Here is a 70,634-nt window from a genome sequence, read left to right as displayed (position 1 = left end):
TATCTTATCTATCTATCTATCTGTCTGTCTGTCCATCCGTCCGGCCGTCCCATCTATCTATCTATCTATCTATCTATCTATCTATCTATCTATCTATCTGTCCGTCCGTCTTTGTCCGTCCATGTATCTATCTATTGCTCTTTCATATCTATCTGTCCATCCGTCCGTCTGTCCGTCCATCTATCTATTTATCTATCTATCTATCGTTCTCTCATGTCAATCTATCTGTCCGTCCATCCATCCATCCATCTATCTGTCCCTCCATCTGTCCGTCCATCCATCCATCTATCTATCTATCGTTCTTTCATGTCTATCTATCATCCGTCCGTCCGTCCATGCGTCCGTCCATGTATCTATCTATTGCTCTTTCATATCTATCTGTCTATCTGTCTGTCCATCCATCTATCTGTCCGTCCGTCTGTCCGTCCATCCATCCGTCCGTCCATCCATCTATCTATCTGTCTATCTATCTATCTATCGTTCTTTCATGTCTGTCTATCTATCCGTCCGTCCGTCCATCTATCTATCTATCTATCTATCTATCTATCTATCTATCTATCTATCTATCTATCTATCTATCTATCTATCTATCTATCTATCGTTCTTTCATGTCTGTCTATCTATCCGTCCGTCCGTCCGTCTATCTATCTATCTATCTATCTATCTATCTATCTGTCTATCTATCTATCTATCTATCTATCTATCTGTCTATCTATCTATCTATCTATCTATCTATCTATCTATCTAACTTAACCTATCTAACCTTAACCCTAACATCACTGTTTATAGAAAGTAGCATCTAACTGTGGGTTTGTTGATTCCAAACTCTTTGGAGATGGTTTTCTAACCTTTTCCATCATGATGAGCAACAACAACTTCTTTTGTTTCTGAGGTGCTATTTATAAAGCTCCCCGGTCAGTGCCATCATACACTTCCACAAACATGTGTTGTTATTGCTGAACAACACCCGAGTCTTACACTGATCTCATTGATTGGAAACACTTCTGAACAGATGAACTCTAATTTGACCTTATAACTAACTTAGTTATCTCAGAACTGCACTTAGATGTGCAACTCACTGACTTGTAATATTGCCTCATTTTCCTCAATAAATAAAAGTATATTTCTGTGTCTTTGTCTACTTGCAGCACTTGCGTGAAGATCCGGTGATATTTTTAATCATTTTATGCAGAAATGTAGAAAATTCTGAAGGGTACATAAACTTTTAACTGTTTAACTCTCTGTAAATGAGCTGCTAACAACAGGCAGTCACCCAGACTGGCTAACAGAGTGAAGGAAAATCCACACTGACAGCCTTCATCCAGAACTCAAGGCAAGAGAGTGGAAAACAACACTCAAAGCCACTGTACAAGTCACCACATCAAGCTGTAGACCAGGATGGAGGGGTGGGAATTAAGTGAGTGTCAGAACCACAATCCAGAATTATACAAGATACTTCCTGAGGCCATCCCGAGGCCTTGGAGACTGCCAAGCTAATATCAAACCCTCCTTTCTTCACTTATCAGAGAAGCAGAAGCCATGAAATTAAATAGGATGGTCTACACTGCTGGAACAATACTGAAAAAGCATATGGGAGAAGCAGGCATCGCATAACACCAATGCTCAATGTCCAACATCCAGGAATGAGATGCAGAACAACACCAGGCCACCCAACCATCTGCAGATATCCTGCCTCTGCACAACATGGATGTTACTGTTAGGCATCACACCTAGCTAAGATGAGTAGGCAAATGGCTCAATACATGAGCGAGGCCCAGAGAGGAATCAGTAAGAACACCAGAGGAACAAGGCACCAGCTACAGGTAGACAGAGCAGCCACTTGACACTGTAACACCAGACAGACTAGCCAGTCTCACTCACATATGGATACCAGAGGGCTTGAAGCTTTAAAACATCAGCAGGACTCTTCATTAAGGACTCAGTGGGACTGTGGAACAACCCTAGAGGTTAATTTCGAGTCAACTGTGCAAACCACTGCTGCTCTGCATAGACATTAACCCCCTTAGTGAGATCTGGAAAAGGCTGGACTGACTACAAGATTAACAGAGGCCAGGGTCTACCACACCAGGCACCCGAGGGATGTCGGGATATAGACTGACAAATCAGTGATGCTTAACTAACTGGACAAAGTGGTGGATGAACAGCAGATGAAGGCAGTAGTGATGTGTAGCAACCCCAAGTGATACCCTAACCCTAACCCCAGGAAGAAGGAACATATAAAGCTTGAAAAAGATAAAAAAAAAAAAAGAACTAGAAAATATGTAGAAGGTTAAGGCAACAGTGGTCCCTGTGGTAATCAGAACACTTGACCACCAAACTTTCTTGCTGTAAGGCATCAGTGCTAACTACCACACCACTGAGGCACCCCTCCTCCAAACATAGCAACAGCTTAAAAGAAAACATCTTGTGATCAGTCAGCCACATCTTCATATCAATTTTTATACTATTATGAAATAAATAACTTTTAGTTTTATTTCGTTCTCACGCATCGGTTCAATGAATATAGACCAGGGCTGTCCAGATTTTGTATCGAGAATATACGACAGACTATAGGCCACTCAGGTGAGGTATATCGCCTCACCTCCAGTGTATTAAGGTTAGCAGAATTAAATAAGTGTTGGTAAATTATGCTGGATGAATGAAAATGCTTAAAGAAAAAGAAAATAGCCTACATCACAGCTGCCAGTTAATGTGTTTACGTTTATTTTGTCTTGTTTTTTGGTGAAGAAGATAAGACGAGACTTTATTGATCCCTGTGGGGAAATTAAGTTAGATAACTTCGGTAATGGCACCTCTCCACAAGCCCAACCCCACATGCACACTGCTTTTGTATTAACTTAATCATTCAATACAAACCAGATATTCTGTCTGTAGAATGATAGGCCTATATTAACAGTAGAATGAATGGATTTGTGTGTTTTTTTGTGACTATTTGAGTTGCGTGGTGTCATTATAAATGCATAGTAGTCTACTGTAAAGGTCCACCTGAAATTAACCCGCGCATGTCCGCGTCTCCCACTAGAGATCTTCTGCCCTGCAAGCAGAAGCATCAGAAAGTTGGAGGACGCCCACTTCTACCCACAATGTGAAATCGCACAAATCGTGCAAATATAAAGTTCATTCATTCATTCATCTTCTATACCCGCTTATTCCTGTTAAGGGTCGCGGGGGTCTGCTGGAACCTATCTCAGCTGTCATCGGGCGAGAGGCGGGGGTCCACCCTGGACAGGTCTCCAGTCTATCGCAGGGCTAACACAGAGAGACAGACAACCATTCACACTCACACTCACACCTACGGCCAATTTAGAATCAAATATAAAGTTTATTTATATATTTATTTATTGCCCAACCCCACCTGCTACCGGATCGCGTCTGAGTTTTGGAAAGCATCGTCAAGTGACCAGTTGGCCCTGTATTAATAAAAAAAATCTAATATTGATACTAGGGCAGTGTGATTTGATTAATATGATATAAATATAATTGCCCACTATTGACGCTTATGGACTTATGATGTGATTACCACATGCAGTGCCGTCACAATATTAACTAGTCCTTATTCTAATGCAAGGAAAATAACTTTCATTCATTCATCTTCTGTAACCGCTTCTGTCTTCTGTCCTGTGAAGGGTCAAGGGTTGGACCCTGGACAGGTCTCCAATCTATCTCAGGGCTAACACAAAGAGACAGACAACCATTCACACTCACACTCACACCTACGGCCAATTTAGAATCACCAATGAACCTAACCAGCATGTCTTTGGACGGCGGGAGGAAGCTGGAGTACCTGGAGATGGAGATGGATGGCGATCAAACCGAGCAATTACCCCCAAAAACCTGCGACTATGAATAAAGTAATATAAAAAAGGCAAACGATTCAGATGAGACATACAAAATTTTGTCATTTGGCAGACTTTGTGATTAGCTCATTGCATTCTTTCAAATAGTAATTTTGTTTATTCCATGTTTTCGAGTGCACCTGATCATACGCCGCCCTGGACACCCGTTCATGTTGCCCATACCTAGATCCGCCTCTGTATAAGAGTAAATATATTAAGGGTACAAAGTATATTTACAGACTATATCGAGTTTTAGGCAAGTAAGTAGTAAAGTTTGGTGAAAAACAAACCAAAATTAAATAAAATGTTGAGAAGAACAAAAACAAGAAGCTGCCTAGTATAAGACAGTCAGGTGGTAGTTGCATGTGAGGGTCATATTATATTATATTTTTATATTTTTTATTAAAAATGAGCCTACAGGCCGTAGTTTGGACACCCCTGATGTGATTTGTTTTTAATCTTTCTGTGCTGGGGAATGGAGGGCTGGGTTTTAAATCAAACTGATAGCAGATATTATTATTTATTTTTTTCAAACAACACGGGTTCAAAATGTTCTCGCAGGAGGAGGAGGAGGAGGAGGAGGAGGAGGCTTGGATTTGTTGTGTTTGTTGCATTCTTGCGGATGGCCTGACCTTTGACCTGGTTGTTGCATTCCAGAGAGGCTTGTTCTGCAGCACCACCACCACAGCCAGGCAGCCCTGCACTCCACACACTGCTTCTGCGCCTCAGAGAGACGATGTGTGTGTGTTAAGAGCTCCTAAAGACTGGACACAGTGGCATCAATTATTGGATACGCTAAATAGACATCACAGCATCGTCTCGAGCCAACATAAAAATAAAAAAAAAAAGAAAAGGAAAAAAGAAAAAGGTCCTGTTCGGGTTCGTCTGGATACTTCACCTAAAACGCTGTTAGCCATTTTTGCTAAACAGCTAACCTATATCGTATTGAGGCTGCTTTTTGTAAGAAACTCAGCAGGCTACCCGCAGATAACCAGCGCAGAAGAAATGAAGGACAAACAAAAGAGAAAGAAGGAGAGGACCTGGGCTGAGGCGGCTCGCATGGTAAATATGTCTTATTTTTAGCGTTTAACCAGTCGCATTTACATTTTGTGCGGATTTGATGTGCAGCGATGGATGCAAATGTGTTGTGTTAAGACATTCTGCTCACGAACACAGTCTGGGTTGTGCTAAAATACCAGCTACCCAGTGTGTTAACACAGCCGGCAGGCGGGTTGTGGTTGATATAAATGCATCTGAGGTGACCTATTTTGGATTTGTTGTACATGTTTCTTCACGCTAACGCGAAAAAGGGGGCTACGCAACGTGCTAGCAACTAGGCTAGCTAGCACGCCAACCTCCCCCTGTTTTGAGTTCTTTGTTTGCTAGGCAGCTAGCTAGCTAGCTTTACGCGTTTTTTAGCCATCCGATCAACATACAGCGCCGGGACTTCGACGGGTTTGTGGTTTTTGTGCGCAAGCCACTCGGTGAACACATCAATGGGCTCCTAACGTTAACGTTAAGCACACATCGGCTGTGATAGAAGCGAATGTTATTGACTATAAAGCACGCTAACGTTAGCATAGCCAAGGTTAACCCCCGAGCTAGCTGTAAGGAGAAAACACAATGGCCCCACAATGGTGCGTGAAAGTAAAAAAATAAGAAGTAGTGCCGTTAGTTAAAACAAACTGGCTCTGTTAGGAAGTAAACAAAAAAAAAAAAAAAAGAACATTTATTAGGGAGGAAGGAAGCAGGACGTTAGCCTCAGGAAGGCTAGTTGAAAGCAAAATTCCTCCGAGTTGTGGCTTCAAAGCAAATTAACTTGTGTGCAATTAACTACACCTCCCACTGACTTACAGAACATTTTTTTCTGCATATCTGTTTAGGATTGTGCACAACTGTGGTTAAGCTTAGACCAGAATAGTTCACTGTGAGTCTGAGGGTAGTGGTTTGTGCTATGTTGGGTCTGTTTTGGCCACACAAGGCCCTTTTTCTTTCTACGCCTGTAGCTGGTATAGGGCATAAAGGGGGATTTTTTGAAGTGTACCGTTTATTTTTTCAGATGAACAGGGGGAAATAAAAGCCAGATTCACCGTCTTTTATCTGTGTGCAGTTACATCGCATCCAAAACACGCTTATACTGCAAAAATATGGAAGGAGATGGTGCAGTTTTTACTTTAAATAGAGAAGGTCAGTTAAAGGGGTAGGAGGGTGTCATAGATAGGTGGATAGAAACTTTATTTATTCTGTGGGGAATTAGGGATCCAGTAGCATCGTTATACACACACAAGAGGAATTAGATTCTGCAAAAAAAAGGGTAAAAAATAAAACTATATTGACGTAGAATGTATGTATGAATGTGGAGCGTCATGGTCTTTGTTTAGCTTCTTCGTAGTGGCTGCTTTTGTTTGTTTCCAAGACTTATTATCAGTGTTATCCAGGTTTTCTGTTAACGGGTATGTTGTTGTGGGCAGTATGATATTGAAATGTGTTTCTGCCCCTCTTCAGATTGTAAATGTAAACCGCACAGGCTTACTGTAGCCCACTTCAACACCCCCTGCAAACAACAGCCTCAAAAACATGTCCAATAAACGTCATTATCTTCACGAAGATAGGTTTTATGGTTGAGTAATTGTATTGGATTCCGTTAGTTTTGTTCTTAAGGTGAACCTAAGTAAAGGTCAGAGTTGTACTCACAAGCACAAGTCAAGTCACAAGTTTTGTGTCGTGTATCCCCGTATTTCAATATAAGAAATATTGGAAGACAAATGATGTGTTATGCATATTTATCTGCCAATTGACATGAGCTTCAAGACGTAAAAAGTGTTTCTGAAGAGAGCCCACCCCTTGTAAAAAAAAAAAAAAAAAAAAGGAATCGAATTAAGACAGATAAAGGTAAATAAATTAAATGCGGAGAAATCCCCTCTGGGAAATTAGGTAGGGTAAATGCGATCACCAAAAATATTTTACAAGTCCAAGAGCAGTAAGACGACATCTACGTCTGCTTTCAGTCCCTTTTCCTTCTCGGTGCTTTCCAGTGAGAAAAAGCTTCACCAATCATGTTTATCCTCACCATCAATTGCTTTCTTTTAATTCTTACTGTCAGCATTTAATATATATTTTTATCTAGGTCATCAGAAATCTTTGACGCTTACCTGGGTTTTTTACGCTGCCGTCCCCCTTTATACTCTTATTGCCGGTGCCTACTCTGGTACTTTCTTTGTCACCTCTCCAACAAATCACTGGGCAGCAAGACAACATAAAAGCCTTATATGACTGCTGGGAAGGTGTAGCTCTCACAAGAGTGATTGTGCAGCCGTGTCGCCCAACCCCACCTGCTGCAGAATCATGTCTGTGTGTTGGAAAAGCACGGTCAAGTGACTAGACTCAGCCCCTGTATTAATAAAAAAAAAATGTAATGTTGATACTGGGGCTGAATGATTTGATTAATATGAATATAATTGCCCACTATTGACTCTATAGTCTTATTATGTGATGTGATGTGATTACCACATGCAACGCCATCACAATATTAACTGGTCCTTACTCTAATGCACGGGAAAGAACTTAAATATGTGAATTGCTTCCGGCATATTGTAATTATAAATATTTTATTGTATTTATTAAATTGGATGAGGAGTAATTATCCCCAAAAAACCTGCGACTATGAATAAAAGTAAACGATTCAGATGAGAAATACAACGTTTAGTCATTTCGCAGCCTTTGTGATTTGCTCATTGCATTCTTTCAAATAGTAATTTTGTTTTGTCAATCAGTTTAATGTCCTGACGTAATGAATATTCATATCGGCCTCAAGAAATCTGAATTGTGAACTTGCAGGTTCCTCGTTCATGAAGCACAGTGGCTGCTCTCGTTATTAACCGACTCCTCCTATAAAGATTTTGTCGTTCTCTATATTATTGCAATGCGAGTGTTGGTGCCAGTGTGCAGTCCAGAACACTTACAGACTTCACGTCTTTTCTCTTCTTTGCAAATTGCATTTTAGAATTTTTTTCATATCTTCAACAATGACATTTTTTTTTTAACAATGTTTTACAGGTTTTGGAGAACTTCTCTGATGCACCCATGACTCCCAAACAAATACTCCATGTCATCCAGACCAAGGGGCTGAAGGAAATGCGGTCAGAAACATGCACGCAAACACACACAATTTGCTCTGCTATAAACATGATTGCAGCAATCAGAAGCAATACATTTGCATACGTACACACAATCTCCTGAGCGCATAGGATCAAGAATAAAACATAATAAAGCACAGTGTCAGTGTATATTCAATTCTTAAGTGAAACCTTTGAAATGCAACACTAAAGGGGACAAAAATCAGCTGGATTGAAGCAAATAAACTAGACTGCGTGTTGCTGTCGGGTCGCAGAATAGGTTTTACAGCCGTGTTATGGAGGAGGAGTAGAGGAATGTAGACACGATGCACTGGGAATAAAATGCAACCTTGAGGAAGGTGCAGAAATATTCACGTTTTGTCAAAAACATGCGAGTTTGAGAGAATTGAAGGGTGCATCAGGAATTTAAATTGGGGAAACTTGTTATTCGTTTGATGTCGCCTGGCATTGGAAGAATTTTCTGGCAACAGTGATACTTAAATTCTTACGTTTAACTCACAAAAGTTAGCCAACTAAAAATAAAATTCCTCACATGTGTACGGTGCCTCTTCCTCTCTGGATAGCATAAAACCTGGCCAATCCAATACCAGTGGACATGAAGGAATCATTGAATATTGCATTTTACCCACAGTTTATTTGCTCTAAACACTTGAGCAGCTAATTTGCATTTCCCTTCTCTTGCAAGATTTCTAAAGTTCTCCTCCTGTGGGCATTCAGTCCTGAGCATATCATTGTATACCTACCATGATGGTTCCTAAACCATAACAAGCAGTATAACATTATATTATCTTGTCAGGCAGTGGCCAGATCACACATCAACTGCACATTTACTTTACACTGTAATATGTATATAACACAATTGTCTTTTATCTCTTTCTACATGGACTACGTGGCTTGCTGCTGATCCAAACAGGAGGTATGTTGGAGGACGATGGTCTTTTATTGTGTACACCTATTACTTCTACTGTAACCATTACTCATTTTAATACCCTTTCATATTCTCTGAGGCCTGTACTTTACGCTGGGCACATTTTATGTAAGACATCACAGTTACCATTTCACCCCAAATGGAACTTTTATGCTAATTTACAACTCTATTTTTATTCTGGGCGCAAAGTTGGTCGGGAGTCGATCCGTTGGGAGCAGGTTATGCTCTGGCAAAGATCTGGCTGGCTAATCAAATCGTTTGGGCGGGGCTTTAAGCAGTGGTGGACAGAAGAGTAACAGCGACGTAGTGATCCACGTCATCCAGCGCTGTGGAGTTGATTTTGTTTACAACAAAATGGCTCTGATTGGTTGTAGGACTATCCAGTTGTGTGCGGACGTATTTATAAGGAATGGCGTGTTACTAGACTCCTATTCTGGTAAGAACTGAGTTTGGCTTTGCCGGGCAGGAAACCCAACTAGTTAATGACAGGACAAAGAACAGAGACCCCAGCAGAATAAATCCAAATAACAGATGGCACATATAAAAACAGAATTTGGTGGGTTGTTATCAAGGCAATTTAATTTTCCATTAACAAGGGCAAAGCTTACACTGCCTTTCTTCAGAACCTTGAAAATGGATAAAGAGAACCCATTCAAACAAATGACATTTAAATATTATACTTGTGCATTTCTTTTTTTCAAGAAAATTAATAATTTGTTCATATCGGAGTTGCAAAAGTCAGTGAACCCTTGTTTTCAGTATCTGCTGTGACGTCCTTGTGCAGCAATAACGTCAACTAAACATTTCCGGTAACAGCTGATCAGTCGTCTACAGCAGCTTGGAGGAATTTTAGCCCATTCCTCAGAACAGAACCACTTCATGAGATGTTGGTGGGTTTCCTCACATCAACTGCTTGACTTCAGGTCCTTCCACAACATTTCTATTGGATTAAGGTCAGGACTTTGACTTGGCCCTTCCAAAACATTAATTTTGTTCTTTAACTTTTCTTTTTGTAGAGCAACTTGTGTTCTTGTGGTCGTTGTCTTGCTGCATGACCCTGACCCAGTTTCTCTTAAGGTTCAGCTAATGAACACATGTCCTCAGTACTCATTGGTCCATCAATGATGGCAAACTGTCCTGGCCCAGATGCAGCAAAACAGGCCCAAACTAGGACATTACTACCTTTGGTCTCATTCGTCCACAAGTCATTTTTTGTCAATAGTCTTCTTGCTTGTCCACGTGATGTTGATCAAACAGCAGACGGGCAGAAATGTCCATCACACCATGGTTGTTCAGTGTTCTCCTGACGGTGGATTTAGTTGCTTAGAAGTTCCCCTGGGTTCCTTTGGGACTATTATATGTCTTTCTTTTGGAGTGATCTTAGTTGGCGGACCACTCTTGTGGAGGGTAGCATTTGTCTTAAATCTACTCCATTTGTTCACAGACTATCTGACTATGAATTCCAAACTCTTTAGAGATGGTTGTGTGACCTTTTACAGTCTGATGAGCAACAACAGCTCTTTTGCTGACGTTCATAGAAACCTACAAACGCGTGTTGTTATCACTGAACAACACCTGAGTCTCTTTACATTGATTGAAAACACTTCTGAACAGATGGACTCTAATTTGGCCTTGAAATGAACTTTTAATCCTAGAGGTCCACTTACTTTTGCATCTCAAAGATATGTATTATTTCAGGTTCACTTTTTTTGATTGGGTTCTCTTTGTCTACTCTCAGGACTTCTCTGATATTTTGAGTCAGTTTTATGTGTCCATATGTAGTTCTACAACCTCTTGAGAAACAGGTTTATCATTCAGTGTAAGCTATAATGCATTTTAATACAGCCGGAAGTAAAGGGAAACACACCAACCAACCCTTACATTAGATTTGTTACAAGAAAGACAAATGAGAACCAGCTAGCTTTATCAACGTCAATTCAGAAATGAATTAGGATATATGTCTTACATTTTACTCTGTGTATGTGTGCGTACAGTGGTACAGCTCCTTTGGCCTGCCTGGTTACCATGCTGCACTCCCAGGTGAGGGGAGACAGAGTCAAGAACAGCATCTTCTTCAAGCTCCCTGGACGAATGAGCCTTTTCACCCTCAAGGTACTCACTCACTGAACAGATTCCTCTTCTTAAGTTCTGACTAAGTTACTCAAGCAACACTATAATATTGCACAGTGAATACTTTTTTTGGGAACTCTTTGCTGTTGCAGGGCGCTAGTTTACTCTGCAGTAATCTACTCAGATATTTTGCCAGATTATTTTCAACGCAGCAGTGAATTTGATGATGTGGCACACACCTGCAAAAAGAATACAGTCGTTGAAGAAAAGCCCGCTTTAAACCCTGTTCCCACTCTGTAGAAGAACGCCCTCCAGTGGACGAAGGCAACTTCAGAGTCGGAGGCGCCGTCTGAGTCGGCTGGCACCACCGCCAACCCTGCTTCCAGCAGCAGCACCGCAGCGGCGGGATTGGCCGTGACCCCAGTTGGCCCCACTGATGCCACCGAGCAGGAGAGCTGTGACTCCACCGAGACTACGGCTGTTGCCAGCGTAGACAATGATGGTAACACTACGCCATTCACTATTGACATGTCCCTAACAGGAGCCTGGCCAGTAGAATTTTTCCATGATGTGGGTTGTTTGATTTGTACAAAGCATGTTATTCAATCAGGCGTTTTTGAAAACTAAAGTCAGCGTTTGTTTTGTTTCCTAAAGTTGTGACCACATCCATCTTTTATATGCGATCAGTGGTTTTTCTTAAATTTACATCTGCTGTATAGAACTGTGCATGACAGTGTCTTTTTTCCCCCTCCGGTTTTGAAGCCTCAGTGGATGAGAGTTCGTCCAGCGCCTCGTGCTCTGCAGAAGTTCAACCCCCCATCAACCAGCCTCAGACCCGCCTCAGCAGGGCCGCAGGACGCACAGACACACAGCAGACCCAACACGCCCAGACGAGACTGAGCCGTTCCAGACAGGTAGGAACCCCGCATGACAAAATCTGGTAGAGCAATGGAAACAAGGGCAACTGGACGTGTAGAGTTTCTTGAAGACTTTTCATCCAAGTAGCTTCTTCAGTTCTAAAAGACTGGTGGTGGTTGGGGTTTCGAGTCTTTTATAAGTAGTCCAGGTGGCCTTGTTCCAGCTTTGTCAGGGTATACCATGACCTGGATGACTGAGAACCTTCACAGACTCTTAGGGGTGTAGCTGCACATATCATTTCTTCGGTGTATACCTTGGTTTTGGAGTCGGTACATTTTTGTTACAGAAAAAAACAGAAGCAATGTGTGTATTCATGATTTTGCCATTTATTTTCAAAAACATTGAGACAAATGTCAATTGCTCAAATACTCCATACCATCTATCAGTAGTAGTCTACCATCTAACAGTAAAATAATACAATAAACAAACCAAACCACTACTTTACACCCCAAAAACTGTAGACCTGCGCCATACACACGTCAATTTCATTGTTTGTGTTTCTACAGTCAGGGAGACAGAGGAAGAAAGCCGTCATGATGCCCCGTGTCGTCCTCACACCTCTTAAAGTAAACGGAGAGCATGTCCCCTCAGGTAAGAACCACTCTTTGTTGTTGTTGTTGTTGTTGTTCTGACAACACAACACCGGTCAAGTGAGTAAGAATACAGAACAATGATCAACCTGACACACAGAAGATAGAAATCTATAGTCGTTATAGTTGTTGCACTGACTATCTGAGAGATTTTTTGTGTTTTGCTTTGGCTCCAATATCAGAAGTGTTTTGAAAGTTATATCATTTTCATAATTGTGGCTCTGCAGGCCACCGCAAAAGATCTGAAATGAAACGCAAATGCAATTTAAGGGCAGAATTTGAAGTTCAATAGAAGGGGTTAAACATTAAGGGATTGCAATCATTTTAATACCCAATGTCCCATTTGCACGGCTTCAAATTTAGTTGGACAAATTAACATAATCATAAGCGAAACATTCATTTATAATCCTTTGCAAGCAATTACTGTCTGAACTGCAGTCGTACAACACTGTTGTCTTTCTTCTTCCAGGTCTTTTTATGTTGCTAAGCGTTTCTTTTTCTTAGAACAAACGTAATTTTCCTGCTGTGTCTCTAGTCGTTTTGTTTTTTTTGCACACAGAGAATGGCAGGTTCCACTTGTATTGAGAGTTCATTTCTTTTTCCTTTACAGCAATTTCAAAATTAATGTAGTCTAGGCCTTTTACCTGCTTAATTGATGACGAAAAATGAAGTATCCACACATTTACCTTTTGGTATCTTTACTACATATTAGAGAGCTGTAGTTGCTAAACCATGTAATACTTGCTTGAATATCAAAAACTGTGTCCAAACATCAACCTGTTGTAGTTAAATGTTTTTTTTGTTTTTAAATGTTGTGATTAGGGCCCATGAAGCGGAGTCGAGGAGGGGTGGATGTAGACTTTGAAACACCAGGCTCCATCCTGGTCAACACTAACATCAGAGCCCTCATCAATGTACGGACCTTCTCAGCCTTCCCCACACACTCACAGCAGCAGCTACTGCAGCTGCTGCCAGAGGTGGACCGACAGGTGGGTTGTGTTCCTCTTATACTCGTGTATTTCAGTTTCACATGTGCAGTAATTTTGTATACCGTAAAGTCACTTAACACATTTCAGCATTAACAATGAGAAAATAATAAAACCAGGATATTGTACATTGAGGACAGCAGTGATTGCTAATTATTAGAAGAGTTGATTCAAATGTTCGTATGAGTTGAACTCAAAACAGAGACATTTGTGCAGTCTAGACCTGATTGTAGTGTGCCAACTGAATCGTTTTTGTGTTTTTGCTTCTTCTTGTAGATTGGACCTGATGGCATGACCAGACTGAGTAGTTCAGCTCTCAATAATGAATTCTTTACCCATGCCTCCCAGAGCTGGAAAGAAAGGCTGGCTGAAGGTGAGTTATTGGTCAGTTATGGAAAAACCTCCTTGCTCACGAGACGAGGCAGGAAAGTATTGTTCACTGTGAGGAATGAGTTAGTGATAGCAGAAGCGAAAAGAAACCAAAAGGAAACTTTAAACTCCAGCAGTGAAAGCCCTGCCAAAAGACGACATTATGCCCCTACAGTCTTCACATGGTGCCAACAAAATGTGAAGAATCGTAAAGTGTGGAAATGCACCAAAAACACACTTGTTATAATAAGAAGCAATATAAAGAAAGGACAATTAATCAAGTGGAGGGTAGTTGAGTCACGTTTTTACCAACTTAAGACAGTTTCACTCTTCAGAAAACTGTTTTGCGGAGCTAAACTCATAGATTATTTACTTTTGTCTGACCTGTTTAGGTGAGTTCACCCACGAAATGCAAGTGCGATTCCGTCAAGAAATGGAGAAAGAGAAGAAGGTAGAGGCGTGGAAGGAAAAGTTTTTTGAAGAGTACCACGGACAAAAGTAAGAGCCAATTCATTTCATGAGTCACAGCCATATTCCAGTTTTGTCACGCTCATTTTTTTTGTTAGTTATGCCATCTATTAGTTGACTAAACATCAAATTCTAGTATTATTTAGAAGAACCTCGGGTTTTGACCTAATGTTGACCACATACCATCAGATTGCATCCCTGTAGAACTAGATGTTGGACTTTTCAAAAAGTTTGTGCACCCTTCATCATCATCTTCATTCAAGTTTTCCAATGCTGCCTTTGAAAAAGACAAAGCCCTGAAAAAGTCTCTTCTATATGTAGTTCAGATTACTTCACTGTGGCTTATGTTTATCATGTTCATTGTCCTAGCCTCATTTTGCTAAAACTGAATGCTTTGTGTCCCGGTAGGTCTGGCCTAACACGAGAGGAGTCTCTAAAACTTACCATGAGTGAATCCAGTGAAGTTGCAGCCAGTGTACTGGACAGTGATGTTGCAGTGGTGGCAGCGGGTGCCCCCAAAAGACGCAGTGTGGGTCGGCGGAGGAGAGACGGCAGGATGAGGAGACGCACACGGGCTGATTTGCGTCGCAGGGCCCGCCGGCCCCTCTGCAAGGCCGCTCCAGCCCTGCAGTCTGCAGAAGCAGCTGATGACAGCACTGCGTTGGACATCTCGGCAGTGTCTATGGACTCTCCCTTGTCGGACAATACAGTGGTTCAAGGAGAGGTGGTGCTGCAGGCTGAATGTGGCGTGGAGCTGCCTGCTGAGAGCGCCTCCACAGAGCCAAACCCCTCTCCCACTCCGGAGCCAGTCATATTGCCGGACCCTGCTCCCGCACCTGCTCCAACTCCTAGTCCTAGCCCAAGCCCAGCATCCACCAGTGCAAATGAAGAGCCTGAAGTTACTGCACGCCTGCTCCCCGAGGAGGCTGCACCTGTACTGGCTTCCACTACCTCTCCATCCTCCTCGTCCTCTTCCTCATCTGCCTCCTCACCTGCCTCCTCTCCCTCTTCACCTCCTGATAGGCAGGGAGCTTTTGCTGCAGGCCTGGACTCTTCTTCGTCCTCCTCAGCATCCTCCAGTGCTGCAGTTGCCGTTGATGCCCTGGATGAAACTGCCTCTGTGGTCACCTCCATCACAGGGGGAACTGCCACCAGCAGCCGCGAGAGCAGTCCATCAGCCAGCCCAGCCTCCACCCCTGTGTCCAGCACCCACCTCAAGGAGCAGAAGAGAAGGCCCGATGAGGCCGAGGCCTTTTCCAACTTCCCAGAAAAGAGGCCACGGCTTGATGACCGTCAGTCCTTTCGTACCACAATTGACAGTGTCCGCTCAGAGAAGCCACAGCCGACAACGGAAGAACCCAAGGTGCCGCCAATCCGGGTAAGACTTTGTTGCATAAACCTAAAGACTTCAAGACTCGCATGCATTTATTTTTGCAGAAATAAGTTCTTGGGCACTGTTTCACTTGCCGTTTATCTGTCTTTGTTCCAGATTCAACTATCCAGAATCAAACCTCCCTGGGTCAAAGGGCACCCCACCTACCAGATCTGTCCGCGGATCGTGCCCCCCAGCGAGGGCTCGCGGCGGTCGGGGACGGGGGGCGCGCGCACCTTGGCGGACATCAAAGCCCGTGCCCAGCAAGCCCGGGCCCAGCGCGAGGCCGCTGCTGCTGTTGCAGCCTCTGGCGACGGGACAGGGCCGCCCGGCACCAGGCTGCGGACTGCTGCTGGGCTACCGGATAGCAGCAATGGACGACGAGCGCGAGAGCATCCAGGACCTATCGAGCCCGGAGGAGGAGGAGGAGGAGGAGGAAATGGAAGAAGGGGAAGTAGTGGGATGGACGAGCAGGGATCGTCTTCAGGCTCTAATTCGTCTGGAACACAACTACAGCTTCTCAATGTAGACCTCACATCCCAGCCTTCCCCTTCATTGTCCACTACCTCAACCTCCATGTCCTTGGAGCCCTCACAAACCCCTAGTCCTCACCAGGAAGAAACAGTTGGGGGCGAACAGAGTGGAGATGGCATGGAAGCGACATCATCCAGTATCCAGACCTCCTCCAATGGAGACACAGACAAGCCTTGCACACTCTCTCCAGAACCTGACACCATATCTGAGTCATCAGTCCCCGAGTCAGCCAGCCAAAGCCAGCTGCCTGAGTCTGTTGCTGAGAGGCCAGACAAAGGTTGTGAAAAACGTTCACTCGTCCCAACCTCAATCCCAGATTCCCTTCCCAGGTTTGGGGCTCAGGGTGTGGACATTATTCAGACACTGGCCAGTACTTGTCAGGCCAAAGATCGCGAACAAGGGAAGGACACTGTACTGGGGGGTGTTATTCAGCATGGCTCTCACCTGGTGGACTCCCAGGAGGCATTCTCTCTCTCAGCTACTGAAAGACGGCAAACGGATTCTTCCTCTCGCCAACATTTGGATTCTTCTGGTAGAGAGAAAGACGACGAGGCCGGCATGCATAGTGACTCAACAGAAACGGCTTCAGACTGTGAGAACGAGAGCCAGGAGGATGAGCATCAGCCTGACCAGGACTGGCGCCCCCAACTGAGCAACCAGAGAAATAGCCGACTGGTCATCTGTAGCCCTCCTCCTCAGAACCAGCAGCCAGTCATTCAAACCCACATCTCCGGCCACTTAGGTCAGACTGTCATTCAGTCTTGCTTTCCCAATGGTCCTCCTCACCCGCAACACAACCGCCATAATTCCCAAGACCACCTATCTCTACCCAATGTTATCTCACACGGCCTAAGAGAACCCGGTGACAAAATGGAGCCTGGAGATGAGTGTAGAGCTTCCAGACAGAGCTCTGCCGAAGAAGAGTATCACGGAGGTTTAAAGGCCTGTGCAGCTGCCTCCAAACGACTGGGTAGCTCAGCCAGAGCCGTGTCCAGTGTGGAGGCAAACAACCCTTTGGTCACTCAGCTGCTACAGGGCAGCCTGCCCCTGGAGAAAGTTCTACCTTCGCACTCGGTAGGCAGTAGGCTGGACATAAGCCGATTACCCGGACCTCAATCCAGACCACCAGCGGCAAGGACCCCAGGGCCTCACAACAGGCCCGAGGTCTCGGTCCATTCTCCCGGCCCAGATGTGAATACAGTCCACGGCAAGCCGCCAACCGGCCGCACCGTCTCCTGTTTGATGGAGGCACCAGCCGTGTCGAAGTACCAGCCTCAGCAGGCCCCTGGTGCTGTCCCAGTCATTATATCTTTGCCACCCCCCGCCACCGGTTCCTTGTCCTCCAGAAACAAGTCAAACCATGGCCCTTCGAGTTCTGTCGAAAACGCAGTCATTCAAAAGTCGCCTCACTCCTCAGAGTTGTCCACTCCAGACAAGCGCCAACCAGCCCGCCTGACCACGCAGAATGGCCCCTCTCCTACCCATGCAGAAGTGGTTCCTGCTATCAAGATTAAGTGGTGCTCCCCACAGTCTCAGCTCTCCCACTCTCAACAGCAGCGACTTTCTCCAGCCCCCACCGTGAAGAATGAAGTCGGTGCACGGCCCTCTTGCCAGGCTCTTGCCAAATCCTCCCCTGCTGTGCCCATGAGTGTTACCAAAAAGGAGCCTGGGAACTCCATGGATAGCTACCTATGTGGCAGGGCGATGGAGGGACTCCTCAACATGGAGATGACTTTAGCCAGGATGGCGAAGAAGGAGCACATCAAAATACCCTACTCCTCGGGCTCTTCCTCCTCCTCCTCTCCCTCGCCCTCCTCCTCTGCTTCTTCCCTTCCCTTCCAGCTATACGGGAAGCTCCCCAAGCAAGGCGGAGGAGTAAGCTACACGGCCAACGTGTCGGTGATGGATAACGGCGGTTTCTCCCGCAGCATGGCCGACGGCGTGCTTCAGCTGCGCCCCCGCTTGGCCGCCGGCCAGGCCGCCCTCAGCATCCAGGCCTTTACTGACAGTACAGCCGAGGAGGTGGCACTCAAGTGCTCGTGCCGTCTCAAAGCCATGATCATGTGCCAAGGCTGCGGTGCCTTCTGCCATGATGATTGCATTGGACCCTCCAAACTCTGCGTGTCATGCCTGGTGGTCAGATAGTTTGTTAAAGACCCACGGCTGTGCTATCTGTATAGTGTCAGCAGCAGGACTGGAGGCTCCTGAGTGTACAGAAGCCTGATTAGCATAGGAGGAGCCTGATAGGCAAGATTTGCCTTGTATAATAAATTGTATTTTCTTTTTGTTATTGTTCCAGATCGTTTCTGTATTATTTTATATTTTATTTTTTTCGTACAGTTTTGACTGAATTATTATTATTATTATTAATATTATTATTATTATTATTGTTGATGTTATTTTTTTTTTTCTTATTGTGGATTTGGGGCATGATTGATTTGTAAATTGTGCCTTTTTGTTTTCTTTCCTCAAAAAAACATTTACCTCATCTTATCTTGCTCCACCTGTCATCATTGGTGGTCATCATTGTTTTCATCCCTTGTTTTTCCGGCAAACAAGGACTTATTATTGTCTTCGCGCAAAGAAATATTTTTTTAACCATTAAAATGAGTAAACGACGTAAATGTTTCACTGTTTGTGTTTTGACTCATTTCATGGTTCCCCCTTACCTCTATACGTTCTATACGACCAGTTATGTACAATGAGCAAATAAAGTCGCCATAGAGTGGTGATAGGGTTAGAAGATCGTTGATGTGTTTCATTATATATGTCATTTGCAGTTACACACTGATCAGCCATAACATTAAAACCACTGACAGGGGAAGTAAATAACATTAATCATCTTGTTAAGATTCAGTGTTCTGCTGCTAAACTTTTGGACGTAGCATTCATGTGGATGTTACTTAGACATGTAGCACCCACCTAGACCAGACCAGGCACCCCCACCAGCAGGATTCAGCCTGACTCGGTCACAAAACACTTTAGGAACAACTCAAAAAACATGAAGAACAGCACAAGGTGTTGACCTGGCCTCCAAATCCACTAGATCCCAAAGTGATCAAGTATCTGTGGGATGATCCACAGAGGCCCCTCCCCTCAACCCATAGGACCCAAAGGCTAACAATATTGTGTTGCCAGGCACCACAGGACACCCTCAGAAGGCCCATGTCCATTCTCTGATGAGTCGCAACTGTTTTGGAGGCACAAGGGAGACCTACACAATATTAGGAAGGTGGTCATGATGTTGTGTCTGATCCGTGTACAACAACTACGGGCTGACTCTCAAAGAAGCTCTCAATACAAATGTAGAAAGCTGTCCTTCGGCGCCAAAAACAATCCATCAGACAGATGGCTGGAACATTAGGAGCAGCCATCTCAATAGTTTGGTGAATTCTTAGTAAAAATTAATACAGTGGTGGCTTCAGTAACATAGAAAGGTATGGGAGTCCACAGAAGGCAACAGTAGTGGATGATCTTGGTGTTCTTTCCGTTGTCAAGAAGAATTCCCATCACAAGATCTAGCCAAGAGAAGCACACTCTCCTGTAGGTAGACACGTCAAGTGGACTCACCTATCTCCAGTCTATCTCAGGGCTAACAGAGATAGACAACCATTCACACTCACACTTACGGCCAATTTAGAATCACCAATGAACCTAACCAGCATGTCTTTGGACGGTGGGAGGAAGCCGGAGTACCTGGAACCCTTTTGCTGTGAGGCATCAGTGCTAACCACCACACCACTGTGCCGCCTCTGTTAACTTAATTATTTAATATAAACCTAGCAATTCTGTCTGTGGATTGATGGGCCTATGTTAGCACTACTACTGTAGAGGTCCACTATTTGACAGATCTGCCACTCACCACCTTAAATCAACCCGTACCGTACCTCATCTCCCTCTACACCTGTGACTGAGATCTTCTTCACAGCAAACAGAAGCTTCAGAAAGTTGGAGGGCGCACAGCTTAACCCGCAAAGTGAAATCATATCAAATTGACAGGACCCGGTGTTAATTGTGATAGAATTGCACAAATCATGCAACAGCAAATTTATAATAATGATAATATGCCACCCTGGGTACCTTGTCTTCCATACTTGGGGGTAGCTGTGGCGTAATGGTTAAAGAAGCAGGTTGAGGACGAAGGGTCACATCCACCGTGTCAATGTCTGAGGGGCCATGAGCAAGCAGCTAACCCCCAAACTGCTCCAAGTGTACACACTACTGTCTGAACGAATGGATGAGTTAAATGCAGAGAAAGAATTTCCCCACTATGGGATAAAATAAGGGATTATCTTATGTTGATGGTTTTCAGACCTGAGGCAGTAACTGCAGGTTGAAGATAAGAGTCTGAACTACTTTAAACTCATATTCGATATAACTGTAATTGCAGTATGTTTAATGTTTAATGAGTGAAAGTGTATGCGTGTACTCCAAATACCGGAGCGTCACGTGACACAAAAGTCGACACAAAAATCATCCAGTCTCCACATTCGCTGTGGGTTAGCCTTTATTTCAAGAACAACTTAAATACTAATCCATACATAGCCATCATAAACACACAGACAATACAAAATAAATATTCACCATCACCTTTGTTCTTCTTCGACAAATAAATACCAAATATGTGCAGCTTAATTTTCCCAGTTTATTGCAATGTACTCAAAATAGTGGTGAAAACAAGGGAAATCATAAACAGAGGACAAAAAAGGAAAAGGAAATTTTTACAAAATTATTAAAAAACTCTCAGTTACAAAATATTTGCACTTAAAAAGATCCCAGTATTTGTAAATAAATAATAAGATATATAAAACAATTCATAGTTGATATCTTAAAATATTTCCTCTTTGTTCAACAGTGCGAGGAAATGATTCCCTACTCCTGGTTGCCGTGTAAAGTCTTCTCAGGTAGCGCTCTTGAAATTCAAGAAAAATAAATAAATAAAAATCAATAATAAATAGCATTAGAAACAAGTAATACAGCAGACATGAGAAGAATCATTAAACCAACATTTGCAAATAAATAACTTAAATAGTTACACAGCAATAGTAACAATGAGTCTACAAACTAGTCCTGAAGGTGCAATATCACGATGCTCATGTAGAATACTATCGACATTATTATGAGGAGATGGGATATGTTCACTAACTAAGAGAATCTGCTCAGCTCGGGCTGTATTTCCGCCGTGTCCTGACTTTGTTATGCGCTCTGTGCCTGTATGTATCTCTGCGAACAGCGCCACGAGTGAGCCCCAGTAACAGTTTGATAACACTGCGCCGTCACACCCCACAGACACACATCTGTTCACGCTCGTACCGTCTTAAAGCAACATGCAAACAGGAAACAAACGCAAAGAACGGAGGACGAAGTTCCAAAATGAGAAGAATTAATTACACTCAATATCTAAAGGTGTTCGGGGAAAAAAGATTGGTGTTGTCACTGGGACGCCCCTCCCCCCTCCCCACCCCCACCCTGGCCTCCTCTGTCACACCTCAATGCCCTTGATGGCCTGGTGGATGGACTCCAGCAGCGCCTGGTTCTCGGGGTTCTGGTAGCAGTCTTTGTTGGTGAACATGTGGGTCAGCGTCTCCACGTAGCTGTCAAAGTTGTCCTCCGACAGCGGCTCCTGCTGAACACACGCAAAAGTCAACAAGTTCAGAAAATGTAAAAAAAAGTACTGCAGGACATAGACGGCGTAACCTACGTACGTAGCCTACACCGGATGTCGTCAGTCTGGCTCGATGTGTAACAACGTCACCCAAACGCTAGTCGGCGCTGTGTCTTTTTTTGCCAGCCAGGTTCATTTTTGTTTGAAACTGAAACTTTCGGCGAAATTTTGCGGAAGACGAGTCGTACGAACCTCTTCAGTTTGCCTTTCCTTGATGTGTTCCATCTTTATTGACCCAAAACAATCAATTCGAAAAAATTCTGTAGATGGAGAAGCAGCCAGAAATACCAAAGCGGAAGTCTGCATTGCCATGGCGCGTAGTTACATTTCTGGGGAGGTGCACGTCAGCTACGGCGCTAGCGTCTGCGTATGCTACCGCCTCAAAAAACGCAGAAGCCTAAACCGCCTATAATACTTTTCAAGATGCTTACTGCTGGTGTCTGGATTCCCTCTTATTTTCAAATGTTGCAAAGTTTTCTGCTTTGCAAAAACTGCTGCTCTGAACTGTGTCTAAAAACCTCTTGGCTATGCATCAATGTTAGCTTCAAACCGCTAACCCGATGGCTTGTGGACAACCTGAGCTACCTACCCTTTTTTTGGACAGATGAAACTTAGATCAACCTGAAGAAGAATTAGAGGAAGAAAAAAGCATGCAGATAGCTGACAAATGTTCTTGATCAGAAGCATATTCCATGTATGTCTTTCTGCCAGCACTTCCTCACTAATGCATATTGTTGAAGACAAACTCTGAGGTGTGCAGAGGCATACTGAACTATCTGCTCAGATTCGGCCAAATGAAGGAAAAATTAAATTAAATATCAGAAATGGCTCACTCAAAATAAAATATATATATGTGAAATTGGATTAGATCCCGTTATCCCGTCTTGGTTGCAATGTTTCCATATGTAACAGGATACCTGGGATAATTCTCCAGCAGACGGCTTGAGTCAGGGTGGATTTCAAGATAAAAATTCATGTAGTACATATACATTTAGTTTTGTTTTATCATTGATTTGTGCTAATGCAGCAGGAATTAGGCTTACTATTAAGGTATTCACTGCAGAAAAAATAAGGGGGTTTTCACACCTAGGCCCCAGTCCCAAAACCTTGAGCCTATTTATTTACTTACTTTTGTGGGCCGATGTGAAGACAGCAGTCTTACACTCAGCCCAGTTAGAGAGGGTGGTCTGAACCCGATTGGTGGTATGTTTGCAGTGTGAACACACCAATCGCTGTGGGTAACTTGTAACTTGTAACCAACTGCTATGATCTAGAGACCAACCTCCAGAGTCTCACAGAAGACTCTGGAGGTTGGTCCCTAGATTGTAGCAGTAGCAGTTACTTTTATTGAAAAATTGCAGTTAAAATCCTTGCAAATTCATCCCGTGGGGAACATTAGACCCTCTGGCGGGCACGTTTTGGCCCATGGGCCCAGTATGTTGACACAAGATAGATAGATCTTCATCAGGTTCAGCTGCATTTAAACTGGTAGTCATGTGACAGTGTGCATTGGTTTGTCTTGGGTGAGATGTGGTGGTACTCACCATCGTGGGCAGGCGGATGTTGGCCAGGCTGTGGATCAACGCCTGACTCAGACCAGAAAGCTCCAGGAACAAGGATTCATTCCTCTCTTCAATCTGTTTATTCTCTTCTTCCATGCTCATCAGATTCTTCTCCATCGAGGAAATCTGACGCAGAGACAAACACAGGACGCCATCTTGCAGTGAGACAGACGGCTTGACCTGAACACTAGTATCCATTGTTAATTGTCTCTGCGGACAGGCAATCTTGAAAATGACCATGCAGTGAAAAAATTGTTCTTCGAGTGGCAACAAATCATTTTAGTTTTAGTACATCTGTTGGTCACTGAGGCAATATTAACTCATGCATCACATTCACTTATTCTAAAGCACCGGTGCAGTGATCTGAGGAGCTGAGGTCACCTGAGTGTGGAGGTTCACCATGTCGTTCTCCATCTCTGAGTTGGACTCATTCAGCTCATTGATCTCCTTGTTGAGCTGCTTGATGTCCTCATCGTTGTCCAAAACTAAGCGAGGAGCAATAAGACACAGTCAAGTCTATTAAGCTGGAAAAAGCCAGACGAGCCTGGTGGACATTTTACATCTTAATGTGAGGACATACTATCAGGCAAACGGGAAACAGTTCTGTCTCTTACCGTCACTGGCTCTGAACTTTGCGGTTATATACTCGTCTCCAGGGAACTTGGCTCTCTTCTTGTTGGCTGATGCTCTGGGACAGCCTGACAGACTGAGAGGAGCAGCTGATTAGGACCGGGTCGGCTTTGTATGTTTGATACCCCTGGGCTGGTGTGTGTGAAATCGGTGCACATTCAGATTAAACTGTAGACATTCAACATACCTGCGGTGTGTCAGGAAGCTGCCATTAGCATGACCGGAACCATCACAGCCCGGCGTTGGGCAGGTCGGGCCCTCGGTCTTGAAGGCCTTCCAGGAGAAGGGAGCCCCGTTAAGAAGGCCTTCCTTCTGGCGGCGTGCTGCCAGTGGGCAGCCATAGGCACTTCGGTGGGTGGCATACTTCCCACTGATGTGGCCTAAACTGTCACAACCAGGAACTGGACACCTATAAAGTTGAACGAATGTAATGTATAGTTTATTAGTTAATTCATATTTAATAATAAACAGTAAGTGTGGTAACGGATGAGAATGAGCGCTATTAGCTCACCTCAACAGCTCTGAGTCTTCCTTGTCGTCCTTGGTGGGGGTTGATTTGACTCCTCCTTTCTTGGCTCGAGGGCATCCAGACAAACTGACAGAGAGGAAAAGTTTAAACCTGGATAAAACTATGTCTGTTGAATACTATGATGAGATACTAAGATCATAATGGGTTATTAAAATACCCAAGAACTAAAATAAAGTAAAGGAAAAGGACGTAATGTAACGTAACGTAACTTAACGTGAAATAAAGTAAACTGAAGCAAAGCAAATAAAGTGTATTAAACTAAACTAAACTGAGGTAAAGTAAAGTAAAATTAAGTGATGTAACGTAAACTGAACTCAAGTAAAGTAAAGTAAAGTAAAATGATGTAAACAAATGATGTAACATAACGTAACCTAAACTAAATTAATGTAACCTGGAGTTAAGTAAAATGAAGCAAAGTGTATTAAACTAAACTAAACTGGGGTAAAGTCAAGTAAAGTAAAATGACGTAAAGTAAAGTAAAGTAAAGTAAAGTAAAATGATGTAACGTAACCTGGAATAAAGTAAAATGAAGCAAAGTGTATTAAACTAAACTAAACTGAGGTAAAGTCAAGTAAAGTAAAGTAAAGTAAAGTAACCTGAACTAAGTTAATGTAAACCGAAGTAAAGCAAAGCCAAGCAAAGTAAAGTGTAGTAAAGTAACATATCGTAAAGTAAACTGAACTTAAGTAAACTAAAGTAAAATGATGTAACGTAATGTAACCTGAAGTAAAGTAAAGTAAAGTAAAGTAAAGTAGTCAAGCTGGCAGAATGGGAGAAGAGCCCCCACCTTCTGTGTGAAGCGTAGTTTCCAGTGATGTGTCCTGATCCATCACAGCCTGGAGTGGGACACCTGAGACACACACACAGACATCCTTCCAGTTTGAAAGCTAACATTATCAGTAAACTGCTGGCAGTTTTCTCACTAAATAATTTGAGATTGTTGTGTTTTTTTCTGTTTTGAACGTTTAGACATTAGGAATTGATTATGACTGATCTGGAGTATGTTCTATATTAGTGTTAAAAGGAGAGCAGGGACAGAGCTGTACAACATACTGTAGTTGCAGAATGCTGAATGAACATGTTGGAGGTGAGAGACAGGAGAAAGCAAACATACTTTAATTCAGCTGTGTGGGCAGCCATGAGGGTCCGAAGTGATTTATCAGCAAGAGGACAGCCTGACAGACTGGAAGATAGGTTAGAAAGAGAACATCAGAAAAAACAGACTGAGAACAAGATGTCTGAGTATGAGTGAAGGAAAGAACCAGAACCTGAGCTGGACTACAGGGCCAGGACAGGACTGGGCAGCACACACAGGGAGGACAGGACTCCAAGTAGTGTAATAGCTGGAGAGGAAAGATTTCGTGCTGTGTCTACTGAGTCGTCCAAACTAAATGGTGTCAGGTGTAAATGAAACAACCCATTGGTGCATTGTTTCCTGGTAATCTGAACAGCCTATTTAGTTCAAACTACTGGGAAGAAATCCTCTTTCTCCCTGGGCTGACATCCATTAGCAATACCCACAGTATCCAGTATTAGAGCAGTGATTCTGCACTGGTGGGTTGCGACCCGAAAGTAGGTTGCAGACCTATTTTCAGTTAACACAGGGCTGTACAGTGTGTATCCACTGATACAGGGTTATCGCAGTTGCAGTAACACATCCTTGAAAACTTTTGTCCCTAGGATGCTCTTTTTGTTTTTTATTCAACTACAACTATCTTCTGTCTTCTTCTTCTTCTGCAACCACTTGTCTTGTGAAGGGTCAGGGGCGGGGTGAAGCCTATCCCAGCTGTCCAAATGCAACTAATTGAGTGTAATTTGTGTGTCTTGACATGCTGTGACAGTCTCTACTACGTCAGGTTCAAACAGCACCATCTTTTCATTAATTCATTTTGAGAAGTTGAAAATTTTCCTCGGTTTGGGTCGAACCCGTTGCCAGACCAATTGAGAAAGTCTGCTTAAAAGGGGGCGTCGCTATCACGGCAAGCCCATCTTCGCTAGCAACAATGGCTGCCCCCCTCTACCCCCTTCCCCCCACCCACCCCCGTCAGGAGTTTGCTGCAGAACTGAAGCGCCCATCTAATCTGGCTGAAAGTAAAACTGTCAGTCAGACTACCTCTCACTGACAGCATGTTTCATTTGGCAGCATACGCAGACACAGAGGCTGGCCTTTTTGTTTTCAGCTCCCCTCACATGTCCATATAGCCTCCTGCACAAAATAATGCTGGGACAGTTGCAGGCAGCATTTTAGGAGAGTGCCCAGCTGTCAAAGAGGGACTTTTATTTTTAGCAATGGGGTTGGTGATAGAACAGTTCCCCGTTGGGGGTGTAATGTTCAGGGAATGTCCTCTCGATCACCTTTCTGGCTCCAATCGTCCCGTCAACCAACAGGTGAAAAGTTGACCTCATATTTTCATAATGAAGCAGAAATGCATAAAGAAATGTGAAAAGAAAAGGAATAAATTGGGGTAAATTAATTGTAAATGAATGGGGGAATTAATTCAAAGTTGGATAAATATACATACATGTATATACTGTATATGATGCGTCTACATTTATTTCTCGTGTTATTTTTGGTGCCTGTATTGACATATAAATGTATTTTGTATAAATGTAAATGTTTTTTGTTTGTTTCTTTTACATGTCCTACCTGCGATGTGATGCGTAATTTCCAGTGATGTGTCCACTTCCATCACAGCCTGGGGTGGGACATCTAGGATCAAGAGCGAAGATTAATCCAGTGCTTACAGACTCACCAAAACAATTTTTAAAAAAAGTTTAACAATTTATTCTGGATTTATGTATTTCACAGTTATTGAATGGAACCAACTTTCTTCTCAGAAGGCACTGCTCAGGTAAAGCTGGGCTGAATTGGTGATTCCAACTTTGGCCAAATCTGATTGTCCATCTCCTTTCAAACTCCTTTTATTCCTCTCAACTCGTTTGCTTTCGAAATAGATTGGCAGAATTTGCGACTTACACAAGAATGTCTTTTTTGTTGTCTTTGGGCTGAAACTTGACTTTGAAGCTGGAGGTGGTGACTTCACCAGGGTACTTCCTGTCCTCTGGGTTCTCCTGATCCTCCTCCTCACCTTCTGATGAGGTGTATGATGGAACTGTGTACTCCACCTGAAGAAAGGTCAAATACACCAGAAGTCAGGTACCTACTTTCTTAAGGCTTCTTAGTAAGGTGAGGGCCTAGCTCCCTCCACATGGGGTCGAATGAGAGGGTTATTCATGCTTTCATTACCTCTCATTTAGATTATTGTAATTCTTTGCATGTCAGACTCGACCAATCATCAATACGTTGACTGCAGGCTGTACAAAATGCAGCAGCCAGCTTTTGGACATCACATTTGTGGCTATGGCTTCCCTACACTCGCTTCTAGTCTATTTTTTACTGTTTTTAAGAGTCTTGATGGCCGGGAACCACCTTACTTGTCCAAGCTCCTACATCGTCACACTCCAGCCAGAGCATTAAGGTCAACAAACCAATTGCTGTTGGACTTCCCCAGATCCAGGCTCAAACCTATAACTGATCCTAGAGCCTGAAAGCACCAGAGCAGACACTAGGTGCGACGGACCTTTTAACAGGAAGAACCCAACTCATATGGGTGGACCTGTGTGCTTGAGGCTGGCTGGTTAGCGTTGTGAGATGTTCCAGTGGTTGTGTACGTTACCTCTTCATGATCTTCCTCTTTGACTCCACTAGGTTTGGTGAAGTCTAGTGGTCCCTCCCACTCTGGTTGAGCATGGCCCTGAGATAAAGTGGCCCCCACATATTGAGAAGAGGAAGACGAAGATGACGAAGGCTCTGGAGTCTGCATGCCATCCCTCTTGGGTTTCTTCATGCTGAGGTCCAAGGTGCCATTTTCATCTACCTCAATATCCGACTCCTACAGGGTTAAGATACAAGTTGCAACTAAAATGGCCCACATAGTAGAGAATACAGACATGCCATGCGTGGTGCTTTGTTAATTTAAGCTAGTTATATCCCAATCCGTCTGAATCAAAGCCAGGGTACCTTGGGGCAGGGCTCCCTGGGCTTGGCACCAAGGGTTTCTGGTCTCTCCCAGCAGCGAGTGGACAGGTTGAGGATGGCCGTTGCTGCCATGTGGGCTGCCTCTGCATCTTGGCTATAGTCGTAACCACAGGAGGACGAGGTGCTCTTGGGAAATCCTCCTGGCACGGTGTGACTGGGAGAGGATTCCTTGGGGAATGATTTAGCTGTGTGTGAAGCAGAATGAATTTACTGAATATAAAGAAGGAAAGCCGACAACTGTGTATCTACTACACTCTTAACCAAACCTCAAAATTCAACCCCACCCTACCAATCCCTCTCATTTCTTTTCTTCCTCTTCCATCTTTCATTACAGGAACCAGAGGACAAGGACCCAAAGCTTCCTGATATGTGGCCCCAACCTCGAGTCTAACTCCCTGGGTTTCTCTACCATCATCTAGACACATTCTTCCCATCACTTTTCATCCCATTACCTTGACCCTATTCCTCCTATCCACTCCAAAACATTTCATCCCATCCCCCTTGACACTTTTTATCCCATCCTCATTGACACTTTTCATCCCAACCCCTCTGATTTTTCATCCCATCCTGTCCGGCCCTTTTCATCCCATCACCTAGACCCTTTTCCTTCCCTTCCCTTTGACCCTTTTCATCCCATCCCCTTTGACCCATCTAATCCTTTCCCTTCACCCCTTTTCATCCCATCCAATTTGAACCTTTTCATCCAGTTTCCTTCAACCCTTCTCATCCCTTCCCTTCGACCCTTTTCATCCCATCCCCTTTGACCCATCTAATACTTTCCCTTCAACCCTTTTCATCCCATCCAATTTGAACCTTTTCATCCCATTCCCTTCGACTCTTTTCATCCCATTCCCTTTGACCTCTCTCATCCCATTCCCTCTTACCCTTTTCATCCCATCCTGTCCAGCCCTTTGCATCCCATCCTGTCGGGCCCTTTTCATCCCATCACCTCGACCCTTTTCATCCCATCCCATCTGTCCCTTTTAATCCTATCTCCTCCGACCCTTTTCATAAACACATTGTTGTCTTTCCAAATTATTTTTAAGGGACAGTGTTGTTTAATGGTCAAATTCTTGATCTCAAGGCCTTCACAAAGGGACAACTTCTTCAAAATAAAAGCCTATGAGCTATTTCTCTACAACGTGGAAGCCTCTCTCTGGCAAGTGTGCAAAAACTTTAAAGCGACCCGGCTATACGTCAATATGTTAATACTGCAGTTGAGGTGAAATGTTTTGGTCTTACATTTAAAGGCCTTGGGTGATGTTTCAGCTGAGCTGGGTGTCTTTGGAATGAGCATACGCTTTCCAAACACCTGGACATCAAAGCTTGCATAGTCAAATGACACCTTGGAGTATTTCTCCAGCTCCTTGGCCAGGTTAGCTCGAGGTGTAGTGGTCACTGTGTTGGGCCGGTAGCTGCCATACTGAGGGATCTCCAGCTGTTTCACAAAACACATGGGTCTGGAAAATGAAAAGCCACATGTTAGGTATTGTCCCTGCAAAAATGTGTGTTGTATTTAACAGTGGAAAGAAAACTTGCTTGCTCACCTGAGCACTCTGTCAGAGTTGGAAGAGGGTTCGCTGGCTGAAGATGGTAAACTAACCGGTTTGTCCTGGTTTTTATTCAGCTTAGCTGCTGCTGCGATGGGGCAGCCGGACAGGCTGACGGGGAGGCATATGCAGATGTTGCATTTAATGACATAAAACTTGTCTATAGGTAAACATTTTACTAACGACAATGTAGTACGGTGTAAGTATGTGTTAGTAATATTAGATAAGACTGCTTTTCCTTGAGGTTCCACTCGATACTTTTATCCAAATACTGTATATACTGATCAGGCATAACATTATGACCACCTTCCTAATATTGTGTAGATCTCCCCTGTGCCTCCAAAACAGTGGTGACTCATCAGAGAATGGACACTTGATCAGTTTGGGATCTAGTGAATTTGGAGGCCAGGTCAACACCTTGTGCTGTTCTTCATGTTTTTTGAGTCGTTCCTTAAGCGTTTTTGTGTGTGTGTCTATGTCAGGCTGCATCCTGCTGGGGATGGCTGCTGCCATCAAGGAGTGTCATTGCTATGGGGTGGGGGTGCCTGGTCTGGTCTAGGTGGGTGCTACATGTCTAAGTAACATCCACATGAATGAATGCCAGGTCTGAAAGTAGCAGAACATTGAGTTGTCACAAGATGGTCAATGTTATTCACTTCTCCTGTCAGTGGTCATAATGTTGTTGCTGTGTATATGTGTAATTATGATATATATGTGCTTTTGTCTAATTATTCCAGACTCAAAGGTGTGTGTGCGTGTGTGTGTGTGCGTGTCATTGGGTGTTTTATTAACCTGCGGTGTGTGTTGCGGTTACTGTTGACGTGCCCTTGGCCTGTGCAGCCAGGAGTTGGACACTTCAAGACGTTCTCATGCATGGCCAGGACTACAGACACAGAAACTCAGGTCAGTGTTTTTAGTTTGCCGTTATGCTATGCTTTCACACGAGTAGAGAGAGAAGACTATTAAAGAGTAATAAGTAGTAAGAGTAGTTGTGCAACACAACAGAAGACAAAGCAGTGGTGGCAATAAAAGGTCATAGTATTATGGTTTTTCTGGTAGCAGTGGTGGTAGTAATAACGATAATAATATTAATAATAGTAGTTTTAGCAGTAATAGGGTTATAAAAGCTTCAGCATGTACTTGTGCTAAATGCGTGCACTCACTCTCTGGAGGAATTCGGTCTTTGTGAGGACATCCAGACAGACTGCGATGGTGAGGGTATAGCCCGGTCACATGACCTGTCCCATCGCACCCTGGGGTCGGACACTTCACCTCCTTCTTTTCTGAATGGAGTGGTTTAGGTGGTAAATTAAATCAGTAAGCAGCACAAGAGGGTCAAAACCTGTGGGGATTTCTCACTGGCTCCAGTTTCAGATGTCAAATCTAGTTTCATTTGCAAAGAGCTGTATCATAAAATATACAAAATTATAACTATAAATTTTGATAACAAATTTCGGAACCCTTTTCATCCCACCCCCTTCGAATCTTCTCATCCCGTCCCCTTCAACCGTTTTCATCCCATCCCCTTTGACCCATCTAATCCTTTCTCTTCACCCCTTTTCATCCCGTTTCCTTCAACCCTTCTCATCCCTTCTCTTTGACCCTTTTTCATCCCATCCCCTTCAACCCTTTTCATCGCATCCCCTTTGACCCATCTAATACTTTCCCTTCAACCCTTTTCATCCCATCCAATTTTAACCTTTTCATCCCATTCCCTTCGACTCTTTTCATCCCATTCCCTTTGACCTCTCTCATCCCTTCCATTTGACCCTTTTCATCCCATCCCCTTTGACCCATCAAATCCTTTCCCTTCAACCCTTTTCATCCCATCCAATTTGACCCTTCTCATCCCTTCCACTCGACACTTCTCATCCCTTCCCTTTGACCCTTTTCATCCCATCCCCTTCAACTCTTTTCACCCCATCCCCATTGACCCATCTAATCTTTTCCCTTCAAACCTTTTCATCCCGCTCCCTTTGACCCTTTTCATCCCATTCCCTTTCACCTCTCTCATCCCTTCCCTTTGACCCATTTAATCCTTTCCCTTCAACCCTTTTCATCCCATCCAATTTGACCCTTTTCATCCCATTCCTTTCAACCCTTCTCATCTCTTCCCTTCGACCATTTTCATCCCATTCCCTGTGACCTCTCTCATCCCTTTCCTTTGACCCTTTTCATCCCATCCCCTTTGACCCATCTAATCCTTTCCCTTCAACCCTTTTCATATCATCCAATTTGACCCTTTTCATCCCATTCCCTTCTACCGTTCTCATCCCTTCCCTTCGACCATTTTCATCCCATTCCCTTCTACCCTTCTCATCCCTTTCTTTGAGCCTTTTCATCCCATCCCCTTCTACCCTTTTGTCCCTTCCCTTTGTCCCTTCTCATCCCTCCATCCATTTCCCTCACATCCTATCTACTAATAAATTCTTTGCATAATTTAAGGCCTGGTCTTTGTTAGTGAACTCTATTTTCTAGTTTGACCTGTTTGGTAGTAGTGACAGTAAGGGTACCTTTGCTGTAGTGGCCAGAGCGGCGGGCTGCAGCAGCAGCAGCAGCAGCCTCGGGGCTTTTGCTGGAGGTGCTGTATGGGAGGTAGTCCGGGGAGCTGCGGATGTCCTGCCCTCCTTTCACCTCCTCTGCCTTCAAGGCGATGGCCTGCTCCAGCAGCCCGAGGTTCCCCCGAGTCATATCCCAGTTCTCCGAGTCATCCGTGACTCCTGATCCCTCTGACACATGATCCTGCTCATCGCCTTCCTCCTCCTCCTCTTCCTCTTCCTCCTCCTCCTCTTCTTCATAGTCCTCCTCTTCATCTTCTTCGTCGTCCTCCTCAGAGTGAACTTCTATAACTACTGTAGTCGGAGAGGATTTATTGGAGTCTCTGTCATCCTCTTCTTCCCTCACCACCTCGCCTGCTTCCTTCCCCTGCCTCTCGTCCTCCTGTTCCCCTCTCTCCTCTTCCTGATCTTCGTCGTCCTCCTCCTCCTCCTCCTCTTCCCTGGCCATCGGGGTGGTGACTTTTTCTTCCCTGAGTGACACTTCAGCTTCAGATCCCTGAGTGTGTGGACTCAAAGTGTAAGGTGTGTCATCCTCTTGCAGGACCTCTGTCTCCGCTCCCTCCTCTTCTTCCTCCTCATCCTCCAATTCTTCTTCTCCCTCTTCTTCCTCTTCTTCTATCTCCTCCTCCTCTTCCCTCTTGCTCTGCTCCTGTTTTAATTCTTTGGCCTGATGGTTGTAATCTCCACTTGAGTACTGGTGATCGGAGTTCTCCTGGTTTACTATGTGTCTGTCTGCCTCCCTCTCCTCAACTATATTTACTTGTCTTTCTTGCTGCTCTTCCTCTTTCCTTTCCTCTTCTACTTCCTCCTCCTCCTCGTCCTCCTCCTCCTCCTCCTCTTTTGTCTCCGCGAGCTCAACGACAACCTCTTCTTCGGCGAGTTGTTCTGATACGGCCTCCTTCGCCGCCAGCTGAGCGTCCTCCTCGTCCTTCGCCTCTGGTTCCTCCTGCTGAAGATCGTCAGCCACCGTTATCAGCTGCACTTCCTCGCCGGTTGTCCCGCTTTCCGTTTTGTTCTCCGTCTCAGAGGTGACGCTTTTGATCTCGTTATCATCGGCGGCAGGACAAGCTGCTATTTCCGTGTCCTCTGCTGTGGATTCAAATGACAGATGATCGTCAGTGTCACAACTTGTTTGTGTTTGTCATCTTTGCGCGGCGACTTACAACTGAAGAGACTAAACTAGCTGGCATGCTTGAACCTGAACTTAATTTTATTTATGCACCATCAGTAACAATACGTTCTCTCACTGACGCGGAAAAAACGGATAAAGAGTGCAAAGTAAAATAATTATTTATTTCTTTGTGAAATGGTGAAACGGTTCTTAACCAAAATACAGATTTACTCATGGTAACTCCTCTAGTTTGAGTTCACTCACCCTGTATTGACTCTGGCCTGCTACTTATTTTGTTTTTCTTCTTGTCTTTGTCGTCTCCGTCTTCCTCTCTGTCCTCCTCTTTCGGTTCCTCCTCCTCTTCCGCTGTGTCGCTATCTGCAGTGAAAAATTCATCGGCGGCCTGTCTGGCAGGCTTGTTCCTCCTCTTGAGAGCAGACTGGTTCTCCTCGGCCTCAGCCTCCTCCAGCTTCCTCTTCTTCACAATCGGGCACCCCAGTACGCTGAGGAGGGTAGAATGTAGGATGGGCTTGTATGTTATATATATATATGTCTCTGATTAAGGTTTTATTTGTGAATCGTGAATCCTACCTTCTGTGTCGCGAGTATCGTCCGCTGACGTGACCTTTGCCATCACATCCGGGGGTCGGACAGCTGCTGCTGACACAAAGCGAAGATAAATACACACACTTCATACACACAGAACGCACTTCGTATCGTATAATTTTTTTTTTCTGTTGAAGCATAACATCACTTACCTTGGCTCCTGCTTCATCTCTTGTCCAACCACTTCTGATGACACTGGGAGCAAAGCAGCAAGAGAGTCGTTGAATACAGAAAAAGACGTCATACCAGTGATTTTACTGTAAAAAGACTCTTTGGCTCTTATTCCATGGAGACATTAGTCACCCATTGCACATTTATACCCTGTAAAATTCTTCCTTGCAGCATATATGTCTCATTCGGACCTGTCTACTCTCATGGTTGGCTGCATCCGTGGCATGTCTAAAGTAGCTCTCCTACTCCTTGGCAAAGACTTCCTAAGTTATGCTAAACTCCACCTCTTGATTGACGCTGGTACCTTCTGTTGGTAGTGTCTTCTTCCTCTTCTTCTACCTCCTCCTCCCAGTTGCTCTGCTCCTGTTTTAATTCTCAATGTTTTCCTGGTTAACTATATGTCTGCTTCCTGCTGCTTTCCCCTCCTCTCTTGTCACTGTAAGCTCAACGTTGACCTCTTCTTCGGCTCAATTTATGCTGTAACCTTCTGTTGGTAAATTAGTGGGCACCATCAGACTGCCTTGTATTCCCTCGAATGCAGCCTGTCTTTTCATCTTCTACTGGAAAGCGTGTGCCGAGTCTTGGCTAATAGCTACCACTTCAAAAGCCTGCGGGCTCCACTTCCTCTTGGACTCTTCTTAAACTCTGAACAACTAGCAAGTGTGGGAGTGGTCCTGAACTTTTAACTTCCTTGACCCTGCAAGCGTCGCCAGTTCTCAAGAGCCAACTGTGTTTCTTCAGATTTAACCTGAACTTTCAATGTGTGTACGTGTCTGTGTGTGTGTGTGTGTGTGTGTGTGTGTGTGTGTGTGTGTGTGTGTGTGTCTATACTGACCCCGGATGCCTTTGGAGCGGGTGCGTGTTCGTGTCTCTGTAGTGTCTTGACTCATCTGAATAACAGAGATACATGGAAAAAAAGTAAAATTCATAAATGGGGAAGTACTGTTTGTGTATAGATAGATAGATAGATAGATAGATAGATAGATAGATAGATAGGTACTTTGTCACTGAGGCTCGTCCTCTCTGGTTAATTTGCTGTCCCCTGGTCCACGCCTTTACTGTGAACTAGTGAGGAAAAAGGAAACAGAATTATTTTTACACAACTGTGAGCTGCCACTTCAGTTTGTACCCAGTTTAAACCCAAACCTTTTGAATTTTAGACTTTGTATGTTTACATTTCAACACGTTTTTTCATTTATTGTAAAGAACATACATCTCAAAATCACGGTTTTCAAAGAATAAAATCACTCCCCAGGTGCCCTAACCCCGAGGTGACTGGTGGCTCTGTTGCCCCTAGTGCTCCGAGCTCTGCCCCGGCCCTTAGCCCCAGACGGACCCAGCCAAGCCGCTTCCTGCAGAAGCTGCACGCCCTTGTTACCCCGAGCTAAGTGTCTCATCACGGAGGATGAAACATTAAGTTAAGCTAATGTTTCATCCTCTGTGAGAGGGAGGGGAGGTGGCGTGAAATGGATCCCAGAAAGCGTTCACTCATCTCGAGCTTAAAGCCTGGAAGTCTCATCAACTGCAAGTCATAGTTTTCATCACATTTAGGTATCATAAGGGTAAAATTTGTTTTATTTCATTGGTCTGAACATTAGGGAACTTAGGAAAATCGCTTTATCTCATCAAGAGAAGGCTGTATTTTAGCTCTGCGCTGACAAACACCCCCTTGTTCACTTAATAACCAGCTGCAATACATGGTTTTCATCACGTTTTGAAAGTTTAATACCGCTTTTACAAAACTGAACTAGTAAGTAAAGAGTAAACAGATCAAAATCCAAATAAGTTTCTGGTTAATAATGTAAGAAGAAAGAAAAAAAAACAAGAAAAAACAAAAAGCTGCAGGAAAACAGTTTCTAAAAACTGACATGGAACATGGAAACGATTGTTCTTCTTTTATTCAGTTTAAGGGTAAAATGAAACGTGGCATGTTAAAAATAAATAAATAAATAAATAAATAAACACAAAAGTCCAAAGATAACCTTGAAACTAGAACACAAAGTCAGGGCCTGCGAACTAACTTGACAATTTGACAGATGACAGCTGTGGTCGTGACAGTCGGCGTGGGTCTGAAAGTGACCTCATGTCTGGTGTGGGGCCTTGGCTTCTCCGGGACTAGCCGTGGCGCACGTTTAAATTTAGTTTTTACGCAAACAGGAAAAAAAAAAAAAAAGGGAACGTCAAGTAGGGCGTAAAAGGCTGGTGACAGCAGAGATGTAGGCTGGGCTTCTAACTACACCGAGGCCTTCATCCGCTCACCACCCCCCAAAAAAATGGTACACTGATAATAAATAAATAAATAAAATAACAACAACCCCAAAAACAAATAAAGAAACAAATAACCTATAAGAGCCTTCCGGGTTTTCCGCTGGTTTCCACTTTTCACCGAACCGACTGCATCGACACCGGGACGCCAGAATTAGGGGCCGGAAATGGCCTATAACGACTGACAGTAATAATCACTTTACAAACCGTTCGCACATTTGGAAGGAGCTTTCATTATTGTCCACGGGAACAAAAACCTCCATAAAGCGCCTTGATGTCCTCGACGTTTGTCCTACATTTCGCCTCCGTGCTCGGTGTTAGAAAAAACAAAAATTCAGCTCGAAGCCCGCGGCCGAGGCCTCAGAAAAATACCGACAAATAAAACTGCTCTTTGTCAGAAAGACATAAAGCCTTACCTTACGCTCAGACTACTGGCCTCCCCTCCCCCTCCGCTCCGACATCTCTGGGCTGAGCAGACAGACGGACGGACGCTGTGGCACCCGTGTGACCACGATCACGGGAGAAACCCCAGAAAGCGGGCGAGGGGACCGGATCGGCGTGACAAGCAGCCGCAGAACGAAGCCCAGCAGCACCCCCGGAGCTGTTCAGCACCCCGGACAGAGACAGCCGAATCTTCAGCACCATGGATAGAGGCCTCGCTGCACTGCCCCCTGCAGGAGGCCGGGGGGAGCTGCAGCCGGTCACCGATCCGTGGTGGTGGTGGTGGTGGTGGCTGCTGCTGGAGGCTGGAGGCTGGAGGCTGCTTCTCCCCCGTGTCAATATTTAAAGAGCCTCCCAGCAGCTGGTAGACGGAGTGTGGTCAGGAAAACACAAACTCACTTTAGTGAGTGTGAGAAGAGAAGCCCAGCAGCTCACTGGTGACTACACTCTACTGGAAACGTTTAGTGGCCCAAGAGGTATCCAGTAGTTCAAGGTGTTTATTGTCTTATGAACTGTAAAGAAACACGTTTCAATACACCGATCAGCCACAACATTAAAACCACCGACAGGAGAAGTAAATAACATTGACCATCTTGTGACAATTCAGCGTTCTGCTGGGAAACTTTTGGACCTGGCATTCATTGGTGTGGATGTTACTTAGACATGTAGCACCCACCTAGACCAGACCAGGCACCCCCACCCCATAGCAATGACACTCCTTGATGGCAGCAGCCATCCCCAGCAGGATGCAGACACAAAAACACTTTAGGAACAACTAAAAAAAAAACATGAAGAACAGCACAAGGTGTTGACCTGGCCTCCAAATTCACTAGATCCCAAACTGATCAAATATCTGTGGGATGATCCGCAAAGGGCCCCCGACTAAAAACAGTATGTAGCCAGACACCGCATGACACCCTCACAAGGCCCATGTCCATTCTCTGATGAGTCACCACAAGGGACAAGTGCACAATATTAGGAAGGTGGTCATAATGTTATGCCTGATCGGTGTATAAAGTCCAAGCAAATAGATAAATAATAGCACAAAATAAAAGCAACTTTAAAGCTGCATGTGAAAAACAGCCAGCAATGGATGTGTTAAGTCGCCAAATAGTGGCCCTCTACAGTAGACTACTGCTAATGACGATAATGACGTCAAATAAGCCACAAATTCATTCATTCATTCATTCATTCATTCATTCTGCTGGTAATAAAGGCCCATCAATCCACAGACAGAATTTTCTGGTTTGTGTTAAATAATTAAATGAATACAGAAGCAGCGTGGATGTGCGGATGGGGAAGTTCGTCCAGGGCACTGAACAGGCATCTGGTGTGGTCCACAGTAAACACAAATAAATGACTAAAAGTGTCTACTAAAAACAAAAAAATAAATAAAAACAGAAAAAAGTATTTGTAATTTATACCAATGTGTATTTTCCTATGTTGGCGAAGTCAACTAATACACAAGACTACACATGATATCCTCATTAAAATAACAAAAAACACTAAAAAAAGACTACCATCACACTAAACAAACATATTTTATTACAGATGCAGTAAAATTCTAATTATAAAAACACATTTATAACAGATAATATATATATATTTAAAGTAATAATACTTCAGACGGTTTGCGTAACGTCTGGTGTAATCCAGCAGGTGGCGATAATGCACCTGGTCCATCCGCCAGAAGAAGACGACGAAGAAGAAGAAGCAGAATCGTGCTGCTAGAAATCATAGAAGAAGAAGAAAGAAAAAGAAACAGTAGAAGAAGAAGAATAAATCAGGTCCGGATCAGCTGGCCCTGGCTCTTTTGTCTCTCGGCTTGTCGTAGCGGCCAGGTAAACCTCCTTAATAACTAATAAACAACACGTCGGTGGAGCCGTGTGTCGCTGCGGTTCTGTTAAAACTACACTTTAACCAAACTATCGCGATGTTAAGTCCTCCTAACCACAGGAACAAGTTAACTTATCCGCTATGTGGCTAACCGCTGTGTTACGGTTAAGAAGAAAAAAAAAAAAAAAAGTTTGGTTATTTCATTTCTGGTTCACCTGGTTATCTCTGAGGGAAACGAGTCGCTTGGAGGTGACTTTAACACCAAGCGACACGTTTTTCACACATAAAAGTTAAGCTTTTTAGGAGAAATGTGCAGTTAATTGTTCAGTTTTGCCTAAAATTTAAATGAGATTCACTCATGTTCCTGTTATTAAGGCTGGCCCACTGACTAACAAGTCATTTTGACAGTTTTTGGTGACTTTGTCATTAATTTTCTTTAAAACTATTGTAGTAAAATGACTTGAAATATTATAAATAAATAGTCAGGTTCACTGTGAACAAGATTCAAGTTGATAAATACGTAAACATATGGAGGGAAATGCTTTATGTGTGTGTTTTAAGATAGTTTGGGTGACTTTGTCATTCATTTTCTTAAAGACTATACAGTAGATTTACTTGAAATATTAAACAGTAATAGTCAGCCTCACTGTGAACAAGAATCTAATCATTAATTTAGCAAACCTACGAATAAAAATGTTTTATGACTTGTTTGACAATGAGAAACTGGACTACGTGTCAGGACGCATTTTGATAGTTTGTGTGACTTTGTCGTTCATTTTCTTAAAAGCAAAACCGTAAAAAATGGCTTCAGATATTATACAGTGGTAGTCAGGTTCACTATTAACGAGAATCTAATCGTTAGTTCAGCAAACCTACGACGGAAACTGTTTTATGACTGTTTGAGAACAAAGAGATCATCAGGATGTTTTAAGGTAGATTGGGGTGACTTTGTCGTTAGTTTGCTCAAAGACAATACAATAAAATGACTTGAGATCTTATAAAGAAATGGTCAGAGTCCATATGAACAAGGATCGAGTCAATAATTTTGCAAACCTATGAAGGAAAATGTTTTACGACAGTTTGAAAACAAGAAATTTAACTGTGTCTGGACACATTTTGATTGATTGATGTCATTAAGAAGACAGACGGTGGGAAAGTGCGAATGACATTTATGCCATTTTTTTGTGGCATTTATTCACAATGTGCCACTGATTCATGAGATTGTTCTGGTCAAAGTGATGTGTAGTTTTGTATGGGATATATAAGGTATATCATTGTAATATGTTATTCATAAAAAGTGCTTAAAGTTGTAATAATTTGCTGTTGTGTGTGTCTGTGTGTGTCTGTGTGTTGTGTGCAGCTGCAGGATGGACATGTCCACCAGGCTCATGGTGTGGCAGCAGCTGGCTGAGAGCTGTGGTCTCAGCACGGTCCAGCAGGGTCTCCAGCAGGTCTGGAGGCTGCTGCTGCTCTGCCTCATCTGCAGAGTCTGCTTCAGACTGGGTGAGCCGCACCGACTGCACAACCTGAAACATAAAATCTACAATTCAACTGAAACAGATTCTTCATCGTCAATCACATTTATTTTCTTGGTGAAAGGATGAAAGAAGCTATTTCTGTCTGTCAGAACGTAGAGAAACCTCGGACTGAAGCGATCTCTTGTCCGTGTTCCTCAGGGGTCGTGTCCACTGTGAAGCACTCCGTGTCCGTTCTGACTGGGCTGTACGGCCTCTTCCTGTTCTTCGAGGAGCACGTGCTGTGGGTGCTGTTGCTCAGCGCGCTCTGTTACTTCGTCCTGCTGCTCAGCCGGGACTCCAGCAGCAGGGGCCTCTTCCTCTCGGCCGTCATCCTCATCTACCTCCTCAGTGGGTGAGAAAACGCTGCGTCATACGTATTAGATCAAGTATGAAATCAGTGTAGATTCAAAGGGAGAGAGGTGAGATGATTTGGGGAATCGTGCTACCATGGTGACAGTTTACAGACTGAATCACGGCTCACTGTTGTGGACTTTAAATGCACCTTGATTCATGCCTTATTAACACAGAGGGTGCGGTGGAATTTGGACCATTTTATTTAAAGTTAGTCAACTCTGGACATTAAATAAGAAGCTCAGGATCCTCAGCCGTCGTGACTAATTGTTTAACGACCCGTGCAGTCAGCGTCAACCATTCCTCGTGCAGCTTCATTAATTCCTCCATCATTTTGTGCAGATTTCTGTGCAGGCAGTTCAGTGGGTCTGCAAACAGAATTCAAGTCTTGTAATGCTGTTTCTGCCTCTTCATTTCAGAGAGTTACTTTTAATTGACATGGTGACCTGGCATAAAATAAGAGGTAAATATTATTTAAGTTACTCTGTGATCTTTAACTTGTTTTCTACAGTACTTCAGTGTTCTCAGTTACTGTGCCGCATGTTAAATAAAGCTTCACTCAAATTCAAAGCACTGTGTAGGCTGCAAGGGCAATCACATATATATTCATTTATATTAATCTGTTATTTAGTTAGCCGATTAAAAAGGGGAAAAAGTTTTTTTTGTCTTGGGAGCATGGTAACTCAAGAACATTACACAGTAGAAATGAATACTCTGCGTGGAATAGATGATGTGATTAGTTTTGTGTGTGCTTCACTACTACAAACTGCAGATGTAAAAAATCTGTTTAAACTGTCACTTTGTAGGGACCTACTTCCCTTTTGACGACAAAAAAACAAGACCTACCAACATAAATTGATGGATTTTTGTATCAAGAATTGATTTGAATTATCATTCGTTAATACACAGGATTAGATGTTACAATCCCTTGTGCCAAGATCCCAGGCAAAACACATTTAGAGGCCCTGTTCAACTGAGAAACCCTAACAAACCTACGGTCATTAGATATGACGATTAACCTACAGTCTACATGAACTAAGTAAATGCTGCTAGCTTGTATGGCCCGCTCAGCAGCTGACCAAACAAAGAAATATCACTACCAACCAACATGAAGACATCAGATACCTGGCCTAGTCAACAGCAGTATGCAGCATGTCATTGGGTTTTTCAAGTGGGCACCTCCCTTCACCGATGTTTCGTTAAGTTAGGCTCACGACACCTCGAGAAGGCTCAACAGTGACTTCCAGCGTCCTGGAGTCACCCCCCTCCACGCTGCCACTGCAAAACCCTGTGTTTCTCACCATTCAGTGACTATCAACAGCTAATCTTTCAATAATTTAGCCTAGTCCTTTTATGAATCACAACCCAAACAAACAAATATACCGTGGTTCGCCCCGATGATGCGGACTGAACCACGAACCATGGATAAAGGGGTTAGGCAGTAATAGTAATGATCAGAATCAGGGTAAATCTCAGTGAAATTGATGAAAAGTCAACGTCCTGAAGTGATAGAAACATGTTTGTGTGTCAGGCTCTCAGATGGTGGTGGCCATGAAGGCGATCTCTCTGGCCTTTGACATGGACAGACGGGTAGTCGACAGGCTGCCTAACCCAGCTGAGTTCCTGGGCTACGTTCTCTTTGTGGGCACCGTTGTCTTCGGCCCTTGGATCAGCTTCTCCAGTTACAAGAACGCAGTCGAAGGCACCAAACTGGTGAGTGGCTGACACTCTCTTTTAACGCCGCTCTGTGTTTTACGGTGGGACTCACCCCGGGCGGAACCAACTACGGAAGCTCAGATGTTCTTCTTCTAACTTTTCTCAGTATTTCAAGTTTGCTTATGACTTAATTTTCTGTCTACTAACCCAAAGTAGCCGACATCTGGAATTTGTGTACCTCTCTCACAGCCCAGGGCCTGGTTTTACACCAATCAGATAACAGCTGATTTCTCTATTAGTTCCCTTCTTATGTTTTTTGTTTTAGAATCTAAAACCAAACTTGAAAGTACACAAACTCCTATTGAAACCCAAACCTCTGGGTTCCTCTGTGTTCATGCTGTCCATCATGTAATACTACTGCTGTGGTAACGTTCTGGCTTGGTCCTTTAGAGCTGGTTGTGGCTGCACAGATCCTCCCTCAGCCTCCTGAAGAGTCAGATCTGTTTGCTGGTCTCCACCTGCGTTGCCCCTTACCTTTTCCCTCTGTTCATCCCGATCCAAGGCAACTCAGTCACTCAGAAGTAAGAGACATTTTCATTTAAATCTTTGTTCTCCTGCCACAAAACGACAGCTTGTTACAGTACGCTGCTTTGACAATGCAATGTCTGTCTTTCTTCCCCTGCTTCCAAGGTACATTTGAGAAAGGTAAGGGATGATAATGTGTCTTTAGGGATGCAAAAAAATCCTTAATTGATAGTCACTTCAACAATCGGTAGGATTATCTTAAAGGATTATCTTATAGACCGTTTTTCCAGGTAATGGAACAGTTTTAACCACTGACACATGCTCATCACATCCATAAAGTCAAGTAAATTGTTGCAGAGACTAATTAGAGGGCATAAATTAGACTAGACCAAATGTGTTGGACACATTAAACTATTACATTTTAACACGTTTTTCAGCATTCAATCGATAGATAGATAGATAGATAGATAGATAGATTATTTATCCTTAGGGAAATTCGGTGTCCAGTAGCTTCATCACATAGAATGACTACAGTCCAGTTGTTTCCTCACAGGGAGACGTTGTAGAGTCTTATGTCCTGAGGGACAAACAACCTCCTCAACCTGTCCATGGAGCAGGACGGAGACAGCAGCCTGTCACTTAATGAGCTTCTCTGTCTGACTATGGTGTCCTGTAGAGGGTGGTGGACATTGTTCACGGTGGACCGGAGTTTGTTCTAGGTCCTTGCTTCTGCCACTGATGTCAGGGACTCCAGCTCTGTCCCTACCACAGATCCCTCCTTCTGTATCAGCTTGTCCAGCCGTGAGGTGTCGTCCCTCTTCTTAGTGCTGCCTCCCCAGGACACCACAGCGTAGAATAGGACACTGGCTACGATAGTCTAGTAGAACATGTCCATCAGCTTCCTGCAGATATTGAGGAAATAGAGACGGCTCTGACCTTTTTTGTTCACTGAGTCTAAGTTAGCCGACCAGTCCAGTTTGTGATCCAGCTGTAGACCCAGGTACTGATAGGTCTGAACCACCTCTACACACTCCTCGTTGATGGTTACAGACTGCAGGTGGGGCCTGGACCTCTGGAAATCCACCACCATCTCCTTGGTTTTGGCTGTATAGAGAAGTCATGGCGTGCAAAAATCGGTTCAGGACTCAATCGAGCGATATGACTTAATATTAGATGACTGGAATCGGCTCGGACATAAAACAAACTTGATCGGGAGATCCTCAGGCCAGAGTTTCACTATTCAGCTGCAACGTAACATTGCTTCTTAGTAAGATCTCTACACATGGCCATGTTCAGATTGAAGTGCACTACTAAGGGTCTGCTACAAGTGCACACCTTGAAGCTGGGATAGATGGATTCTTCTTGAGTCATTTGGTGATCTCATGAATCTCACAAAAGTTCAGCAGCCTTTGCAAGTTAACGCTGGAAGATGAAGCTGAAAGGATATCTTGTGGAACTAAAATGTTTCGCTGACCTGTAATCAACCCGGGTGGCGAGCTGTCCTGATTTCAGATCTCTTGCAGGTTCAGAAATGGAGCATAGTCCATGTCCTGCTGACTTTCATGTAGGAATAAACATAAGGAATATGCGTCTCTGCCGTGGAATTGAGTCACAGGTCAAAAGTTTGTTTTTCAACGAATGATACTAAAGGCTGCATACTGTAGTAGGTGTTAGCACAAGGTTGTTTGGGTTAAACGTGTAAAACTGGTCTGATAACAGTCCCCTACTCCGTGTGGACGTCCCGTGTGTGCATGTTTCTGAAATGATTTAACCTCTGTTCTCTTGATGATTATTTGAAGAGCATTGTGCGATGTACATTTACTTTTCATGTGATGTGTTGCACAGGTGGCTCTACGCCTATGAGAACGCAGTGTCCTTCCACTTTAGTAACTACTTCGTGGGCCACCTCAGCGAAGGCACCTGCATGCTGGCGGGAGCAGGATTCACCGAAGAAAAAGACCACACCAAATGGTAAGTTTAGCTTAGCTGAAATTTTCTTCTTTTTCTAACATGAAACTGTGTTTTTAAGCAGAGGTAGAGTTTAGCTTACTCATGTAAGGCTGTAGTCCAGCTGGTTTTATTCCAGTTTGATCTACTGTGGTTTGCTTCTGGCTCTTCTCACGCAACCCGGATACTTATGGAAAGCTGCAGGTAGAAGATGATATAACTGTGTGACGATGTGAATCAACATCAAGCGATACTCTCTGGGTTGCAGGATGCACAGCTACATTCACATTTCAGATATGTCGTTCCTAAGAACAAACTAGTTGTTGCAGGATCAACTAAGCGGAGTAATAAAATTACGACTGATGCCTGCAAACCTCTCACCTTCTCATGCATGTGTCCAGGGAAAGATGAGACTGACTTTCCTCTCTGCATTCCACAAAGAGATCCATCTCTTGCAGCCAAAATCAAGCCTCTCTTTCCAGGTGATCATTTTATGGTGGGAAGTAAAAGGTCATCTTGACAGGTCCTGGGAGTCCCTTAGTTTCAGGCTGGAATTAAACTAAAACAAATCACAGTGAGGTCCTCGTCTTGGCGTACAGTTCAGTCAGATGTCTGCTACGTGGTCCACAGCATCATCCCCGATCCCACTTCTGACAGATCTCTTGAGGGAGCTGTGGAGTAGTGGTTAGAGGTGCAGCTTGGGACTGAGGGGTCCCAGCTTTGCCTCCCACCGTGTCCATGGCTGAGGTGCCCTAAACAAGCATCTAACCCCCAAATTGCTCCCCAGGTGCAGAGGCTACTCCCCACTGCTCTAACTGTACACACTACTGTGTGAACAAATGGTGAATCCCGCTGTATCTGTCCAGTATCTATGTACAGTATCTGTGCGTTTGTGTGTGCAGGGACATGAGAGTAGTGAAGCCACTCAGTGTGGAAATGCCTCGGTCTATGGTGCTAGTGGTGACGTCCTGGAACGTCCCCATGTCGCGATGGTTCAAAACCTGTAAGTCACAAACGCCATACTCTCTGTGTTAAACATTAAAAAAATTATGATCTCATTCTCACATTGAAACAGTTTGCATTTGTTATGAAAGACATGACATTTAAAAAAAAAAACTGCTTTTACATGTATATATTGTCGTAATGTTGGGTGTTTACTTGTTCTGTCCTTGTTTTTCCTCAGACGTCTTTAAAAACGCCATGAGACTTGGAACGTTCCCAGCCATCTTGGTGACGTACTCAGCCAGCGCCTTACTACATGTTAGTAAGATGATGCACTCTTCTATGCACAGCCTTTAATACGGGCTACCACTTTAATATACTTTATACTAGCGTCACTAATAAAAACACAGTAGACAGTAAAGCTTTGCATCAATGAAATCTATAATCTTGACCTGAAAACATACTGTAAGCTGAGAACAGACAGATATGTATAGTCTGTATAAAACAAGGCAGCACCTCAGCACCATCAATAGGATTTAATAGTACTCCACAGCGTGTTGGGTTTTTTCTCTCTCTCTTTGAAGGTGTTGTATAGCGATATAGAGAATTGTGTATCAGTTAAAAACAATAGAAGATGCTCTACATGTAGGCTTCATGTGTTTGTTTTCTTCAGGGTTTGAGCTTCCACCTGGGAGCTGTTCTGCTCTCGCTGGGTTTCATCACATACGTCGAACATGGTACGCACCAACATTTCTGCTTGTATATAAAAACGTTAAATGTTAAAAAGAGATTTTATAAAGGCTACACAGTTTGACCTCTTTATCTTATCCTCAGTTCTAAGGAAGAAGCTTGCATCCATCTTCAGTGCCTGTATCCTGTCCCGGCCCTGTGCTCCCGACTGTAGTCATCAGCACAAGAAGGTACGACTTCTACTTAGCTACTTAGAAAAGTAAGCATTCAAAGCACACAGGTGTATAGTACTGCGTAGATGTTTTAGGAACTAAATGTTCTGTGTGAAGGTTCTCAGTCGTCCAGGTCATGTTATATCCAAAAACGTTCCGTGTTATATCCTCCAGACTAATACCATGACTAGTGTATTAATGAACTTGTGGCTAAAGATGGCACTCTATGCCTCTGCTGGATGTTTGGGCTCTTTGTCATGTCAAACGTCTCCACGGTTCCTGTGGTTTCTCTTAGTGGGAAAGCTCAGGAAGCAGAGGTGATGCACATGTGCGTGAACCTACGCACTAACAAGGTAATCTGGGTAGATACCAGGTTATAGCCTTGTGGATTGTTTTGCTGCATCACAGGCTGCACTCCAGTTATTCTAAAACATTGAGTTTGAGTTAGCCTGGTTGCACCAATGATCGTCTGGTGGTTTGCACTGATGCCTCACAGCAAGAAGGTTCTGGGTTCTATCCATGGGTCTGACTGGTTCCTTTCTGTGGGGAGTTTGCATGTTCTCCCTGTGTCTGCGTGGGTTCTCTCCAGGTACTCCAGCTTCCTCCCACCGTCCAAAGACATGCTGGTTAGGTTCACTGGTGATTCTAAATTGGCCGTAGGTGTGAGTGTCTCTCTGGACCCCGCCTCTAGCCCGATGACAGCTGGGACCCTTCACAGGACAAGTGGTTACAGAAGATGAATGAATGAATGAATGTTTCCCTTTACCCCTAATACATGTGGATTAATCAATGTGAACATCTTGAAAGGTTCTTTGCACTACTTGATTCTCTAGAACAGGGTCGTCAAACTCATTTTAGTCCAGGGGCCAAATTAGATCTCAAGCGGGCCGGACCATGAAGATAAATGTGTCATATGATAACTGTTTATCCAACTATTTCCCTTTGTTTTAGTGCAAAGAAGAACAAGTACGTTATGAAAACGTTTACATTAAAGGAACTGCTGGAAAATTCTTGAATAGTGGTCAGCTAGAACAAGGTCAAAAACTAAAATTACCAGTAACTTCACTGCTTAAAAAAAAAATACTAAAAAGAAGGAGATGCACCATGAAACTGTTCTTGTGATTCTGCCTCACGTTTTGTTTTTCTCTCCTCTTCTTTGTAGGATTATTGGGTGGTACTGCTGAATGTGTTTTTCAGCTTGTTGGTGGTTTTCCATCTCACCTACCTGGGCTCCATGTTTGACCCTGGACTGGATGAGGAACATTCAGTAGAAGAGGTAAAAAAAAAAATAAAAAATCACCACCTGTTTGAGAATGTACACTCTCCCAAAGTGACTTGCTGACTTGTTTGTCATCCCTTACCGTTTGCAGGGTTTCCCGGCCATCCACACCATCCAGAGGTGGTCTGAGCTGAACTGGGCCAGCCACTGGGTCGTGTTCATTTGCTGGGTCTTCTACCGTTTAATTCTGTGACGTCGTCGGAGCAGATGGGGAAGACGACTGGCGGACACGCCAAAGACTTTTATGATACAATTCATTCGTGTCCGTGCAATTTCAGAAAACCACATCCTGATATAACCCACTAAGAACCGGGACGTTCTGGGAAAGGTGGACGACTTTGTGGTTCTCAGAGATGATGAAGAGTCAGAAACTCTTCAGAACTGTTTGACAGACCTTAGTTGTGTCTACGATGCCCTACACATCAGTCCAGTTACTTCATTACAATGAAAATATGAATGGAAGAGAACACTACACATAATAAAAGGTCCAAATAGAAACCTTGACCACATCTTATCTGGTCTTACGTTCACCTGTAGACAGTCAGACAGGTACGGTTAAACACTACCATGTAGAATCTGTTATATTGTTATATTGTTGTAATGGTTGGTGTTATGTACATGGCTAAAAACATTTCAAAGATTCAACACATTTATGTATCAAGAGATGTGTTTAAAAGGTCCAGAACTGTAAAGATTTTTTTTGTTATTTGTATTTTTTGTATTAAATATATTCATTTAGACAAGATCCTGTTTTTTTGTTGTCCACCTGGGAAACTTTTAGACCTGGCATTCATTGGTGTGGATGTTACTTAGACATGTAGCACCCACCTAGACCAGACCAGGCACCGACACCCCATAGAAATGACACTCCTTGATGGCAGCAGACATCCCCAGCAGGATGCAGCCACAAAAACACTTTAGGAACAACTCAAAGAAACATGAAGAACATCACAAGGTGTTGACCTGGCCTCCACTAGATCCCAAACTGATCAAGTATCTGTGGGATGATCCACAGACGCCCCTCCCCTCAACACAAACTCCCCCTCCTTAGTTCTTCCCTGGAGGTTTTTCCGCATAGATGCTTTTCACTTTCTCTCAAGTGCAGGAGAATTTTTAGTCCAATTTATATTTTTAAGGACAGCATAACAACTAACCTAAACTACATATGTATAGTTTTAATGATTTATTTCTCTCAGATACGTTAGATAAAAAGAAAAAAGTCTGCAAGATGGACTTGGATCCTCCACCTGTCCTCTTACATGCGTCTGTTAATCATTAACACCTTTAGCCTTGTAGGAATTGTTCGACGCGGAAACAATAGGAAGAAAGGCCCGGGGAAACCTTTCCACACACCTCTACCTCTCATCCCTTATTGTTTTTGGGGGGATTTATCAGTCTCCCATGTATCAAAAGCCTTAGCTGACCGTGATAAAGCTGCTCGTCTCTATGTATTCGTAGTGGACTGAGTGGAGAGGAGATTTAGTTAGAGAATGGCAACGAACTGTAGCTGGCCTGGGCAGGAGATCCCGCTGTCGTCACAAATCTTCAAAGGTAAGCGAGGGTCTCTACCTCCTCAGTGGCAGAATACTAAGAGGGAAAAGCATTAGAGTCCAAATAAATCATCTTGGTTTTAACTTTTATTGGCTTTGGGCTTTTTTAAGGAAATGGGTGTTGTTTTCTTTGTTGGAAAGGAAAGGAAACTGTTGAGGATCTTATTGCAACTACGCTGAGGCTGAGAGATAACAACTGAATATCACATTATTCTGTAATTTCTGACAATAGGTGTAGTGCAGATAGATGTGCTTCTCCAGCACATCCCAAAGATTCTCAATGGGGTTAAGGTCTGGACTCTGTGGTGGCCAATCCATGTGTGACAATGATGTCTCATGCTCCCTGAACCACTCTTTCACAATCTGAGCCCCATGAATCCTGGCATTGTCATCTTGGAATATGATCCATTGATGGAATAACCTGGTCATTCAGTATATTCAGGTAGTCAGCTGACCTCATTCTTTGGGCAACATAATGTTGCTGAACCTAGACCTGAGCAACTGCAGCAACCCCAGATCATAGCACTGCCCCCACAGGCTTGTACAGTAGGCACTAGGCATGATGGGTGCATCACTTCATCTGCCTCTCTTCTTACCCTGATGCCCCCATCACTCTGGAACAGGGTAAATCTGGACTCATCAGACCTTACATGACCTTCTTCCATTGCTCCAGAGTCCAATCTTTATGCTCCCTAGCAAATTGAAGACTTTTTTCCCGGTCAGTCTCACTGATTAGTGGTTTTATTAAGGCTACACAGCTGTTCAGTCCCAATCCCTTGAGTTCCCTTCACATTGTACGTGTGGAAATGTTCTTACTTTCAGTATAAAACATAGTTCTACTGAGTTCTACTGTTGGTTTTCTTCCATTTGATTTCACCAGTTTGTGACTCTTTTTCCTCAGCCATTAAAAATGAACTGTGGCTTTTCCTCATCCCGGCTGGCCTGGTGGCCATTTTGCTCGGGGTGTTTCTGGAGGAGGTGGGCTTCTTCTTGCGTCACATTCCCTCATCCAGGCGTAAACGTCTCTACTTGTGGATCTTGGGGATGTATCCGGTAACGTCAGCTTCCCCATCCAACACGCATAGCTCCTTCTCTGACTGAAAAAAAAGCATCTTTTCTGGTTTTCAAGGTGGACTATATTTTAATCTTTGAATGTTCTTTTTTTCCATCTTAGGTTTTCAGCTTGACTTCTCTTATAGCGATGTACGTGCCACGCTCCTCCTCGCTGTGTAACTTCGTTGCTTCGCTGTGAGTTAACAGGTTGTGATATATACATATATTAACTGATAGCTGTGGTTCTGTACGGCTGCTCTCATCAGATTGTGTATATTTCTGCAGGTATCACTCCATCACCTTGCTGAAATTTATGCAGCTGATCACAGACTTTTTTGGAGGGAACGCTCGAATGCTGGCCGCTCTGTCTGGACAGCAGGTTTCCCCAGATCCTTTCCCCTGTTGCTGCTGCTGCTGTTTCCCAATGGTGGCCGTGAACAGGTACACGACAGGCTCGAGAAACAAACCACACAGATCAGGCGTTACATTATGACCACCTTCCTAATATTGTGGAAGTCTCCCCTGTGGTGACTTATCAGAGAATGGACATGGGCCTTCTGAGGGTGTCCTGTGGTGTCTGGGAACACAATGTCGTTAGTGGGGGGGCCTTTGAGGGGAGGGGCCTCTGTGGATCATCCCACAGATACTTGATCAGTTTGGGATCTAGTGAATTTGGAGGCCAGGTCAACACCTTGTGCTTCTGATTGTCTTGGTTGCATGACCATGTAGTTGTAGTAAAGCCTTGTCTCTTGTCTTGTGTGCAGCAACAGCCGTGCTTGGATGATGGCTGCTGTGCTGCAGCTCTCCGTTGTCCGCAGCGTCCTGTTCTTCATCACCCTCGTTCTGTGGACCGACGAGCAATACGACTACGGCGATGTGAGTCTTTCACCCGGGCCCTGGTCTGTGCTTATTTTTATCACCAGGCCTGATTTAATCAAGCAGCTCTGGTCAGAGTGTGTACAGTAAGGAGGATGCAGGGATTTGTCTCTTACCTCTGGACTCTTCTTGTGTGGAGCTTTTTTGCTAAATTAGCAAAAACATACAAGATTTGCATATGTACAAATCTGCAATAAATAGAAATAGAAGTAATTATACACTATATACATACGAAGGATAAATGATAAGATATAAAAGGTATAGAAATTATGTTAGTTATTGCAATGTTTGCACTGAAATTATAAAAGCAAGTTGTTTAAAACCCTGTCTTTAGACTACAACAACAAGAGTATCATTCATAATTGTTTTATATTAGAAGACAGTGGTTTAGATAGAAACTGACACACCAATCCAGAAACTACTCAGGAATAAAAGCCTCAGAAATCTTAAAATGAAGTGACGATGTGCTAGTTCTCTGAAAATTGTGAACCTATTATCCCTATTTATAACGTTCATGCATCCAAACATTCACAAAGACACAGATTTATTGTTGTGACAGTGGGAGGCTGCAGGAGGAGTTTTGGCTGCAGACATCTCCGTTTCATTTAAAGCATATTTAGGCCTTGAGCCCTGCTGGGTACCTTCTGAATTCCATTTCAAATATTAAACTGGAATTAAAATTGAATTGATGTGAATTGAGTGCATCCTCTCGGACATGTGCAACACTAGGCGACGATGTTCTTGTTGTTTCCCAGGTGGATTCGGTCAACCCCAACGCGTACGTCAACGGCATCATAGGTGTGTCAACGTTGGTGTCCTTTTACGGCCACCTTCTCTTTTACAAAGCCACCAAGAGCGCTTTGCACGGCTACGGGCTGAGAGCCAAGTTCTTCTGCATCATCGTGGTCCTGGTGCTGTGCGGTCTGCAGAGTGGCATCTTGGAAACCATGGGGGCCCTGGAGGTCATCCCCTGCATGCCGCCGTTCTCTGTCCTGACCAGGTCTCAGCGTAAGTCACACCACTGGCTTTTTAGTGTCTTTCAGTAAACAAGTCTACTATAATTTTTTTGCACTTTGAAAATTCATCCTGTGGGCCAGACTGGGCCCTCTGATGGGCCACTTTTGGCTATTAGTTATTCAAGTCTATTATTTAGTGCAGAGGTGTCAAACATATGTCCCGTTGGCCCAAACTGGCCAACCAGCTCTTGCTGGTTTGCAGCCGAGTGTGAAACAGCCGGGATAAGAATCAGCACCTCCAAGTCTGAGGCCATGGTCCTCAGTCGGAAAAAGGTGGATTGCCCGCTCCTCCTCAAGTGGACGAGTTCAAGTATCTCAGGATCTTGTTCACGAGTGAGGGTAAGCTGGAGCGGGGGATCGTCAGGTGGATCGGAACAGGGTCTGCAGTGATGCGGACACTTAACCGGTCTGTCATGGTAAAGAGAGAGCTTAGCCAAATGGCGAAGCTCTCAATTTACCAGCCGATCTATGTTCCAACCCTCACCTATGGTCATGAACTTTGGGTAATGACCGAAAGAACGAGATCGCGAATACAAATGGCCGGCTTACCCCGGGTGGCCGGGGTAAGCCTTAGAGAAAGGGTAAGGAGCTCGGACACACGGGAGGAGCTCAGAGTAGAACTGCTGCTCCTCCACGTTACATCTGGTAAGAACCCCTCCTGGGCGCCTCCCGGGAGGGGTGTTTCGGGCATGTCCCACTGGAAGGAGACCTTTGGGCCGAACCAGGACACGACGGAGGGATTATATCTCTTGTCTGGCCTGGGAACGCCTGGGGATTCTTTCCGGAGGAGCTGGTGGAAGTGGCTGGGGAGGTGGCTGTCTGGACTTCCCTGCTGAGGCTGCTGCCCCGGTGACTCGGATCCGGATAAGCGAAAGAAGACGAGACGAAAAATATCAATGATCCATGGAGCTGTTTCCTTAATAGCTTACTGCTTGTATACCTAAGGCCTGTCTTGTGTTTTCTGTCCCTCTCTAGTGATCTATCACTACTGCGTGATTGTGGAGATGTTCTGCATCGGTATGTACGCCCGACACACCTTCCGTAAGGTGGAGCTGAGCGAGGTGGAACTGAGCGAGGTGGAGCTGAGCAAGGTGGAGGACGCGGAGAGGCCCATCGACGTCTGCAAGATGGAAAAGGCCGTTCAGACAGAACATTTTGAGATGACACATCCCAGCCCCGGCCTGCCCTCTCAGGAGGTTTCCCCCGGCCAGTGCCTTGTCAGTGTTGTAAATTCCTGTTACAACAGTGACAGCGAGGAAAGTCTGTGCAGGATAGAGCATGCACCTCTGGATGGTTTCCATTTCCCTCAGGCCAAAGGTCAGCACCCAAGCAGGCTGGAACCAGCCGAGCCCAGGTTTGAAGAAGAGCCTGTCGTAGAACTGAACCACATTACGAGCAGGACTAATTACGGCTATCAAGACTCTGAGGATGCAACTGTGGTTTGACCGTTTGAAGGTGTTTATAACAGAAGACTCTCAAGGTTTAGGGTTAATCAAGCCTAGAGCTAGACCTACAGCTCTTCCTCTCATCACCAGATCTTCAGTTTAGCTCTGTGGTATCAACCTGAGAACCAGGCTGAGCCTCCTTTCTACTGGAGGTGCAGCTTCATCCGTCTCCTTCACCTCCTTTTGGGACTCCACTCTAGTTTATCTTAGTAACCTGTTCCCCAGTTGTGCACTTTTTCTGAGCCTGAACTCCTGAGTCCTACATTGGGATGTTTGGGTAATAAAGACTATGTAAGGCTAAGCTTAAGTGCTCGTGATGCTAGTACTGGCACCTCCTGTATGTGCTAAGATAAAGCAAAAACAGACGTACCATCTTTTATAAGATACAGTACATGGTTTCATGTTTTCACCAAAACTTTCAGGTTAGCACTATCCACACTGAGGTTGTTACTTCTAGCTCTAGATTTTGTTCTCAGTATAGTGAATTCAGCAGCTGTTTATGCTCCACGTATTAATTATGATAATTTGAGGAAAACCAAAGGTAAATGAGAATGCAATTTAAGATAATCATATGATTCTCTCGTTAACGGTCCAGTTGGTTTTCACCTGTGAAGTGTGGTTGTGCCATTCATTGGTTGATTCAACCCCAGACCTGCCAATCATAGCCCAGGGCCCTCATGAGAAGAGACCCAGCTTGAGGATTCAACTTTGCCTGATAGATAATTGAGTATGTGGACGATAGGAGAGTTTGGGATACCCTCTATACACCTTTCGCTAGGTAACTTCTGTCTATATGCACTGGGGCTATTACCCGTTGATGTTACCCGTGTATTTCATATTTCTTAGACAAGACAGTTAAGCCTTTTTTTTTTCTTTTTAATTTAGTAAAGTTCATTTGTCTGGCATTGTTTTGTTATATTACTTTTTATTTATTTGACACAACCACATGGTGGACGATGGGCACTGACCTTGTCACTGTAAATTATCTTCAACTAGTCTTAAATGGTTTGTAGAAACTATTACGAGGTTTACGTCAGTGCACTTACAGAGTGCAAAACAGAGTCCCTGCAGAGTCCTACATTTGCCTGTCCATATGGCACCAGGGACTATTAACTAAACAGCAAGTTCAGTCTCAAAGTATATGTTAACTGTAGATTTAATAATTAAATTAAAACTATAATCAAACCGACCAATTAATAGTAAAGTTTGAAGGTGCAGCATTACAACAGACCAGCTTAAATGACAACACAATCTATATATACGTCTAACTGAAGAACAGGTGAGTGCGTGCGTGCGTACGTGCGCGTGCGTGCTTGTCGGGCGCGCGCTAGAAAGAATATTCTTCCTCTGTTGTGCTTCGTGAACGTCTGCTGCAGGACAAAGGAGTCTGTTGAGCTCCAGATCAGATGGGTCCTCGATAAAACAGGCGGGGCAAGAACACACTGGGCGTTTCTCGATATGTGCTGACATGCAGAACATTTGAAAACATAAGATACGTATTTTAAAAGTTCATGATACACAATACGGCATATAATACAGTTGTAAAAGATTCAAATAAAAAAAAAAATGGGATACATATATGTTCAAAATTAAAGTGAGGATTTTAAAACCATGCAGGTACTTTTTTGATTAAATAGTCCTTCTGATGTTTCAAAACATATTCTCATATCGTTCTTAAACACTGGTGTTTCATTTCACTCCATTTGCATTTATAGATGTAAAACTTTCTATATAAAATGTGAATATTTAAGAAGAAAATTGGGTTTCTGTCCATATCCTTATTGTTTAGTTTTCAGTAATAGAAGTAAATCATAACCTCTCTTTTCTGTAGGTTAATTATAACCCCACAAAACGCATTAAGAGTATGTGCATCAGATCAGAAACATTTAATATCAGTACAGATATAAAATAAATATACACGAATCAGAAAGATCAAACATCTATCTATCTATCTATCTATCTATCTATCTATCTATCTATCTATCTACCTGAGGACTGACTATTTTGTTATCCCACTTTTGTTCAATAAAGGTAGCCAAAAAAATGTACACAACTTCCGGTCTCCTCCGGAAGTCCTCTGCGCCAATGGGAGGGCTGACAGATGAAGATTAACCAATCAGCAGCCGCTACCCTGAGTTCTGCCGGACAACCCTCTATCCAATGTAGTTTTTCTCTTATTTTGGCGGTTGCGAGGAAAATGGCGGAAAATTTGAAAGGTAAATTTTCATTAATTTTATTTAACTCCATATTTCAGTGCGTGCTTATTTATTTTCCGGCGTTAACGAGCATACGCGACGACGGTTGCATGTACCAGATTACGTCTCGTTTTCTCCCGTAAAGCAGAGCGGTGTGTTCGTATAACATGGTGACTCAAGGAAGCAAGTTAGTATTACGAAGTGGTTGTGCTGTTAAATGGAGCCTTCTTTGTGAGGGATTATACACTTGTGAACTCAGATCAAATTTTAGTTAAACTCAGAAGCGTGGTGTTTATTTTAGGAAACGTACCGTGATCCGTTTCAAAAGTTACGCATGTCGCTTAGAAACGTCGGTGACGTTAAGATACACGTGCGGCACTTGGTTTAAATTTAAAAATATATTTTCCCAGATGCAGACTTCCGGGATCAAAAACTCACATCTGCGACTGATTTTTCTCTCTTATAGTGAAGTAAACGTGGAGTCACAACACTTTTCATCCAAACGATCCTCCTCCTGAGCTGAGTTATAAACATGGGTCTCTATTTGCAAACAAATCCGGAAAAAAAGCTGGAGAAATATTCAGTAATTTCACTAATATTAATTATAGCGTCATTAGAATAAATACACGAAGGAACTGCTGCTACTGTTTATACTACGAGTGTATTATCTATACTTTAAGGGAAAATAACTCAATAACTCTACGCTTCTTTACTGCAGTGTCACAAAAAGTCACCTTTTAAGTGGAGAACCTCCTCATTTCCCTTTTTTTCAAAGTGCAAAACTATCTCACACTTTCACTTTAGCTCCTCCTGGTCACTGTGCAGCTTTAAGTGTGGGAAACAGAGCTTATTCAAGAAGTGTAAGTGTTGTGGTTTCCCCAGCTACAACGTGTGAGTGTTAAGCTGAGCCGTTACAGCTCTTCACTTTTCCTCTCTTATTTGGAGATGGAAATGACTGTCTATCTCTGTTGGGTTTGGGCATTTTTAAAGGTTGTGCCGCCGAAATCCCGGACTTTCAGGCTGCTCAGAGCTTGGCACGCTCCAGAAACTAGATGAAGGGTGAGTTTAACTCAAACTCAAAGTGTAAAGCTGCAAAAAAAAAAAAGCATTATAGCGTCATTAGAACCAATACACACGTGAAGAGAGCTACTGCTGCTCATACTATGATTCTCTGTTCAGTAATGAGGCCTTTTCTAACTTTTATTTTGAATAGTACTCAATAACTCCACTCTTGTTTAGTGTAGTGTTGCCAGAAGTCGCAAAAAAAAAAGTTTAGAAAGCAGAACTCTTACCAAGTTTTTCTTTACCAAATACCTGACTTATTGCTCTTATGAAAGTAGATTATAATCTCACACCACGCTTCCTCCCGGTCATGCCACAGCACTAAGTTTAGAAAACTGAGCGTATTCAAGTTTTGCTAACTGCTGTGGTTAGTTCCATTTAGCACTCTTGTTTTATTTATTTATTTATTTTTCTTTGAGTAATACTGGATGGAAGTTACTGTCTCTGTTGGGCGTTTTTAGGGTTGGGCCACTGAAGTCTAGACTTTCAGGTTACTCAGAGCTTGGCATGCTCCAGAAAGTAGATGAAAGCAGCCGGCCAAAACTCAAAGTGTAAAGCTGCATAAGAAGCTGCTAGAGAAATATTCAACAACATTACTAATATTAATTACAGCGTCATTAGAACAAGTGCACACATGAAGGAGCTACTGCTGCTCATACCATGATTCTCTGTTCAGAAAACGAAGCCTTTTCTAACTTTTATTTGGAATAATACTCAATAGCTCCACTCTTGTTTACGTATAATAATAATACTGGATGGAAATGACTCTCTCTGTTGGGTTTAGGCATTTTTAGGGTTGGGCCACTGCAGTCTGGACTTTCAGGTTGCTCAGAGCTCGGCGTGCTCCATAAAGTAGATGGGCGAGTTCAAGGCGAAAAAGACTTTATTTAAGACTGTGAATAATAAACATTGGTGTCTATGTGCAGCCAAACAGCAGAACATCACACCGATGCAAGATGCACCTGATCGGCGTATGTTCGAGTCGGTGCATGTGGAGCGACCAGCGGCAGGTTCTCCTTTAGGGGAGTTTGGTGACACTGCAGTAAACAGGAGTTACTGAGTGATATAACCAACAGTACGGTGTTGTACTTTTATATATGGCCCTGCACACTCATCTTTCAGCTGGCTGCACATAGGGCTGATGTTTTTAACCAGCTCAGGGAACGGTTTGGTTTGATGAGAGTTAGGATGCAGCTCATCGTCTACCTTAGTACAAGAGAAAAGAGCCACTTGAGTCTCAACATAGGTTTGTTTGTGAGTTATTGATCCCAGGAGACCGTATCTGTAAATATACTGTATTTTCTAGCTTTGCTTGTGTTGCTACAGTGGTCTGGATGGGACCACTAATGGATCTAGTCTTGAATCTCTTGCACAGTGTCGTTTTCTGCAAAAACTAGAAGGCAGCAATTGACTTCTCAGTTAAAATCCTTAAAGGGGGTATTTAATTCAAACAGTTGCTTTCTCTGTTTAGCTTTGCTTATAACATGTTCTTCACGCTCCTCATCGTCTGCTGTAGGTTCGGTTGTAGAGATCAGACTGATGACGCTGAATTTAACCCCTGCTTCCAGACAATGTTAGTACCGAAAGTCACGTTCAGGAAGGAAGCAGCGCTAGTTTAGGTGTAGCGTCAGCGGATTTGACACCGACTTTGCTAATGGGAATTTGCTGTGTCAGATTGCAGCGTGGCCTGCAAGATGTCCTGGGATGAGCTCGAAGCCCTGTGTCGCGGAGAGAGGCTCCACTGTAAAGAGCTCGGCGTGAACAGGGCCAACGTAAACGAATACGAGGTGGAGTTCCTCTGTGACTACAAGAAGACAAAGGTAAGTATCAACAACGACACACGTGACTGTTTAATGACTTTAACCGTCAGGTTCTTATAACATGGACTTTTGCATGTGAAGCCAATGGCACATAACACTGTAGTCACTATTCACTGATTGTTTTGATGAACTTGCAGTCCAGAATAATCTTTATTTGCGCATCACTGTAAGCTTCAGGGGGGAGCACGGCCAAAACGACGGCAATGAAACAAAAAAATAAAATAAAATACGGGAATCCCCTTCCCTAGGCTCCCTGACCAAAAACACAAAGAAAATAAAACTGGATTCTCACCCCCTACTTGGCTGGATTGCTTTAAACAATTTAAAAACTCGTGGCTGCAGAAGACTCTCACGTGGAGGCCCAGAATATACAATGGTCTATGGTCTGGTTGGGTGACGGGAAGAAAAAAAAAAAGAAAAAAAAAACGGCTTCTCCACAAAGGAACCTTTTTAAACTGGACACGCAATCAGCTCTCCTCCAATCATTGCCCAGCACACAGGAAGGGGGGGGAAGGCAGATAACACATATGACTCAATCATAAACAGTGACGCTGACACAAAATGAGTCACACCAAATAAAATCTGCAAATTACACGACAATAAAAACAACTGTGGCCCTGTTACCTAGCGCATTAGCATACACACTGACTCTGAACAGTCATTACTTTATGGCCACAGTGCAAGTCAGAACTCTGCGGCTTGTGTTTTGTTTAATTTCCTTCCTAAAGTTCTTCTTTCAGTTTGATCTTAAATCCTTTCTGTGACTATGAGGCTAGGCTTTAATCGGTTTAATTCTCGGACACGATACAGGTTTACGACATTGTCTAGCAACTTGGAGTCAGGCCCATATATTTGTAGTCCCTTATTTTGAGTAGCGCCAATGTTTCAGATACTTTGTTGATAATAATCCTTAGTGGTCACTGACTACCTGATGCCTGGAACCCATTGATATCACCAGAGAATGGAGGTTCCTCCTTTATCATTCTTTTCCAGGCCTTAACAAACAACGGACTGTAGCTCTTGAGTTGTCTGTTTATCAAACGTAGCTCGTTCTGGTGACTGATTCAGAATAACCTGATCCGTCTTCTGTCTTTTAACTTCTTGTGATTCTCGCACGGGCTGTCCTGAGATTAATCTGTCCCCAGAATGCCCTTCAAGAACAGCCCGAGCCTTTTAAAATAGTTTTTGCCTGAGTCTAATCTGGTCTTTCTATTCTTGAGGTGTATGAATATTTTAACACCCTGCGGTGAAACCTCTTTATTAGCCGTCATGAAGTCTTCTCTTTTATCTACCTCCTGGAGAGTGTTCTTCACTTGGCTGGGTGTTGTGAAGGAGGTTTGTCTTTAGCATGGAGAGGACCTTGAGATCAGCTGTTTGTGTCTGCCTATGTCCATGCCTTTGTATGTTGCTGCACAGCATAGGGCGGGGCGATAAAACAATAACGATATCTATCGCGGTAGACACGTGATCGATATCAATAGAAAATACGTTCGATAGAATGTTCGATAATTTCACTTGAACTCCGTTAAAAATAGGAAGAAAACCCCGAGCCAGAACTGCAAGTCATTCTGGGGGGGTGTAGGCAGAGGAAGGGCTTTAGCCTCTTGTCCTATCACGGCCCAGCTAAGCCAGGTTGGCGGCATCAACGACAAAAAAAAGAACAGTGTGGAGTGAAAGGAGAATATGAGTGCCACAGCGCGAGAGGAAATTGTAGATAAAAAAGGAAAGGTCACGTCACCAGTTTGGCAATACTTTGGCTATTTTAAGTCAGACAAGAGTCAGACCGATGTTGTCTGCAAACTTGGTGGCGAGTGAGCATATTAATTGTCTCTTGTCTCTCTTGATTAGTAGTGTAAGAGTCGGTTAAGTTTTGTTTCTCTGCCGGCAGAATGAGTGGCTGCTGACTATCGGTTAAGCAGGGATCCACGAGCAGCGGTTATGAGTCGGTTAAGTTTCGTTTCTCTGCGTATTGTGCGTAAGTGAGTGAGTGTCTGAGTGCCTTAGTTTGCTAGTTTAGTGAAGGACATGCTCCCGCTCAGCACAGTTGAGAAGTCTGGGTAGAATAGGTTAAAAAAAAAAAAAAAACGAATCAATAATTATTGATATCGACTGATATGAAACACTTGTATCGTGATACATTTTTCAGCCGTATCGCCCAGCCCTAGCACAGCAACAGGTTTCAAATGCACTCCAAACGTCAGTTATCAAGTTTTCTTGGGTACGTTGAGAAAGGGGACTATTAATATTGATTATACCGATCAACCACAACATTAAAGCCACTGATAGGTGAAGTAAATAACATTGACCATCTGCTGTGAAACTTTTAGACCTGGCATTCATTGGTGTGGATGTTACTTAGACATGTAGCACCCACCCAGACCAGACCAGGCACCCCCACCCCATAGCAATGACACTCCTTGATGGCAGCAGCCATCCCCAGCAGGATGCAGCCACAAAAACACTTTAGGAACAACTAAAAAAAAAAACATGAAGAACAGCACAAGGTGTTGACCTGGCCTCCAAATTCACTAGATCACAAACTGATCCACAGAGGACCCTCCCCTCAACGACCCCCCCACTAACAACATTCTGTTGCCAGACACCACAGGACACCCTCAAAAGGCCCATGTCCATTCTCTGATGAGTCAGATCTGTGTCAGTTTCCAAAAGTATAACTATATATAGCACTGGAAACGAATGCTGTGCCTTCTTCACGTCAACATTAAACAGATAAGAGTTGATCTAATGTACTTAGTTTAGTGCAGTGGAGGTTTAGAGTTTAGATCATCTGTTGTCATTGTTAAAATGTTCAAGAATGCATCATTTACAATCTGGAAACTCTCCAGTCTATGCCCACAATTTAAATCCTTGTGTTTTTCAGGAGGAGGAGTTCTACTTAGTAAAGTGGAGGGGCTTCCCAGAATCGGATAACACCTGGGAACCCAAGAGGAACCTCAAATGCCCCAAACTGATAAAACTGTTTCACCTTGACCTGGATCAGGTGCTGAGGGGCCGCAAGAGACACTCTATCCCCAAAAAGCTAGATAAGGAGGTCGCCATGTCCTTAGTCCAGAAAGCCAAACTCCGTCAAAGATTACAGCACTGGGAGGCCCATTTAAATCAGACTCGCAATCACCCCGGCCGCATTTATGTGATAAACGAGGTCGACTTGGAAGGCCCGCCGAAAAACTTCACCTACATCAACAACTACAAAGTCGGCCCGGGCATCGTGTTGGACGAGATGGCCGTGGGCTGCGAGTGCAAGAACTGTTTCGAAGATCCAGTGAATGGCTGTTGCCCCGGGGCCTCCCTGCACCGCATGGCCTACAACGACAAGGGCCAAGTGCGCATCCGACCGGGGGAGCCCATATACGAGTGCAACTCTCAGTGCAGCTGCGGGTCCGAATGTCCCAACAGAGTCGTGCAAAAGGGCATCCAGTTCGACCTGTGCATCTTTAAGACGGAGAATGGCCGCGGGTGGGGCGTCCGCACGCTGCAGCACATCAAGAAGAACACATTCGTCATGGAGTACGTAGGAGAGGTGGGTTAAAAGGCACTTATTCCATCTAATGTTTATTTTATTTTCTGTGTTCCAGTCAAACCAATGAAATGGCAGCCAGGAAATCACGTTTTACCTTAAAAGGGATTCTGTAAAAACAACATCTGGCCTTAAATATACAAATACAACAATGTGCTTGATTAACAAATCCCTTTTCAAACGGCAGAGAATCTACCAATCGTTTTCAGACTTAAAATAGGTAAATGGCGGTTGGATTTTACAGCGTGGTTGTCCAATCTGAATCCAGTATTTGCCCTCCGTCTTGTTTCTTCCAGATTATCACGACAGACGAAGCGGAGAGGAGGGGTCACGTGTACGACCGCCAAGGCTCGACGTACCTGTTTGACCTGGACTATGTGGAGGACGTGTACACAGTAGACGCAGCTCACCTGGGAAACATTTCACACTTTGTCAACCACAGTGTGAGTGTCTTTTGCTTTTTTCTCATCTAGGGTTAACTCATCGTTAGATTGAGTCTTTCTTATTAGACACAATGAACGATTAGTGACATGAATCATTAATAAAGAGAGGGGGGAGTCAAATCATTCACAGATTTAGGTCATTTGAATTCCGCAGAGGTCATGATATGATATAAGATCAGTGCTCATCCAAGGTTAGGTGTGTGTCAGAGGAGTTGGGCTACCGGGTGATTCAGGTTAGCTAGCGTAGGCTTTTACTGAAAGAAGGCTTTCATGTTAGAAGAGAAAAGTGTCTCAGATTCTGACATTAGAAGCTGATAACGAGCTTTTCTATTAAATATGTTTTAACCACTTGCAGGGTTATGGTTTTCACAACTAGTGCCAATGTTAACTGTGTAAATCAAGGGTGTTTGACCTCAAGAGGGCCAGACCAGTAACTTAAGAGCATAAAAACCTAGAAATATCGACAACTCCAAATGTTTCCCTTTGTTTTAGCGCGAAGAAGAACATTATGACACTGCTTAAATTTAACGCAAAACATTTTATGAACAACCTGAAAGGAAAAATAAGGGCAATTGTGGCACATTGCTGCCATCTGCTGTTTAGTTCCTGGGTGTCTGTGTTGTGTTGTGTCTGCTACTCTAACTAACTAACTAAAACAGTGTGAGCTCTAGTGGACCAACTAGGTATAGGTGCATATTTTCTTCTTTTTGACACCACTGGTGTAAATTAAAACGCCTCAATATAGCTAGCTAACACTATTGTTGCATGTTGTTGTGTTATTATTGCATAGCTTTAGCCTTCTTAATTGTTCCTGTAGCTTAACCTCTGAATCTGTATGAACATTAAAACCACATACAGGGACCTGTACTGCAAACTTTATGTTAGTAATGAGACTTACACTTAACTTGTTCAGGTGTTTAGTCTAAAGAGGATTTTCTTTCTTCTTCTTCTTCTTTCGGCAGTGTAACCCCAACCTGCAGGTATTCAACGTGTTCATCAACAACATCGACGAGAGGCTCCCAAGAATCGCTTTATTTTCAACGCGCTCCATTCGGGCGGGAGAGGAGCTCACCTTTGACTATAAGATGCAAAGTGAGTATATCGATTCTGCAGGTTTGTGCAAAAAAACTAGTTTATGTAGTAGTAATACTATTACATAAATCGTCGTCGTCTTCTTCCGCTTACCCGGGTTTGGGTTGCGGGAGGAACAGCCTCAGCAGGGAAGTCCAGACAGCCCTCTCACCACCCACTTCCACCAGGCCCCAGGCCAGACGAGAGATATAATCCCTCCATCATGTCCTGGGTCGGCCCTGGGGCCTCCTGGTGCCCGAAACACCTCTCCTATTACATAAATCAGTTTACTTAAGTCTTTCTTCAGTGGTTGACAAGACGCACATACATAATCATTACCCATTCAACAAGCATGTCATGCAACAACACTGATGCTTATTTATTTTAGGTGTGAATCAAATTTATAGTATTGATACCAGAAATGCCAGGAGAGCAAGATGTTATGTTTGACAGACGCTAAAGAGTATTCAGAATCAGAATACTTTATTAATCCGTCAAGGAGATTGTTGCAGTTGCTCCCATAACGTGACAGTTGCAAGGAGATAGTCAAACACTAAATATTGCACAAAGGATGGTTACATTAAATTATAGCAGTCTGAAATGTTAAGAGTTACCAACACTCAACGGGAGGAGTTATAAAGTTTGATGGCCACAGACAAGAATGACCTCCTGTGGTGCGTTTTGGTTGAGTGAGTCTGTTGATGAAGGGACTCTTCAGACTGGCCAACATGTTGTGGACTGGGTGGGAGGAGTTGTCCAACATGGTCTTCACTTTTATTAAACATCCTCCTCTCTGACACGGTGATCAGAGAGTCCCAACATCATTATAAATCCGGAGTTTGGATTATAAATTAATACCCGACTAAAGCGTAAAACATCAGACAGCTCGTTCAAACACACGAGAGGAAAATTTTGCACCCCTGATATTAAGCTGCTGCACATCCACCCCAGTGCACTCATCATCATAAATGGAAATTTTGACCTATCCATGAACAGGGGAGCTCACATCCCTGTGTAGCTACCATGGTCCCAAGAGACATGGCAGTTTTTTAAATTAATTTCTTACTTGTGTTTTGCATTGAGGCGACAATGAAAAGATTTTCTCTTTTCACAGTGTTCTCTCTTTTTCATTTATCTATTGTTAAGCTCATAATATACATACATATACATTTTTTATTTTTTTTCATGTGCAAATTCTTTTCACATCCAGTTGACGCAGTTGACACAGAAAGCACCAAAATGGACTCCAGTTTCAGTCTAGTGGGGCTCCCCGGCTCCCCGAAGAAGAGGCTCCGAGTGGAGTGTCGGTGCGGATCGGACTCATGTCGAAAATATCTCTTTTGACGAAGCGCCGCCGGGAACGCGCCACAGTTACCTGTTAACGTCGTGGAAAATTTGTACAGATTTTCATGTGATTTTTTAAATTTCTTCCGTTTTTATGAAAGCTGAACGCCACCCCCAACTTTATTTTTTTGTACTTGAACATGGGTTTCTGTTAGAGAAACAAAACAAAACACACACGTGCAGGGATTTAACTGCATCATTGGAGTTTTTTAATTACTGTATTCCAATGAATTTTAATATTTTCTCTATCCATGAAATTGCAAGAAGAGTAAAAAAAAAAAAATGATTAAAGTAGATAGTGTTAAGTCGATGTATAAGTAGTTCATTCTTACATTCGTTGCACACATTCAATAAATGTACAAGAATACTCTGAAAGTACACAACACCGCTTCTCTTTCATTACAAGCTTGGGTCTTAATTTTCCATTGTTACGGAAATTAGACCCAAGGTGTAATCTAATCAAATCAAGATTTAAATGGCTGCATAGATTAAATGTTTCACCTCAATCTTTGCTTTCATACCGGCTGCAAACGGCTCTTGATTAAACTAGTTCAGGGCATCAGAACGGCGCGGTTTTAAACATGTTTTTAAGTATTTTTCTCCAAAATGGAAAAAAATATGTTGAATCTGCAAACATACTGCCAGGAGAGAGTGACCCTGAGTGGAGCCAACAGTGCTGATCTGTGCTTCCTTACACTAATAGAAGCAGAGGACAAGGGTTTCGGTTGAGGGTTAGTTCACCTAGCGAACAATAAAAGTGTATTTTTCTACTTCTTATTTAAAAAAAAAACAATGTGAATCTCAATATTTCAAAACTGAATAGCTATAATGCTATATACACCGATCAGCTATAACATTATGACCACCTTCCTGATATTGTGTAGGTCTCCCTTGTGCCTCCAAAACAGTTGTGACTCATCAGAGAATGGACATGGGCCTTCTGAGGGTGTCCTGTGGCCTTTGGGTCCTATGGGTTGAGGGGAGTGGCCTCTGTGGATCATCCCACAGATGCTTGATCAGTTTCTAGTGAATTTGGAGGCCAGGTCAACACCTTGTGCCGTTTTTAGTTGTTTCTAAAGTATCCAACAAAGGTTCAAAAAAGGCAACTGGACTTGTAGAGTTTTTTGAGAAGACGTTTCACCATTCAGCTTCTTCAGTTCTAGTTGACTGGTGGGAAGTCTGAGGTTTAAATAGGAACTCCTCCTGAAAAAGGGAAGAGGAAGGACAAAACAGTCCCCCCCTCAACAACAGGTAAGTACCCAGTCGTTAATGGAAATTAGCTGCACCAGTTTCTGGTTAACGGCAAGTTTTTTCAGGAGGAGTTCCTATTTAAACCTCAGACTTCCCACCAGTCCCCTAGAACTGAAGAAGCTACTTGGATGAGTGGTGAAACGTCTTCTCAAAAAACTCTACAAGTCTAGTTGCCTTTTTTTGAACCTTTGTTGGATATACCATGACCTGGATGACTGAGAACCTTCACAGACTTGTCCCTGAAGTGTTTTTGTGTATGTGTCTGTGTCGGGCTGCATCCTGCTGGGGATGGCTGCTGCCATCAAGGAGTGTCATTGCTATGGGGTGGGGGGGTGTCTGGTCTGGTCTAGGTGGGTGCTACATGTATAAGTAACATCCACACCAATGAATGCCAGGTCCAAAAGTTTCCCAGCAGAACATTGAACCGTCTCAAGATGGTCATTGTTATTCACTTCTCCTGTCGGTGGTTTTAATGTTGTGGCTGATCGGTGTACATAGTCACGATCATAGAGAACTGAAGGCCCACTGGTCCGAGTGCATACAGTACTAAATGATGGGTCAAATGCCGGAGATCATTTCCCCGTGTGGAATCAAGACAGTTTGACACGTTTCACGGTCCTTACATATTTTACCCATTATGTTTGACTTTTTTATATGTGGAGAACAGAATGAATGTAAATACATGTTCATACATTTTACTGATGTTTCTATTGATTTACTAAAGTTTACACTTACTGAATGACGTGTGCTCGTTTTTGCTTTTATGTCATTGCTTTTGAAATGTGCAACATCTTGTACCGGTAGATGGCGCCTTCGACTAACATCTTTATCTGTGAACTACATTATTATAAAACCACAGACCTGAACAGAACCACATCCTCCTAGTATGATATCTTCAAACTTGACATTTAATCGGGTGAAAACAATCACCTCATTCCACAGAGTAACACTTTAAATGGAACACATGCTGGATTTGTGGCTTCCAGAGTTCCAAGTGAAAGCTTAAATTAAATGATGTTTGATGTGATGTCCTTGTTTAAGGTTTGATTCTTTATTAACACAGTTCTTACGCCCGTGTGTGAAGTGCTAGAGTTATGGTTATAGGGTTTATAAGGTGACCACAGAGAGATCTGATCCTCATGATGAAACTAAAGAAGAAAGAGATGGAAAACAAAACTCAGCATTTTCTCTTTTTGTGTAAAATGCAAGGTGGAGTTAACCCAAAAAAAAAAAAAAATGGTTTCAGTAGCTCAGCGTCCCGGCCTTCTTCTGTGCAAGACACACTCCATTTGCAGCATTTACACACATTTACTTTAAATGGGCTAAAGCTTTACCCCTCGACACTTTTGGTTTTAGCTGATCATTTTCAAACACGTACAACTTTGCACAGACAACGGTCCATCTTGATTTCCATCCAGAGGATCCTCTGTCAGTGTCCCAATGCAAGACACCGTGGGGCACCCCCAGAGTTTCCACAGCCATGCCTCGTACCGGCCTGTTGGTTTGATTGCTAGGTAGTTTGTAGTTTGTGTGCTGTCCCATTGAATTCTATACTTCATGTGTGTTAAATGCATGTTCTGAGCAGAGTAATAAATCAATATTACAGTGCTGTTTTCAAGCATTTGCAAACCACCAAATCGTCTACATTTCTGCATAAAGTTGACTCAAAACATCAACGGATTTTCAAGTCCTGAAGGTAGATAAAGTGAACCCAATCATGGTCGCGACTGGAGCCTATCCCAGCTGTCATGGGGCGAGAGGCGGGGTACACTCTGGACAGGTCTCCAGTCTATCTCAGGGCTAACACAGAGAGACAGACAACCATTCAGAATCACACTTATGGCCAATTTAGAATCACCAATTAACCTAACCAGCATGTCTTTGGACGATGGGAGGAAGCTGGAGAACCTGGAGAGAACCCACGCAGACACAGGGAGAACATGCAAACTCCACACAAAGGACCCAGACAGCCCATGGATTAGAACCCAGAACCTTCTTAGCATCAGTGCTAACCAGTACGCCACTGTGCTTCCTCATGAAATGAATCATTTGTTCATATCTGTGAGGTGCAAAAGTCAGTGAACCCTTGTTTCCAGTATCTGCTGTGACATCCTTGTGCAGCACTAACATCAACTAAACATTTCTGGTAACTGCTGATCTGTCGTCTACAGCAGCTTTCAGGAATGTTAGATGTTGGTGGGTTAGGATTGCTTCCACAACGTATGTAACATTGGCTCATTTTCCTCAAGCAGAATACCAAAGTGTAATAGTTCAGTTTTAACTGGGCTCTCTTTGTCTACTTTCCGGACCTGTGTTAAAATCCACCGATAGTTAAAGTCATTTTTATGCAGAAATGTAGAAAAGCGCTTTAACCTTTGCAATAATTCCGGAGACACCACAATACCGGCAAATAATGTTCCCACCATTTCAAGTGAAATTTATTTTAATTACAAAACCAACAACAAAAAATCATAAATTACCAGAGACATGCATAATAGCTCAATCATTTTTAATAATAGAGAACAAAAAGGGGGAAACCACAGCAGCTGACCTGCACCCCATGATCTGCAGCGGTCAGGAGAGGAAGAAAAAAATAATAATAAATAAATAAAATCCTTTTACAGCCTTCAAACCTTTTGGCATTTTTCACGTTTTGATATTTAACTTAAGAATGCACTGAGGTGAGATTTTTCTTTCTTTTAACCCTTCGACACGTTACGACCTAGCTTCAGTTTGACTTCCTGTGCCTGGCACCTTCATGGATTCACTGTAGATGCTGAGATGCAGTTTTGGGACGTTTATCGGTCAAGCTAGAATTGGGTTTAATTACCTCATTTCACGACAAACCTAAAAAATAACCAAAAATCTATTTATTTAAATGGATTTAGTCACAATTACGAGATTCAACTTTGGTCTACATCTGCAAAATAAAACACCGCCAGCCATTAGAAAACTGTCAGAAAGTCTGATAACGAGAAAAATACGCCTTCCTGTTTGATTTTATCTATCGTATATTCTGCTTTCTGGTTCACGTTGAAGAAACACGAGTAGTACGCAGGTTCATAAACCGCTTTATCTGGAGGTCAAATTGAAAAGGGTGGTTTTTAAACCATTAGCAATAAATATTTTTATTGCATGGGAAGACTTTTTGCACAGCAACGTGATAAATTAGACCAAAGCTGAAGCAGGAGGACGGTGTTCAGATTCTTTTTTTTTTTTTTAAGATTCTGTTGGTTTGTTTTCTGCCTGTTGGGACGTCTTGATACTTTGGACAGATCCCAGCACTTAGACTCAGGAGTGCAGCCTTATTATTACTCGGTTATTACAATATAATGAAGAAAAACCCAAACGGAAAAATGGAATATTTGTCCTTTAAAGCAGGGGCGTCAAACTCATTTTAGTTCGGGGGGCCACATACGGCCCAATTTGATCTCAAGCAGGTCAGACTAGTAACATTACAGAATAATAACCTATAAGTAACGACAACTCCAGACTTTTTCTATTTGTTTCAGTGAAAAGAAGAACAAGTATATTAGGAGAATGTTGGATCTAATAAAATATCCTTTAAAAAAAAATTAAATTTCTTAAGAAAAATAAGCGCAACTTGTGCACATTGCTGTCTGCTGTCTTAGTCCTGGGTCTCAGTGTTGTCTTCTGTCC

At 43.4% G+C, this 70,634-nt stretch overlaps 4 protein-coding genes and 1 pseudogene across 6 annotated transcripts; 4 read left to right on the top strand and 1 right to left on the bottom strand.

Moving 5' to 3' along the window:
- Positions 1–4,508: 4,508 nt before the first annotated feature.
- Positions 4,509–18,956, top strand: asxl1 (ASXL transcriptional regulator 1). Of its 2 annotated transcripts, XM_084553333.1 has the most exons (11): positions 4,509–4,919; positions 7,914–7,997; positions 10,914–11,033; positions 11,292–11,493; positions 11,754–11,905; positions 12,416–12,500; positions 13,322–13,488; positions 13,762–13,858; positions 14,247–14,352; positions 14,731–15,700; positions 15,812–18,956. In XM_084553333.1, the coding sequence occupies exons 1-11, from the start codon at positions 4,863–4,865 to the stop codon at positions 18,371–18,373; spliced, it is 4,602 nt and encodes a 1,533-aa protein (XP_084409459.1). In that variant the 5' UTR covers positions 4,509–4,862; the 3' UTR covers positions 18,374–18,956. The 2 variants fall into 2 exon arrangements, with proteins under 2 accessions (XP_084409459.1, XP_084409460.1); XM_084553334.1 differs by lacking the exons at positions 4,509–4,919; positions 7,914–7,997 and adding an exon at positions 8,114–8,909 and having other exon boundaries at positions 9,111–11,033.
- A 2,754-nt stretch (positions 18,957–21,710) lies between these two features.
- LOC311494338 (myelin transcription factor 1-like) lies at positions 21,711–37,149 on the bottom strand (annotated as a pseudogene). The gene is made up of 23 exons (XR_014699959.1): positions 37,131–37,149; positions 35,650–35,714; positions 35,485–35,539; positions 34,631–34,673; positions 34,464–34,529; positions 34,137–34,375; positions 32,717–33,850; positions 31,367–31,486; positions 30,996–31,086; positions 30,201–30,314; positions 29,896–30,113; positions 28,636–28,838; positions 28,292–28,507; positions 27,592–27,740; positions 27,262–27,324; positions 25,729–25,797; positions 25,402–25,464; positions 24,597–24,680; positions 24,273–24,494; positions 24,070–24,161; positions 23,837–23,940; positions 23,438–23,581; positions 21,711–21,854 (listed from the first exon to the last, which is right to left on the bottom strand). The product of XR_014699959.1 is annotated as a myelin transcription factor 1-like (transcript).
- Positions 37,150–39,059: 1,910 nt separating this feature from the next.
- Positions 39,060–49,001, top strand: LOC311494342 (protein-serine O-palmitoleoyltransferase porcupine-like). The gene is made up of 13 exons (XM_084553340.1): positions 39,060–39,196; positions 40,552–40,694; positions 40,868–41,060; positions 41,479–41,522; positions 42,591–42,772; positions 43,166–43,296; positions 45,086–45,211; positions 46,090–46,190; positions 46,371–46,447; positions 46,803–46,866; positions 46,964–47,049; positions 48,194–48,307; positions 48,402–49,001. Exons 2-13 carry the CDS (start codon positions 40,559–40,561, stop codon positions 48,501–48,503), a joined length of 1,356 nt encoding a protein of 451 aa, XP_084409466.1. The 5' UTR covers positions 39,060–39,196; positions 40,552–40,558; the 3' UTR covers positions 48,504–49,001.
- Positions 49,002–49,800: 799 nt separating this feature from the next.
- Positions 49,801–54,250, top strand: LOC311495051 (organic solute transporter subunit alpha; the record flags this gene model as incomplete). The annotated part of the gene is made up of 7 exons (XM_084554363.1): positions 49,801–49,861; positions 50,762–50,913; positions 51,035–51,108; positions 51,199–51,354; positions 51,678–51,789; positions 52,545–52,797; positions 53,781–54,250. The coding sequence occupies 7 exons, from the start codon at positions 49,801–49,803 to the stop codon at positions 54,248–54,250; spliced, it is 1,278 nt and encodes a 425-aa protein (XP_084410489.1).
- Positions 54,251–56,447: 2,197 nt separating this feature from the next.
- On the top strand, positions 56,448–67,925 carry LOC311494344 (histone-lysine N-methyltransferase SUV39H1-like; the record flags this gene model as incomplete). Its single annotated transcript, XM_084553342.1, has 6 exons — positions 56,448–56,466; positions 59,182–59,327; positions 62,209–62,868; positions 63,162–63,308; positions 64,271–64,400; positions 65,590–67,925. The coding sequence occupies 6 exons, from the start codon at positions 56,448–56,450 to the stop codon at positions 65,721–65,723; spliced, it is 1,236 nt and encodes a 411-aa protein (XP_084409468.1). The 3' UTR covers positions 65,724–67,925.
- Between the last annotated feature and the right edge of the window lie 2,709 nt (positions 67,926–70,634).

Source organism: Chelon labrosus (genome assembly GCF_963514085.1).
Source record: "Chelon labrosus genome assembly, chromosome: 10".
NCBI classification, from domain to species: domain Eukaryota; kingdom Metazoa; phylum Chordata; class Actinopteri; order Mugiliformes; family Mugilidae; genus Chelon; species Chelon labrosus.
Note: the sequence above shows the minus strand (reverse complement) of the source record. Positions and strands in the feature narration are given on the sequence as shown.

What these genes read in the sequence shown, in the direction of transcription:
- LOC311494342 (XM_084553340.1), top strand. Translation starts at nt 40,559, where the DNA reads ATGGACATGTCCACCAGGCTCATGGTGTGGCAGCAGCTGGCTGAGAGC. An exon ending in CTCATCTACCTCCTCAGTGG is followed by an intron (nt 41,061 to 41,478) that starts GTGAGAAAACGC and finishes TCTTCATTTCAG; the next exon opens with AGAGTTACTTTTAATTGACA. An exon ending in CAGTCGAAGGCACCAAACTG is followed by an intron (nt 42,773 to 43,165) that starts GTGAGTGGCTGA and finishes TTGGTCCTTTAG; the next exon opens with AGCTGGTTGTGGCTGCACAG.
- asxl1 (XM_084553333.1), top strand. Translation starts at nt 4,863, where the DNA reads ATGAAGGACAAACAAAAGAGAAAGAAGGAGAGGACCTGGGCTGAGGCG. An exon ending in GGGCTGAGGCGGCTCGCATG is followed by an intron (nt 4,920 to 7,913) that starts GTAAATATGTCT and finishes AATGTTTTACAG; the next exon opens with GTTTTGGAGAACTTCTCTGA. An exon ending in GACTGAGCCGTTCCAGACAG is followed by an intron (nt 11,906 to 12,415) that starts GTAGGAACCCCG and finishes GTGTTTCTACAG; the next exon opens with TCAGGGAGACAGAGGAAGAA.